Genomic DNA, 72,089 nt, shown 5'->3' on the forward strand with positions numbered 1-72,089 from the left:
ATGGAGGCATTTTGAACTTATTGGTATTACTAATTTGTTTAACTAAGAAAATTATGTGTGATTGACTTGAATTTAGTAATGTTGCATAATGATTGTTGATTAGATACATATGCGTAATTGAAGTGTCATTTTGCATGAATTAATGGCTATGGTGTTTTTTAAGGTCTTATTCCCTTAATTGTTGTTGGAAAATAACTTCATGGAAACTGTGTTTTAAAGTTCCTTGGATGTAGCCTTATTTGTTATGCATGAAAATGGTTTACGAAATATGGATAGGACCAATACCTTTCTACTATGTTGAAAAATTGAGGACATTGATGCATGTGAAAGTGTAATGCATCTTAAATGTATTTGACAAATTGTTTGTAAATAACAGTATTTTGCATAAGGTGTGTTTTATTAAAATAAATTGTGACTAATGTTGATAATGTGATTAAGCAGGGGTAGCTTAATGGTAGCATAGTGACATTCTAGTGACATAAGAGCATAGGAATCTATGAAAGGTAAAATGTTTCATATCATTTCTTGGCATTTCCTGTGTTGTGCCTCGAAGTTTACGAAACCCCACGTTGACAAGTTAAGTGTTGAAAGGAGCTTTCTTAACTGCAATTCTTGCACCCAACAACAGTGGTGTTGTTAAAGTGCCTAATTTGCATTTTTATGTTAAAGATTGTAGCTTTGCATATAAACATACATAAATAATAATTGGCAGGATGAGAGTAGTCAAGATTATTTGATAGTATCATAATGTACTTAAATGTATGAGACAGATTATATATTTGTGAGAATAATTTCTGCAAAATCACATAAAAAATAAACGCGTCGACAAATGGATTTTTTATGTGATTTTGCTGAAATTATTCTCACAAACATATTATGGATCACAGAAGTCTCAATTCTATAATACAAATTATATATGTTCTACCAACTTAATGATAGAACTAGTAGTAATCATATGTTGTTGATTACATTGTTTTACAATTTGACGATTCAAGAATGATGCTAGTTGGTATTCATCCTACATCTAAAGGATATGTTAATTTCATCGTTTATAAATTCACCCACTACGTGTGATATTACATTGATCAGTTAAATCCATTGTGTTTTGGACATATGGTCTCTTCATTATCATCACTAAAAAAAATTATGGAGGCATTTTGAACTTATTGGTATTACTAATTTGTTTAACTAAGAAAATTATGTGTGATTGACTTGAATTTAGTAATGTTGCATAATGATTGTTGATTAGATACATATGCGTAATTGAAGTGTCATTTTGCATGAATTAATGGCTATGGTGTTTTTTAAGGTCTTATTCCCTTAATTGTTGTTGGAAAATAACTTCATGGAAACTGTGTTTTAAAGTTCCTTGGATGTAGCCTTATTTGTTATGCATGAAAATGGTTTACGAAATATGGATAGGACCAATACCTTTCTACTATGTTGAAAAATTGAGGACATTGATGCATGTGAAAGTGTAATGCATCTTAAATGTATTTGACAAATTGTTTGTAAATAACAGTATTTTGCATAAGGTGTGTTTTATTAAAATAAATTGTGACTAATGTTGATAATGTGATTAAGCAGGGGTAGCTTAATGGTAGCATAGTGACATTCTAGTGACATAAGAGCATAGGAATCTATGAAAGGTAAAATGTTTCAATGTGATCTGTAATTGCAAATGAGAAGGTATAATGTTATGATATGCAAGATATGATAATGGTTTTTCTAAATTGCATGATGGCTATTATGTGTAAAAATTGGAATGAACACTACTTCGATGACATGTGATGTCATCTATGAATTCTTGCCAAATTTACTTTTACAGGTTACGAGACCCATGTTGAGGGTCAAGTATGAATGCATGATGTAAATAAATGTTCATTTTTGTTTAATGTTAATGTGCATATGGTCAGTTATGTAAATTATAGTGGGAAAAGGTGCTAAAGATAATTTCACGTGCTAAAGATAATTTCACATGTTAGACAGTTGTGAAAGGCCAAGGATGCCTTGGACTAAGGCGGTTGCCTACCCTTATATCCTCTCCCTAGAGATGGACAATCTTAGTTAGGAAAAAGGTTGGCCAAGAGGATGAGAGGGGAAAAGTCCTTATGAAACTTTGTTGATTTTGGAGCCTATTGGAGGAGGCCCAAAGGGTGATTTTTTGAGCTCTAAATTCCTCAGGATATGACACAGTCGAAGGAATAAACAAGATGCTGCCAAGAGGAATCTTGTGTTAGACACAGTGTGGGCACTATCAGGAAATTATCTTGGATGTGAAATTGGCTCAATATAGTTGTGGAAACCAGTTCCCATTGGTTGGGAGGAGCATTATTTTTCCCACTCTAGTTTTCATGGAAAACTAAGAGTTAACTAATCAAATAAGTTATGTGTTAAAAATGAATTTTATACATGATTGTGTAAGAATTTTATGTACATCTCTACAGGAAAGGAACCTAGTGCTTAGAAAGGAATTACTAGAAGTGTAGTTCTTCTATTGTGTCACCAATCTTATGGATGTATTTAGAAGGGCCTAAGACATTATGCTTTTGGTGTGGTTAGTGATCATTTTGATGGTTAGAGAGCTTGGTGCTCTCTGATTACTTGTAGAAGTATTGTGATTAAAATATCACCTAACATTGCATAAATAATTAATTATTGAAAATGTTGTGATTATGTTGGATTTGTTGGTCATACGCTATAGGGTTCTTTCCATGGAGAGGGTGAAACCACCCTAGGTGCTTGCTTTTGGGATGTTAAACCACTCTTAGAGTTCTTACCACAGTTGATAAACCACCTATAATCAAAATTAATTACGTAAAGTGACCATTATTTCCAAGAGTAATTGGCAAGTAATAGTAATTAAGTATAGAGACTTGTTTTTGTTTCTATGAAATTGACTAATGGCTAAGTGATTGAAAGTAAAAATTAAATATTTTTGTAGTTGTAAATGCTCATGATTATTGATAAAACATAATTGTTTTTGTTTATTAGTATTTCTTGGAAATAAAATCCTTCATTTTGAAGGGTAATGATTCCCTTTTGGGTTGTTTTGAGATAGATATCATGAGTGCTTTGTTGTTCTATCATAGATGTCATGATATGATTGGTGTTTTGTGCTTGTGATTTGTTGGTTTTTCTCTACGGGGTTGTTACACTGTATTTTTTCACACCTCCTGCACTTCCCTGTGACATACCCTGAAGTGCCTAAAACATGACCATTATACAGTATACTCATCCATGTATACATCTCAGATCCCTCCTAAGACTTCATTTGGAAAATGTCTTAAGTTTTCCCTAAAGAAATAGCTCTTAAAACCCTAAAATGAGAGTCGTCGCTCTTATGAGGCTTAAAACAACAATGATCGCTTGTTTCACTATGTTTGACCCGCAATGGCATCACTTTGTTCCCTTGCATACCCATGATGATCCCGAAAAGGTAATTTTCCCAAAGGAGATGAGAAGCTTCATGATCTAGAAGCTTCCAGAGTGACGAGCTAGAGGTGGTTTCACATAGATGAGGTCGAATCCTCCCATATTGACCTCTTTGTCTTATCTCTATAAGCTACCTCCTTAAGATGTGAGCATAATCATATCTTTGGAGAAGTCCTAACTCCCTCTCCTAGCCTATAAATTCCTCTTCGCCCATTCCCAAATGGTTGGTCTATGTCCATTTGCACCCATATGTTGAGCTTGTGCCTATAGGCTATTCATTAGACTTGGAGAAGGAGTGTTTGGAGAGTTTATTGGCTTGGACTTGGATTACCACTCAAGGAGAGCCTTTCAACATCAAGGCTATGGTTTTAAGCTTCCCTTCATTCCTTAAATAATATACAACTGTTGGTTCATCTTCCCAAAATATATATGTTCATGTATTTATTAGCTTGACATTCCTTGATCATTTAATTAGGTTATTATTGGATTTGGTATTGGCTTTGGCATGCTTTTTTGTCTCTTGATCACTTGTGTAGGTAAATAAGAACTGAGAGAAGCAGGAATAAGTCTGTGACACAAGCGTTTCGAGGCCTTAAACAAAGGAAATCAGAATAACATCAGAACGAGGTAGGTCATCTCTTTCGTTCTATTTGTCAATTATAACCTAGCAGGATTTCTAGTTGATTGTCACTTCAGTTGCTAGACACACTCATTGGGCTAGAGGGATCGTCTTTGTCCGCAGAGAGGATTAACCTTGTCAACGAAATGGTGACTCCGCTAGGGAGCCTATGACCCTTTCCTTCCCTTTCTTCACCTTTTCTTTTGACGAGTTTGATCAACCATTCAATTTTAGACTTCATTGCTTGTCTATAGTCAGTGTCACTTTCTGGTAGATGCTAGAAGGTTGTTGATTTGAGCTATTCTTGAAGATTTTGAGTTTATTTTTTTTTTTTCTTGGCCATCGCATTTTTGACCCTGATAGTCGCGATGATATCATGGGTTTTTTAATTACTGTAGCGATGATCTCTACTTTCCTCCTGAAAGGTGCAATGATTATAGAAGATTAAGAAATTTAGGGTTTTTCTTCTTATTTTCAGTTCCGTTTACCTTCTCCCAGTGATTTACCAGTGTGATCTTGGTTGACTCTCTTATTGTCTGATTGCAATCACCTTTGAACTTGGTTTGAGTGTGTTTTAAGTTTGATTATCCTTTTAGGGTTTCTAGGTCTTCTAGGTCAACCTTCGTCCACTCATTGGTCTTCTCATCAGAGATCAGAGATCAATTACATGTGTTAAAGAGTCTTTGTGTGTTCAGACATCCTTTGCAAATCAATTTTGGTTCTTGTATCTTAAGTTGTCTTCATTAGTAGATATTGTGAAAGTCATTTAAGCTTCATTTGACAAACAATAGAATACAAATTGATTGTCTCATTTGAATCAAAATGGAATGTTTTCTTTGATTTTTGTGCTTCGAAAAGTGAAAGTGAAAGTGTTAATATTTTCATAGTTTTCGAAGCATTTTTGAGTTGCATTCAAATCATTAATGTGAAAGGGACTTTCATATTTGTTGGCTTTCTTGCATTCTCTTTTACTTTTGCACTAGATTATGTTGGTTGCATTTTGTAAAGAGAAAATCATCATTATATCTTAAGAAAGTTTTGCTTTAAGGTTTGTTTAGGCATTGCATTTGCTTATCATATGAAAAAATAGATTTCATATTTTGCATTTGGCATTTGGAGATTATCATGGATGCACTTTTGCATTTGGTTTGATGCATGATTTGAGTGATATTCTTCCCTACATAGATAGCTTTCATTGAATTGAAGGATTTCATTTCATCATCTAGTTTGCATTTTAGTCAAGGGTAACATCATTAAGCCCTTGAAATTGAAACATAATTCCAAGATTAACTTTAAAATATATCAATTAATCTAAGGAGAATTTGAAACCTTAACATTCATATTTAGTGGTCTAGGTTAGAGACGTGTTCCAGCATTAGAAAACACTAGCACGCACTTTTGCTCCTCGTACCGTCACGTATATAAAGGGATACCCCCATATGTTGCAAACCTTTATCCATAGGAAGCCGAGTCTACCGCCCTATAAACATGATACACCAAACACAGCATTTGAGGAGATTGCTTGCACGTACGTCAAGTCCTTGTAGATTTTAACCCCGTATAGAAATTACCTGCATATGAATTCTAAAGCACAGAAAATAAACAATGCGAGAGCATAACACATAAAACACATATACACAGATATTTTCCCCTAGACCCCAAAATCGGGACTACCAGCTTGATTTTTCATTATGTTCCTTTCAATGTTTATACATGTCGAAGCATCTAATACCATGGACCGGAAACCATCGCGTCCAAAACCATGGACCGAAAACCATAGGTAGGTTCACCCAACCTAATATAGGGTCCAAAAAGAATTTTCCCGGGGCGCTGCCCTGGACCCCATAGAAGGGGGCTACCTGACCCCCTCAAACCCCATGGACAAGGGGGGTTTCCACCCCCCCGCTGCGCAATCGGTGCAACGAAGGGGGGGCTCCACCACCCCTCTAACCCATCGATTCACTACGTAGGTTAGTCATGGAAAGAATATAACACAACCCAACATTCTCCCACTTGTTGTTTTCTTTCCACAAGGGGCCATAGGAGAGCTTAACCATTTTTCCAACCCTGCAAATGCCCATTGTTTCTCTACACTAGGAGAACTTCTCAGAGCTCACAGATTTTGTCAATGCATCTACAGTATTCTTCAAAGTGTCCACCTTTACCAGCAAGACCTTTTTGTCTTCTATCATATCCCTCACAAAATGATACTGAACATCAATGTGCTTTGTCTTTGAATGATAAGCAAGGTTATTTGCCAAGAAAATTACACTTTGGCTGTCATAGTCTATCCTTATAGCTCCCTGTACTAACCCCATACTTGAACACAATCTCTGCAACCAAACAGCTTCCTTGCTTGCATGAGTGGCTACCATGTATTCTGCCTCTATAGTTGATAGTGCCACTACAGATTGTTTCTTACTCATCCAACTGACTGCACCTCCAAACAGGTTAAACACATACGCACTTGTGATCTTCTTTGATCCAGATCTCCAGCCCAGTCTGCATCAACAAAGCCATGAATATCCAATACTCTATCCACTCTTGTTCTTCCTTGGTAGCACAAACCATAATCGCTAGTGCCACGCAAATACCTGAAAATCCACTTCACTGTTGTCCAGTGCTCCTTCCCTGATTTTGACATAAACCTGCTCAATACTCCCACTGCATGTGCAATGTCTGGTCTAGTACAGACCATTGCATACATTAGGCTACCGACTGCACTTGTATATGGAACATGGGACATATCCTCTTTCTCTTCTTGTGTCTTGGGACATTGTTTAGAAGATAACTTTACACCTACAAGAATAGGAACCTTCACCAGTTTACTATCCTACATATTAAACCTTTGCAGTATTGTCTCGACATACTTCCTCTGGTTTAACCAGAGCTTCCTCTTTGCCTGATCTCTTTTAATTTCCATGCCCAAAATATAGTTTGCAGCACCAAGATATTTCATGTCGAATTTGGAGGACAGTTGGGTCTTCAAATCCTGGATAATTTCTTTGTCATTTCCAACCAGCAACATATCATCCACATACAAGACCAGATAAATAACACGGTCACCAATTAATTTAAAATACACACAATGATCTGCTTTGCTTCTGGTGAAGCCAAGTCCCTGTATAAATGTATCAAATTTCTGATACCACATCCTTGGTGATTGTTTTAACCCATGCAAAGACTTCTTTAACTTGCATACCAATTCTTTCTTACCCTTCACCTCAAAGCCTTCATGTTGCTTCATGTAGATCTCCTCTTCCAGATCCCCGTGAAGAAATGTTGTCTTCACATCCATCTATTCTACCTCAAAATCAAAAGCAGCAACAACAGATAAAATTAACCTAATAGAAGTTACCTTGGCAACAGGAGAAAAAATATCACCAAAATCAATTCCCGGCACCTGGGAATAACCTTTTGCTACCAACTGAGCTTTGTATTTCTCCACCTTTCCTTCTGCATTTTTCTTCTTCTTGAACATCCATTTTTTGCCAATGGGTTTCCTTCCAGCCGGCAACTCCACCAGATCCCAAGCCTCATTTTTGTGCAAATATGCCATTTCATCAACCATGGCCTCTTTCCAGAGTTTTCCATCCTCTGAATCTATAGCTTCCTTCACAATTCTAGGATCATCATTAGTAATAGATAAACAAAATTTTGAACAGAAAGCAGATGGACTATACATTTCTGGCTGCCTTCTTTCTCGAACTGATCTTCTTACACCTAGAGTTTGTGGCTCTTCAACTTCTGATTCCTCCTCTGCTGTAGAGTCTGATTCTTCCTCCTTTAGCTCAAACTCTATCTTCTCAAGTTCCTTTGGTTGGACTTCATGTTTAATAACATCCTTCACCTCTCTGAACACCACATCTCAGTTGTACACAACCTTCCTTGTTGCTAGGTTCCAAAGCTTATAACCCTTTAAACCATCCTTATACCCAATAAAGATGCACTTTTCAGATTTACTATCAAACTTGGTTCATTTCTCCTTTGGAACATGTACATATGCATCACATCCAAATACCCTCAGATGTGAAAGAGATGGTTTCTTACCAATCCATACCTCTTGTGGAGTCTTATCCTCCAACACTGATGAAGGTGATTTGTTGACCAGGTAACATGTTGTCTCCACCACCTCTGCCCAGAATTCTTGTCCTAACCTGGCACCACTGAGCATGCTTCTTGCCCTTTCCATTAACATCTTGTTTATTCTTTCTGCAACTCCATTTTGCTGAGGAGTATATGGAGTAGTCTTCTGTCATGCTATACCACACTTCTTACAGAATTCTTCAAATTCCTTATTGCAAAACTCTGCACCATAATCTGTCCTGAGCACCTTTATCTTCTTCTCTGTCTGGTTTTCCACCAAAGCCTTAAATTCTTTAAACATGTCAAATACTTCAGATTTATTCTTAACGAAATATATCCATGTATTCCTTGAGAAGTCATCTATAAATGATACATAGTACACAAACTTACCCAGTGATGGAACCTTCACAGGTCCAAACACATCACTGTGCACAAGCTCTAATATCTGTTTCGCCCTCTTGCCACCAGAGGGGAAACTCACCTAATTCTATTTCCCATATACACAATTTTCACATAAATCAAAATCCAGAGAGATTTTACTCATACCTTCTACCATACCTTTACCATGAAGTATTTGAAGGCCCTTCTCTCCGATATTTCCAAGCCTTTGATGCCACAACATGGTCTTCTCTCCAGAGACCACTAGATTTTCTGCTCCACTTTCAGGAACCATAGAACTATTGCACCCATCAACAACAGTGCTACCTTGCAGCTTGTACAGAGTTCTAGTCCAAACTCCCCACATCAATACCAGTGCTCCTCGAACCATCTTGCAGGTATCCTTCTCGAACACTATTTTTACACTTGCATCATCCAACTTGCTTACAGAACCCAGATTTCTGGCTAATGCAAGAATATGTAGAACACCCGAAAGTGTTCTAACCCTTCCACCTAGCAACTTCAACTTTACTTTTCCACGACCAATGATTCTAGCCTTCCTATCATCCCCTAAGAAGACACCACCACCATCGTATTTATCATACTTACAGAACCACTCTCTATGGGCAGTGAAGTGAAAGGATGCACCTAAGTCAATCAACCATGCCTCATGATCTACATGTGTACTTGAAGAAGCCAAGTACACATCCCCACCTTCATCTGAGGTGGTTTTCACCTCTGCAAAAGGAGCATCATCAGATCCCTTTCCTTTATCAGGAGCTTTAGATTTACAGTCCCTTTTTAAGTGCCCTTTCTTTCCACATTTCCAGCACACCACCTTTACAGATTTTCCTGGAGATTTAGATCTCCCACTCGATGACCTATTTTTGTTTATGTTCTGGGACCGCCCTTATATAGACAAGGCATCACCATTCTGGCTCTCCATATTTTTCCGTCTCATCTCCTCCGTCAGCAAGGATGAGACTATTTCATCAAACTGCAAGGCAGTTGCATTGCTACCTATTGCAATAACCAGACTATCCCACAAATCTGGTAGAGAACACAACAAACTGATGCACTTATATTCATCTGAAATTTTAATATCAACAGATGCTAACTGAATTACCACAGTATTAAATGCATTCATATGCCCTGTCACCGAGTCCCCATCTTTCATCCTCAGGTTATACAGCTTTTTCTACAAGAACAGTTTATTCACCAGAGACTTAGATTGGTACAAAGTCACTAACTTGTCCCAAAAAGCCTTCGTCGTAGCTTCCCCTTATACATTCGGCAATACTGAATCTGAGACACACAATCATATTGTGCTCTGTGCCTTCCGATCCAACTTCTTCCATTCTTCATTGGACACTCCCGTTGGTTTAGTACTCGGATCTACCGTGATCGACTGATCTTTATCCACCAACAGATCCTCCATCTTGAGTTTCCACAATTCAAAACTCTGACCATTAAATTTCTCGATCTCTATCGCTCCACTACTCACCATCTTCTTTCACCACTAGAATCGATCTCATAGATCTCCCACTGAACAGGGTCTACCATAGGCCTGAGTGAAACACCTCAGCAACAAAGGCATCCCCTTGAAGCCAAAACAGCTCTGATTCCAAATGTAGGTTTTAACCCCGTACAAAAATTACCTGCATACGAATTCTAAAACACAAAAAATAAATAATGTGAGAGCATAACACATAAAACACATATACACAGAGATTTTCCCTTGGATCGCAAAACCGGGACTACTAGCTTGATTTTTTTATTATGTTCCTTTCAATGTTACAATACATATTTATACATGCAGAAGCATCCAATACCATGGACAAAAAACCATCGCGTCCAAAACCATGGACCGAAAACCATAGGTAGGTTCACCTAACCTAATATAGGGTCCAATATAACACAACCCAACAGTCCTTGGTAAATTTATTTGGTAAGGTGTATATTGCAGTTCACGATTACTTGGTACTCATTTTACTTAGATTCACTTGAGCAATCATTTCAATCTTTTCTGACTCTTTAAATTTCAAAAGATCACTGAGAAACGTGTCCTTTCATGCTCGCTAAAACATTAAAAGTGACTAGAGTCACCTTTTTGTCCTTTTCTTGACTCTTAAAAGTTGAAAAGGTAAAGTTTTTGTTTATAAAAATAACCACCCACGATAAACTTGTCGAACCCAAGTAGTTGCTTCTTCGATCAATATTGAGTAATTCCCTATTAATTTCAAGATTTTTAAAATCCCTAAATGAATCTCCTTTCCTTTTTTGTTTTTGGGAGGAAGTAATCATGGATGAACCATTGAGTTCATCTCATAGTTCCCCTTCATTGTCTGATACTAAAGGGTCTCTCCAAGGATTTCATCCGGAACTTCCTCAGTCACTATAGGATCAAGGTTTTGAACTTGGGATCATTCCAAGTATCCAACCTTTGTCTTCTCATCTACCTCCATCAGATTCCTGGTCACCTCAAGAATCTGATCCGGATACCTCTGATAATCATATTCAAACCCCGGAGAGTCCACAGACACCTAAGATTTCACAAAGGCTTGTTGTCTATTCGTCAAATCCGTTATTCGATTTTGTTGTGATATCTCCTCAACATCCTTACAGTCCTTACGATCGGCCTGGTAGTCCTTTGGATTTATATCCTCATACATCTCGGGTTCTTTGTCACCAATTGTTTCCATCTATGGAGTCAGAAGGTGAAATCGCAACCTCTTCTTTGGGTCATTCGGAAGTTTCTGCTACCCATACTCCCCATGTCGATGATGAGAAAGGATATGAATTTCCTCCAGAAGGATTTCCTTATACAGGAAGAGTCTCGTCTCTCACCTTTCCTAAAACTAGTGGACCCATGTTGCCACATGGTTATACCACCTTAGCTCAGTTAGTTTCGGGTACTCCTAGCGCCTCGTCATTGTATCAAAACCCCATTAGTTCTGCCAATGTTATGCCCACATTAGGTCTGTTCATTTTGAACACAACCTCTCGAACTTTTGTAAAAAATGTAGTCACCTAAATTCTTATTCAACCTACCATTCCGTCATAACATGTCTCATCGCTTCAACTGGCCCTTCTAGTTCAACCGATTGTTTCAGGTCAGGTTTTGGTAAATTCTTTTATCCCTTCATCAAGTGGACATAATGTGTCACCGCCTAGGGGGGAATGATTTGAATACTCCTCTTGTGTCATGCAAAACCAATGTGAGTGGACTACAAGCTAACATGGTTGGAGTTAATCAACCTTATTATGGTGCTATTCCTAACCCTTATAGTCCATCTGGGTTAGGTAACATCTAATATCAGCAGCCTTATATGGCTCAGGTTCCACTCCAACAAGTTTATGTCCCATATGGTTCGCAAGCCTTGGTTAATCCATCTTACATTCCTCAAGCAGGAGCTTATGTCCAGCCTGGTCAATCCACTATTCCTGGTGGATATGGCCAGATTCAATTTGGGAACTATCAATACCCTCAGGGTATAACCCAAGGAACTGTCCAACTACCCTTGCAGCAACAAGGACAACCTTTGCAGCAGCAAGGGCAACCTTCACAGCAGCAAGGGAAATATTTGCAGTAGCAAGGGCAAGCATTGTAGTAGCAAGAGCACCTGTTACAGCAGTAGGGGAAACCTTTGCCATAGTTGTAGCAACATTTGCAGCCACAAACTCAGTTTGTTCAACAATCCTCTCAACCTTTTTCATCGCAAGGCCAACCTTTGCAGAACCAAGATCAACCTTTACAGTAGAAAATTCATCCTTTGCAACAACAAGATCAACCTTGGCAGAAACAAGCTTTATAGGCATATCAGCAAGGTCAACCCCTGCAGCAGTAGGGTTAATCTCCTTATGTCTAGGGTCAATAGTTTCAGCAACCTTATAACCTGTATGCCACATACAATTCTTATCAGTGGCCTATGGTAGGAAAATATCATGCCTACCTTGGACCAAATCCACCTTACGATCAAGGGAACCCTTAGTGGGGAGAAAATCAGGTTCCATATGGACAAAATCCTCCATTGTGGGGGGAAAATCCTTACCAGCAAGGATGGACTCTGCAGTTTGGGTCTCCTCAAAGGCCCTATACGTCGTTTAAAACACAATTTCCTTTATTGGCTACATTGGAGCTGCCCGATGTATCGAGGCTCACGAATGCTCCCATTCTTCATTTTCCATACTGGCCTCGAGTTCCAATGAAAATTATGAGCGATTGACCCAAATTTGATGGAAAAGCTAAGGAGGACCCGCAAGCCCATGTGATGACATATCACCTCTAGTACTCCTCCAATTCGTGTGTCGATGATTCTATCCATCTTCGAATCTTTCAAATAACTCTCACAGGTGTTGCCACTAAATGGTATATCAAGTTGCCTCGAGGTACCTATGGTGACTTCAATTCTCTAGTTATGGCTTGCCTCACTCATTTCTAATTGTCAGTTCGATATGAAACTGTCACCCATTTGCTTACATCCCTTAAGCAATACATCGTGACCCACATTTTCGATCATATCCATGAATGGAGACATTGACATCGCCTCATCAAATTTGAGATTGTTGATGAGTTGTTGACAGAATAGTTCACAAAATCATTCGTTAACAATATTTCTAAGGACATAGCTATGGGTGGATTTGTTACTAAGGAGAAACCTATCCCTAGTGCCCAGTATTTAGACCTGGTCTATTCACAATCTGGCACATTATACAAGATGTTACATGATGCTCCGAGACCATCATCAGATCTGACAACATCAAAGTCTCCTGATACACCACCTATTGATGGTTTGATTGGTTCTGTGTCTTAGACTTCCGCGAAAGCTTCTTCGAAGCATAAATATGTCTCGAACACTCGTTCTAATATTTCCTCAAAAAATTCTTCCAATCCTGGTAAAACCTCTAAGGTACATGTTCAGTCGACCACAATAGATAAGGCCTCTAAAGATAAGAATAAGGGCAAAGCCAAAGCCAAAGGAAATTCCCCAAAACAGGACCCTCCTCAATCATCTATTGATGATGCTTCTAAAAGAAAGCTGAAATATCATTGCCTCATCTGTGAGGAGGATCATTACACTAAGGATTTTCCCCAACATTATGAAGCTAACCACTTGTTGAAAGGGACTCCAGCTATCTTAAAAGAACCCTTTCCATCACAATAGATGCAGTTGGTAGACCAACCACAATCCTTTGCTTCCTCAGGCTCCCAAGTGTTCATGATGCAAGTTTCGTCACCTATCTCGATCGCTACTTGAACTAAAGACTTCAAACCATGCCTAAGTAGAGAGTGGAGAAAGAAGCTACCGATATTCCTTCCACTTCTACTCCATCTAGTTTTGGTATACTCCATATTGAGTGCCCTAACAGTGAGTCTGTTATCTGACTACCTCCCAAAGTTGTTCTTTGGAAATCATATTTTAATCTAAATGCTAGAGTTGTACAACATTACAATATTGTTGAGGATTTATCTCAGGCACCTTCGGTGATGTCTGCCTTGGAGGTTCTCCATTCTTGTCCAATGCAGCAGAAGTCACTGTTGTCTTCCATAGGTGTTATTGATCCTTTTGATTTGAGTCTGATTACTTCCGATCTAGAAAACCATGTGCCTCGTCTTCTTCATCAGATTTCGTTTCTGATACAGGTCCTTATCAAAGGAAAGATGATTCATCGGACGATTATTGATGAAGGTGCTTCCACTTGCATCATGTCTGTTTCGTGTTGGAAATCCATTGGATCTCCTTCTCTTAACAAGTCTCCGAACACCTTGGAAGCCTTTGATGGCAGAGACTCACATCCTTATGGTCTTCTCACAAACTTGCTTATTACATTGGAAGGAAAGACTATTGAATTATAAGTAGAAGTTGTAGATGCAAATCTCAACTATAATCTTCTTCTCCGGCGAAGCTAGACCCAAGCTATGTTTTGTGTGGTGTCTTCTTTGTTCCGCATGCTTTGTTTTCCTCATGAAGGAAAAATTTTCATTGTTGATCAATTGTCCTTCTTTTATTCTGGTTCATCGAACAAAAACATCCCTTATGTGGGAAACATTGAAATTCCTTATGAGAGTGTGGGGCAGGTCTCTTCAAAGACTCTGCCTTAATGGGCACTTTTACTCTCTCGCCTCTGAATGTTCATTTAGTCAATATGGTCCGGTCTCTATGGATCCTTGGATTATCCCTACTGTAGATAAAATTGATTTATTTGGCGGTGATATGCCTTCAAGTCCATTGGATCAAAATTATGAAGAAATTGTCTTGGCTTTGATGGCTGCTTCTGAAAGTTTTCAATATGAACCTGCACACTTATGTGTCATCTCCTTAGCTTGGTTCTTCTGATTCTTCGGATCCTTCAAAAGAGACATACCTTACCAATGAGAGTATCATTGAGGTCATGTCTCTAGATGAAACTCCATGGGACGATCTACATCATCGTTCTTCGTTTCTTCCTAGCCTTGATGATATGCCTTCCTGTCTTGAAGGGTTTGTTTCTCATTATCCCACACCTCCACTTCGCGCACCTGTCCTAGTACATGAGGCCTTGTTGGAGGGTAATATGGGGAACATCACTGCTACTATGCCTCTTGACATTTCCACTAGACCTGGAATTGTTGAGAACATTCATATTGGGGTTTCCTGTTCTCCAAATGAGATCATGATTTAAACTCAATTTTTTAAACAATTCTAAGACGTCTTCGCTTGGTCATATGAGGAAATGCCTAGTATCGATCCAACAATAGTGGTGCATGATATTTTGACTTTTCCTAGTGCTAAGCTTGTTTGACAACGACTTCACCTTGTGCACCCTCGAAAGGATGTTGCTATCAAAGAAGAAGTGGAGAAGCTTTTAAAAGCAGGTTTTATTTATCCTATTCCATTGACGGATTGGGTGTCCAATATCGTCCCTATTTTCAAAAATCAAAGCATGATACATGATGTTTGTTTTGATTACGTGATATCAATCACACATGTCCTAAGGAAAATTATCCTACTCCATTTATCGATCAAATCATTGACGAATGCACTCGGAGTGAGGTTTTCTCGTTCATGTACAATTTTTCTGGCTATAACCAGATTAAAATTTCACCCGCTAATCAACATAACACGGCCTTTATCTGTCCCTGGGGTACTTTCACTTAAAAAATGCTTCCTTTCGATTTGAAGAATGCTGGCACTACCTTCTAACGATCAATGTCTTATGCATTTCATGAAATTCGACACATTGTTTAGCCATACCTCGACGACTTACCATCTCATTCTTCTAAGCATCGTGGCCATTTGGATCACTTAAGATCCATATTTTTACGATGTCGACATTATAATATTAGCCTCAATCCACACAAATGTGTGTTTCGCATTGATTCTGGCCATCTCTTAGGCTTTGTGGTGTCTTGCAAAGGTATTCGGATTTATCCTTTGAAAGTTGATGCCATTATCAATTTACCCCCCTTACATCCTTACTTCAATTTATGAGCCTGTAGGGAAAGGCTAATTTTCTCCGTCGATTTGTCCCTAATTACATTGAACTCGCCAAGGGTTTTATTTGCTTACTTAAGAAGGGGATCCCTTTTATTTGGGATGAATTTTCCTAGAAATCCTTCGCTGCTCTAAAAAACACATTGATTAGTGCTCCTTTACTGCATCCCCCCAATTATCGCCACAATTACTTCCTATATTTGGCTGCCACTGATACTACTATTGCTATGGTGTTAGTTTAGGATGACGATGATGGCAACGAGTACATGGTTTATTATTTTAGCTAGAATCTTCTTGATACTGAGTCTCGATATGCCCATGTTGAGAAACTTGCATTGGCGGCAGTTCATGTCGTCCAAAGATTTCAACACTATATCCTTTTACGGAAAACCACAGTGATTTCTGATTGCAACCCCATGACATATATACTGACTCGCCAGTTTCTAGGGGGGAAATACTCCCAATGGATCGTAATCCTACAGGAGTTTGATTTGGAATTTACTTCTTCCAAATCAAAGAAATTGCTCGTCTTTGCTAAGTTGATCTGCCCTCTTCCGTTTGCAAGCACTTCAACTGATTTTACTGAGTAGATACTCGATGAAAATCTGTTTTTGATCATCACTCTTGACCCACAGTATGTATATATTATTGTTTATCTCCAAACCCAAACTTTCCAATCTGAGTTGTCCCAATTTGACCGACGCCGCATTCGGCATCAGTCCCAACCCTATCGGACCTCGGTGATAGATTGTATTGGGTTAGTGTGGACTATGTTGTTCACAGGTGTCTCACCCTTGAAGAGGTTGAGTGGGTCCTAAATTATTTCCACTCTGGTGCTTATGGTGGTCATATGTCTGGATATGTCACTATTAAGAAAATCCTCCACGCAGGTTATTTATGGCCTTCTATCTTTAAATATTTCATTCTAGTTGTCCAAAAATGCCATCAATGCTATATTTTCAATTGTAAACAGTGCACCCCACATGCACCCCTACACTCAATAATTACCATTGGCCCATTTGCCAAATGGGGCATTGATTTCATGACATGTAACCCTCGATCAGCTTGGGGGCATGGTTATATCATCGTCGCAGTCGACTATTTTACTAAATGGGCCTAGGCGATGCCTACATACAATTTTGACGGTATTATTGTTGCCTAGTTCCTTCTTAACCATGTCATAGTAGATTTTGGTGTTCCTCAAGCTATCGTGACTAATCATGGATCACAGTTTCGTTATCACATGATGGAAAAGTTTACTGCTCAGTTGGGCCTTTGACATGATAGCTCAAATCCTTATCATCCCCAGGCCAATGGCCAAGTTGAGGCAATTAATAAAGTTTTGATTACTATGCTTCAATGTACCATTGGGAAGCACAAAAAGGATTGGAATTTGATGCTATTCTTGGCTCTTTGGGATTACAGAACTTCTGCTAAGACGACCACTGGATTCACTCCATTCTAGTTGGTGTATGGTTTAGAGGAAACTCTTCCAATTGAATGCGAAATCCCCTTGCTTAAACTAGCCATCGAACTTCTTCTGAATACCTTGCCTAAAGAGGAATGACTATTGTACCTTGAGAGGCTTGACGAGACTCTTCACATTGTTGTGATGGTCATTGAAGCTCAAAATAAACGAGTCAAAGCTCATTTTTACCAAACCGTTTATCCTCACACTTTTACTGAAGGTGACTTGGTCCTTCTTTACGATCAAGCCAACAATAAATTGGGAGCAGGAAAGTTCAAACCCATGTGGCATAGACCCTACATCATCAAGTGTGTCTCACAAAAAGGTGCCTATGAGCTATGTGATTATGAGGCAAATGCATTGTCACAACCTCGTAATGGGTTGTATCTCAAGAAGTATTATCTGTGAAATTCGTGTAATAGCTTTTGTACATTAGTGTGTATTTTTTATTTTTGGTGTGTTTGTCTGCTTTGTAGAAATGTGTTTTTCTGCTTACCTTGTGTTCTACTCGGTTTGCAGATGTCATCAAGCCATTACGTTGGTTTTGTTGATGATGCTTGTTGTAGCACATGGAACCTTTCTTCGCAGCATGGGTACTCTTTGACCCTAATGGTGAGCTAATTAAATTACAAGGTATCTTCCTTGGTTGAACAAAGAATAATATTGCGGAATACAATGCAGTTATTGAACTCTTGTCAGAAGCAGTTGTTCTTTGAATTAGGGATTTAGTTGTCAAGTTGGATTCACAACTCGTTGTGTTACAATTAAACAATCATTACTCAATAAGAAATCCAAAAATACTACGTATGTATCTACGTGTTAAATTGTTGGAAAGAAATTTTGATTTCATTACATATCAACATATTCCATGTAATTTAAATACATTAATAGATGCATTAGAAAATTTTGTTCTTGATAGGCATTTGTGCCATTTATAAAACTAATCATGTTATAGACACATAAGTAGGAAATAAAACATACATATACATACATACATACATACATACATACATACATACATACATACATACATACATACATACATACATACATACATACATACATACATACATACATATATATATATATATATATATATATATATATATATATATATATATATATATCGCATCTGCCGGAGTGTTTACATCAAAATATCAAAAAATAGAGTGTTCTAGGACAAGTGCCCTTCAAAGCCTACAAAATGTGTAAAAAGACTAGATAAACTATCAACCTGCATGGTGCTCATGATAGCATGAGACCACTCTGATCACTCGTCCTAGTAGCTGACGTAGTCTCGCAAAGACTCCCATTGTGTGTCTCTGCCAATGTAGTGGAACATCATCAATAGTGGCATACTCTGGGACTCCATGAGTTATCGCCTCCAAATTGTGCTCCATCTCAGCTAAAGGGTCTGCCCTTTCCTCATAGTCTGTGCCCACTATCTGATGTGCAACTCATCGTGCTATTAGAAAAATTCCTAGTGGTCTCTCTTGTCCCACATCTACACATTTTTCGCAAGTTGAGTCTCAGTTTACACTTTTACAAAAAATCATAAAACTTGAAAAAAATCCAAAAAACAAGTTTTTACCTGCATCATTCCACTGTTCTCTTGGTGGTAGATGCATATCTGGATCCCACCTGAAATCCATGCCAGCATAAGCATAGTCGTCCACCACAAGTAGTTGGCATTCTAGCCAAACGAAAAATTGTGTTGGGTAATGCATGTGCTGACATGTTCCTCCTCGAGGCATGAGTTGAATCCATCGCACGCGTCTTAGATCTCAAGGGGCAGTATCTAGTACCTCTACCCACTGATACCAGAATAGAGGCACTCTCTCTAAAAGGAAGGTCACCAATAGAGAACCGAACTTGAATTGCTTCAGGTGTCCATGCTTCCCGTTAGTCAGTTGTCGTTTCAAGTTTTCCAAAAGGCATCCACACCAATTGAAGACAATGGGGGTCAAACATGCGATATCATATTGGAATTGGGATTTTTAAGCCTCATGCAAGGCTTGCGTGCCAGCTACATGTGCCATAGTGAACAAAATCATTCTCAAGATGAGGTTGTTGGTGATTGTCGCTATCTTCACCTTCCCTCCATTGGTCATTTCAACACCAAGACAATGCCTCTGGACTAAAGCCCTTGTGATTTCACCTCCTTGGCAAGATCCAAAGAGTTGGACTGCTTCCCCTCATCGGGACAATCTCGTGATGAAGTAGATATCCATCTCCTCAAGTTCTATTTCCTAACCTTTTATGACGAAGATCTCTTGATCTACATCCCAGAGACTGATTAAATAGGACAACAATTCCATTTGAGCCCTTAACCCTGTGGTCCTGAAGAATTTTAGTAGCCCACAATACCTCAGAGCATTTATGCATTCAGGATCGTGAGCTGCTTGGAATTCTTCGACCTCATGGCCTCTTTCTTTCCACTCCAAGACCATGATTTCCTACAGAACATCATTTGACACTTATGAATGCCTTTTTCATGGATAAAAATCATCATTTTTTCCTTAAAAAGAGAGTTTTCTTTCATAATAATCCACCCTCGGTGCCATCGTGCTTGTTTTTACAAACAGTGTGATGGCATTGCGCGAGCCTTTGGGCTCAAGCGCAATCATCGCGGGTCTAATGACCATACCTGTGATGGTCGCTGATGCCCTAACAATTTGAAATCCTCCCTTATAACATAAAATTTACCGTTTAAAATGCATAAAAAGGTGATAAAATGAAAGACCACGGATGGGCCTCTTACCGTTGCAAACGATTCATGAAATGGTACCCTCAATCTCCCATAACAAACACTAGAAAATCAAGAGAATTAGGGCACAAAATACACTTTCAGAGCTCACTGTGTTAAAATGGTAAAAAATAAAATTTCTTTTGACTATTTATAAGTTTTGAAAGTCATTTTTGTCGATATTTTTGTAATATTTTAATATTTTCTCTTGATATCGGTGATGAGTGTGTTTCTTGTGCAGTTACAAGTGCCTTCAAAGTGAACATTGATCATTATTCACTGATTCTTGTGAGGTTTATTTTGTCTCTTTTTAGGACTCATTAAATAAATGAAAAAGGAACCCCCCTGGAGTCATCTTTGAGCTCTTTTCTGACTCTTGAAAATTGAAAAGACTGTTGAGTACTTGTCGATTTGAACTTGTTAAAGTAAATGAAACGACATCACCTCAGTATATGTTTACTCCTTTTTCGAACTGAGATTGACTATTTACAAAAAAGGTACACCTTGGTCAACATGGTCAAGAGGTTCCCTCAGATATTGTTTTCTACCTTTTTGGATTCAAGGGAAAAATTACGAAAAGGGACATGATGGAGTTTAATTTTTTGTTTCTTTTTCAAACTCTCTAAATATGAAAAAGATACCGAATTATTCTTACGACAAAACACTCATCACCATGATGAGACCAAACTTCTCCTTCCAAAGGCTCGTGAAACTTACTAGGATGGTTTCAGTCGAAGAATGAACTTACATAACAAGCATATGCTATCCCCTTCAAGCTTTTGGTAAAAATAATTTGGGTACTCGCTAGAAATAGTGGGGGAAAAAGAAGATGAGACAACCTTTGTATAGGCAAAATGTCACTCTTGAACATGACACTCTTTTTCTCTCATGTTAGGTTTGGGATATCCTCACTCAGTCACTTGTCCTCCTGGGTTCAGGTGATCCATTTTGCCTCTCATTTGACTATTCCATTTTGTCATCATGACCTTTAGCCCTATGTCGAGTCAAATGCTTCCACACTCCAGAGTCATGTCATCGATGTTCAAGAGGAGTCCAATCTGCAATTACTTGCCTATATAATGTTTGAGTCATTATTACAATCCTAAATATTATTCCACTTTATTCCTTGTTTCATGTCGATGATGGGGGATTCATCATTACCCTCCAACAACGGTTCACTTCCTGTTGACTTCAACTCATTATCTAGGAAGATGACTTAGAAACTCCCTTTTAGTACCTTAGAGTTGGCATGCCCTAATGGCTATTTCTTTGCATCCGACGATAGGTCTTCATTATTGGCTTTCAATTGGGTGATTCCATGATTGTTCGATCTCAGCTTCATTATCACATTCACGGATTGTATTGTTGTACCTTGAAATCCATTGTCATTATTTGTGGTTTCTATTGTACCTGTTAACGGTCCACATCATTGGTTGATAATCAAGTGGTTTTCTAGCATGTTCAACTTCAACACTTTTATTCGCATGTTAGGATTTGTACATTGATCAGGTCGGGATGGAGCGCAAGACCCTGAGTCTTGTGTATTATGACTCGGGCTGCATGGAGTTATATGTCATTCATGATTGTACACATGTTTCTACTATACGGATGGCTTTGACCATACCGTCGGACTTTATCTTTATGATGATCCTCGTTATTTGGATGGTTGCACCCATACCATGGATCTTTTCATATAGTCCATGTCGTGGATTCATTTCTTGATCTCATATATGTATATGTATATGCATCCTTGATTTCCAGGTCTCCTAATAGTGTGTGTCCTCATCCTTGCAAGAGCTCGTAAAGCATCTTAGTCATCACTCCTCCTTTTGCGTTCATGCTTTAGGGGGCATCTGTTACACAATATTTTGTCACACCTCCTGCACTTCCCCGTGACATACCTTGAAGTGCCCAAAACATGACCATTATATAGTATACTCATCCATGTATACAACTCAGATCCCTCCTAAGACTTCATTTGGAAAATGTCTTAAGCTTTCCTTGAAGCTCTTAAAACCCTAAAATGAGAGTCATCACTCTGATGAGGCTTAAAACAATGATGGTCGCCTGTTGCACTATGTTTGACCCACGATGGCATTGCTCTGTTCCTTTGCATACCCACGATGATCCCAAAAATGTAATTTTCCCAAAGGAGATGAGAAGCTTCGTGAGCTAGAAGCTTCCAAAGCGGCAAGCTGGAGGTGGTTTCACATAGATGAGGTCGAATCCTCTCATCTTGACCTCTTTGTCTTATCTCTATGAGCTACCTCCTTAAGATGTGGGCCTAATCCTATCTTTGGAGAGGTCGTAACTCCCTCTCCCAACCTATAAATTCTTCTTCTCCCATTCCCAAATGGTTGGTCTATGTCCATTTGCACCCCTATGCTTAGCTTGTGCCTAGAGGCTATTCATTAGACTTGGAGAAGGAGTCTTTGGAGAGTTTCTTGGCTTGGACTTGGATTACCACTCAAGGAGAGCCTTTCAACATCCAAGCTATGGTTGTAAGCTTCCCTTCATTACTTAAATAATATACAACTGCTAGTTCATCTTCCCAAAATATATATGTTCATGTATTTATTAGCTTAACATTCCTTGATCAGTTTAGTAGGTTATTATTGGATTTGCTATTGGTTTTGGCATGCTTTGTTGTCTCTTGATCACTTATGCAGGTTCATAAGCATTGAGAAAAGCATGAATAAGTCTGTGACACAAGCAGTTCGAGGCCTTCAACAAAGGAAATCGGAATAGCATCAGAATGAGGTAGGCCATCTCTTTCGCTCTATTTGTCAATTATAACCTAGGAAGATGTCTAGCTAATTGTCACTTCAGTTGCTAGACCCACTCATTGGGCTAAAGGAATCATCTTTATCCGTAGAAAGGATTAACCTTGTCAACAGGGTTTCCAAGGTATATCAGTATTCAATAAGGTGTTTGTATTTTGTGTCATTCTAATGATGTTGCTTCCTTGCATGACGAATGGCACTTACATAATCAAATATGTAAATAACCAACCTAAGTAAATGAACGACGAAAATTATGTAAGATTACAGCAGAGAGCTTTGTGTTAATATGTTGCCACAATTGTTGTTCATTATATGTAAATTTTTATTCCATTTTAAAATTTAGTTTATGTAATGAGAATGATTTTATATAATGGTCAGTGAAGGAGGATGGATTAAGTAATTCAGAATGTTACATGCTAGTAAATTCTATGAAATTTTTCTAATCCCATGTGTTTTTGCACAAGGTTTTATTGGTTTGTGAGCTAAAGTATGATAGATTTTCCCACTTTATAAAAAAAATTATTAGTAATATTTTCTACGATACAAGTAAATTTTATATTTTCTATGATATAAATAACTTTTATTATTTAAAATTAGTAACCAAAATAAAATAATTGTTTTTTATTAAATAATGGAAATTAAATAGCATAAAAATTATTTAAAAATAAATAAAATTTAATTCAAAACTATATAATATTAAAGAAATAGATAGATATTTTTAGACTTTTATTATTTAAAGACTTTTATTATTTAAAATTATTAACCCAAAAGAAATAATTAAATAGATAGATATTTTTAGACTTTTATTATTTAAAATTATTAACCCAAAAGAAATAATTGAATAGTTTTTTATTAAATAATGGAAATTAAATAACACAAAAATTATTTAAAAATAAATAAAGTTTAATTCAAAATTATATAATATTAATGAAATATATTGATATTTTTAAATTTTTATTATTTAAAATTATTAACAAAAAGAAAATAATTAAATTGTTTTTATTAAATAATAGAAATTAAATAGCATAAAAATAATTTAAAAATAATAAAATTTAATTCAAAATTCTATAATATTAATGAAATAGATTAATATTTTTAATTTCAATAAATTTAGTTATTTTTTAGAATAACGATGATATTAAAAATATTATTATAATTTTAATAATATTATAAAAAATTAAATAATCAAAATAACAAAATAGATTATACTTTATACTTTATATTATTGGTAAATTTGCATTTTAAAAATACATAACCTTACAACCATTTAAAGAGTTAACTTATTTATATTAGTAAATTTGCATTTTAAGAATACATAAGCTTACAATCATTTAAAGAGTTAACTTATATATTGAATAAATTAAAATTAATGTAGAAAAAATTACAAAACACTATCATACTTTAAATCAATTAAGATTTTATTATCAAAAATTGAATTGATAATTTCTATATAAATAAAAAAACACTTTAAATTAATTAAGATTTTATTATCAAAAATTGAATTGATAATATCTATATAAATAAATAAAAAATTGATAACTTCAATTACATTTTTTAAATAATATTATTTTTTGAAATATTATACTTATAAATTTATTCTATGTTTTAGATGTTCGCAGTAATAATATTAGAAACTTTTAAGTTAGATATTAATAAGAACACCACAATAGACCCTCATTAAATAACACCACCGCTTAAATTGAGAGTAGATGTGAAGGAAATACCAATCCCGAATACAATAAACATTTGCATACTCGATGTATCAGGCTTCGATACTGTCCTTTCTTCAATGTGCTTCCAATGAATGACTCTAATCATAACAATGGGAACATTAAACTTTTTCTAATTGAAAAATGTTCAGAAAGACCATTTTTCCACAAAATGGCTTGGGAAACGTGTAAAGCTTCATTGGCTAGGCCATTACCCAAACCATTATGTTCTATCACGACATGGTGAAATTAGACTTTAGCCTTACTAATTATGGAAATGATAGAAGCTAGCTTGAAATATTTTAAGAGATATCCTTGAATCAAGGATTTGATTTGATTATTATACTGGAAATATGAGGAATGGATATGTTTGGGAAAAGTCCACGTCTTAGCTTGATTGTTAGTTGTCAGTTATATCCCCAAATGAAGGCAGATCTTGTTTTTCTTTAAAATCTGGTATCACCTTCCTTATTTCTAACCAAAATAATAATAGTTAAAATATATGTATACTAGTATTTGCATTAGAGGTTGCAAAGGAAACGTCGTAAGGCATAATTATGGGTCTTAAACGCATAACTATGGGTCTTAATGAGGTAACTTTTTTATGAAATTAATGAAATCAAAATACTTATATCATTTTTAGTAGGAGGATTTATATCATTTTTAGTAGGAGACATGCATTAATGAAATCAAAATACTTTATATTGATAAATTAACGAAATCAAAATACTTTATATCATTTTTAGTAGGAGGCATACATTAATGAAATCAAAATACTTTATATTCATACATTAAAGTGAAATCAAAATACTTTGTATCATTTTTAGTAGGAGGCATACATTAATGAAATCAAAATACTTCATATTCATACATTAAAAAATCAATTCATACATTAACGCGAAATCAAAATACTTTATATCATTTTTAGTAGGAGGATTTATATCATTTTTAGTAGGAGGCATACATTAATGAAATCAAAATACATCATATTCATACATTAACAAAATCAAAATACTTTATATTTTTTTAGTAGGAGGATTTATATCATTTTTAGTAGGATAGTAGGAGGATTGATTTTTACAAATTTATTCATTAAGATAAGAAAAAAACTTTATAAATACTCTTTAAATTTTTATGAATTTATTCATTAATATGAAGAAAAAGAACTTTATAAACACAGTTTTCTAAAAAAGAATTAATTACATTTTTTTTTAAAAGAATTAGGAAGTAAATCTATTTTATAAATTAAACAATGAAAAAATAAAACACAACTTATCTCATGTTTCTTTTACCATTTTACTAACTTAAAAAACAAAAACTTTAATACTAAGAGCTAAGATAATACTGTAAACATGACATAAAGAATAATAATTTTATAACAGGAAAATGCAACAAATTAGATAGTGTATAATTTTATAACAGGAACATGCAACCAATTAGATAGTGCTAGAGACCGCTAGGAGAAATGAGACAAGATACATACATTGAGACAAGATAGATACATTCATGGGTCTATTTCATACATTAACGAAATCAAAAATCAAAATACTTTATATCATTTTTAGTAGGAGGCATACATTAACGGAATCAAAATACTTAATATCATTTTTAGTAGGAGGCATGCATTAATGAAATCAAAATACTTTATATCATTTTTTAGTAGGAGGCATATATTAATGAAATCAAAATACTTTATATCATTTTTAGTAGTAGTCATACATTAATGAAATCAAAATACTTTATATCATTCACTAGGTCTATTTATATTATATAAGGTCTATCTATATTAATGAAATCAAAATACTTTAAATCATTTTTAGTAGGAGGCATACATTAACGAAATCAAAATACTTTATATCATTTTTAGTAGGAGGCATACATTAATGAAATCAAAATACTTTATATCATTTTTTAGTAGGAGGCATATATTAATGAAATGAAAATATTTTATATCATTTACTTGGTCTATTTATATTATATCATTTACTCGGTCTATTTATATCATTTACTGGCTTTATTTCATAGATTAAAGAAATCAAAATACTACATTAATGAAATCAAAATACTTTATATCATTTTTAGTAGGAGGCATACATTAATGAAATCAAAATATTTTATATCATTTTTAGTAAGAGGCATACATTTTTACCAATTTATTCATTAAGATAAAGAAAAAAAACTTTATAAATACAGTTTTATAAAACGAAAAAATTACATTTTTTTAAAAGAAGAATTAGGAAGCAAATCTATTTTATAAATTAAACAATGAAAAAATAAAACACAACTTATCTTTTCTAAAAAAGAATTAATTACATTTTTTTAAAGAAGAATTAGGAAGTAAATCTATTTTATAAATTAAACAAATAAAAAATAAAACACAACTTATCTCATGTTTCTTTTACCATTTCACTAACTTAAAAAACAAAAAATTTACTTTATAATATATTTTAAAGAATAATAATTTTATAATAGGAAAATGCAACCAATTAGATAGTGTATAATTTTATAACGGGAACATGCAACCAATTAGATAGTGTTAGAAACTGTTAAGAGAAATGAGACAAAATAGATACATTCATGGGTCTATTTCATACATTAACTAAATCAAAATACTACATTAATGAAATCAAAATAGTTTATATCATTTTTAGTAAGAGGCATACATTATCAAATCAAAATACTTTTTATCATTTATTGGGTCTATTTATATTATAGCGATTGTTCACAAATAAATGAATAGTTGTTTCTCGATCTTCTACCCTTGTATCATCGAGCACATACTAAACCTGAGAAAAAAAACAAATCAGATTATTGTGAGTATATGTAATACCATAAAGAACGAGGCCAGAGCATGAAACCTATGTAATTTATAAATTGAAACAACACAAAGCTATTGCATAACAAGGCCGGACCACGAAACCTATGTAATTTATAAATTGAAACAGCGCGAAGCTATTGTGCAGAAATAAATCAATAGTTGTTTCTCGATCTTCTGCCCTTGTATCATCGAGCGGCCTCCGAGCTCTATATATCAAACCATCGCCCAGCTCTCTAAAGATGATTTGATGGAGAATCATCTTCTTTGGGTGCTATTAACTAATGTGTGGCTCCCGAATCTCGATATATCAGTTTTTACAAAACAACAAAACAGACCGTAGTAATATAAGGGGTATTCGGATTGTCTAGAGTTCTTTTGGAATGGGGTGTGAGGGGAAATCCGATTGCCCATACTTCTGTTAGTGTCGGGTATATTTGAAATGACTAGAATACTGAAGGGTATTGTTTGAAATCAAAAGTTCACACATTGTTTTAAAATTGCGATTTTTGTTACTGTAATTTTTTCCCAAAACATGTTCAAAATACTACGAGACTTACGTTAACAAAAGATGTGAGTGACCCTTTCTCACACCAAACCATGCAACTCGTACTGAAATTTACGTGGGAGAACAAGGGAAATCATACTCTCAGCTATAAAGGATTGGTGATAAAGGAATGGATGAGCGCAAGAAATGTACACACCATATAATCTGAAATGAAATGAAATTAGTGGAAGAGAATTGCACTCCGTGGTGATAGCTACCGCTAAAGACACATACCCTTGGAATGATTTCCCTATCGATTGCCATTGATGGCCCTCCTCGCAGTGGATTTACACATGGTGTTATCTCTTCTGCATAATCCTGAACAACACGATGAAGACCAACGCCAATAGAACCTGCAGACATCTCCCAAAGGGCAACTCTTCCAACCAGTGGCAATGGCGGCCGCTAGTCACACATCCCTTGGCCTAAATGGCTGGATTTTTTACCACAAATCATCGAAAAAGCAACAAATTGACACTGTAATGCTGAGAGCCCTACCAATTCCGATACTTTGTGTCAATCAGGTAATAAGAAAATTGGGTTTGAGAAAACCCAGGAATGACAGATTCTTAAATAAAGGATTGAACACTGCTTACAAAGAAAATTAGTATGGGTGGTTACGACAACGAACTAACTGCAGCGTTTATGATAACCGTTTATGATGATCAGATGGTCAAAATCTTTTTAATTGTCTAACATATTAAATCAATGGTCCAAAACAGTACACCATAGCGCACAGGGGTATTCATTTCAAAGAATGCTATTGTTTGAAATCAAAATTTCACACATTGTTTTAAAATTGCGATTTTTGTTACTGTAATTTCTTCCCAAAACATGTTCAAAATACTACGAGACTTACATTAACAAAAGATGTGAGTGACCCTTTCTCACACCAAACCATGCAACTCATACTGAAATTTACGTGGGAGAACAAGGGAAATCATACTCTCAGCTATAAAGGGTTGGTGATAAAGGAATGGATGAGTGCAAGAAATGTACACACCATATAATCGGAAATGAAATGAAATTAGTGGAAGAGTATTGCACTCCGTGGTCACAGCTACCACTGAAGACACATACCCTTGGAATGGTTTCCCTATCGATTGCCATTGATGGCCCTCGTCGTAGGGGGCAGTGGATTTACACATGGTGCTATCTCTTCTGCATAATCCTGAACAACACGATGAAGACCAACGCCAATAGAACCTGCAGACATCTCCCAAAGGGCAACTCTTCCAACCAGTGGCAATGGCGGCCGCTAGTCACACATCCCTTGGCCTACATGGCTGGACTTTTTTTACCACAAATCACTAGAAAAACAACAAATTAACACTATAATGCTCAGAGCCCTACCAGTTCTGATACTTGGCGTCAATCGGGTAATTAGAAAATTGGGTTTGAGAAAACCCAGGAATGACAGATTCTTAAACAACGGATTGAACACCGCTTACAAAGAAAATTAGTATGGGTGGTTACAGTAACGAACTAACTACAGCATTTATGATAACTGTTTATGATGATCAGATGGTCAAAATCCTTTTAATCGTCTAACATATTAAATCAATGGTCCAAAACAGTACACTGTAGCGCACAGGGTTATTCATTTCAAAGGGAAACGCCTTATGGAGTAATTAATATTTTGATAAATTTCTTAATAAAAAGAACACTATGGTAAGGAAAAAAAAAATAACAATTTATTAAATTTAAGTCATATATAATTAATAAAAAAATTAGCTAAATAAAATCAAAATTGTATATATATATATATAGATATATATATATATTAGTTATTATATAATTTTAAATTAGTAAAAATATATTGTTTAAAAAGACAGTTTTTTATTTCATTTTTTTTATTAGAGATATAATAATGATTAATACATCTTTTTTGTAAGTTTGGCAGGAGGAATTGAATTGGTGACCTCACATCAAGGTGACTTTACATCAAGAAGTGTCCTAACCTCGATCACTATCTATCCAAGACCCAGTAAACATAATGATTAATACATTTTTAATTTCTACATAGCACTCAATCACCGTCTATCCAAAACCAGAAGGACATAAATAATTAATATATTTTTAATTTCCACTACACCATTATATTATTAACCCTATCTTATATGATATAAATAATTTTTATTATTTAAAAAAATGAGAATAAAAATTAATTTATTATTGAATTGCTTTTATTAAATAATAAAAATTAAATATTATAAAAATTATTTGGAAATGAAATAAAATATAGTTAAATTTATATATTACTAATGAAATTAAATAATTTTTTTAAATATACAATTATATTAAAAATAATTTTATAATTCCAATAGTCTTATAGAAAATTAAATAGCCAAAATCACTATGCTTTGGGTTGCAATAAAATTTTTATATTAACAAGATATAATCTTAGTGCCATTTAAAGAGATAACCATATAGAAATTTTAAAATTGAGTAAAAAAAATTACATTGATTTCTTGATTTGTCATGTGAATGGGCTAAAACTTACATAAAAGATAAAAGATCTATAATCTTGTAGCCATTTAAAGAGATAACCATACGACCTTTTAAAAAAAGAAATAAAGTAAAAGCACTTACATTGATTTGTAACTTAAGCGTAAAAAAAGAAATAAAGTAAAAGCACTTACATTGATTTGTAACTTAAGCGTAAAAAAGAAAATAAAGTAAAAGCACTTACATTGATGTGTAACTTAAGGGTAAGGGTGGGGGCTTGGTTATTAAATTCGACTCGCAAGGTAAACTTTTATCTAGCTCAGTAATTTTTTTATCTGGCTCCACTAGTTAGGAACGAATAAAACTCCCTGTGAAGAACTAGACCTTCTACCCTAGAACACTTACATTAACTTAGTATGGTGCTATGTTTATTGGTCGTAACTTCGAATGGAAGGAAATATACAATAGGGTTCGCTCCTCTCACCTCACTTGTAATACCCTAGGCTACGTGAAAGTTATTGTAGTTATTGAATTTAATTTTTATGTTTTATTACATTAAGTTTTTAATTTGTGTTGTTAAAATAACAATAATCTAGGCTGGAAGGTTAGTATACATTTGGTTACCTAGTTAATAGATAATTAGGAGTTCAGATATGTTAATTAAAATAAAATTGTTTCCAGTAGTTAAAAGAAACAGTTACCATCTGTCCTGGAAAGGGAAATATAGATGTGGAAAGACTCGAGTGAGAGATCCTAGAGCTAGGTGGAATAAACCATTGGGAAAAACACTCAAGGACGTGGAAAGAATCTAGTGAGACATCCTAGAGCTCGGCAGAATAAACCAGTGGGAAAAACACTCAAAGGACAGTCTCAAAAGGTACAAGACTTGACGTTGGACATTGAAGTCCTGAGGCCCAAGGTGCCCGACTTTAGTTAGATATATTTACTGACTGTAAAGAAATGACAGTGCTCGGGGGTGAGTCTGGACATAATTGTGAGACTTGCGGCTGGGAGGAGAGACTTTCAGACAGAATTGGAGTTATATGTTTACAAGAAGTAAGCAGATAAGTAATATATAATTCTTTTAGAAATGATAGTGAATTTCAGAAATTATTCATTAAAGTATTGGAACAAATTAAGGGATAAACGTCTTGAAAGTATATCAGAACATAAAACAAAATTGAAGATGTTAATTTAGTTATAAACAAGAAACATTACAGTAATGCCTAAAAGATAACCAATATGCAAGCATTGCATGAAGAGTGTTTCCCTATATTAAATAGTTACAGTACGTAATCTTAGACTGTAGAGAAATCCCTTCCGTTAAACTTGTGTGAACAATTCCTTAGATAAATTATAACAGAGAAAAGAATGATATTGGTAACAACAGTTCTGGAGTTTCCGAACTGATAGCATAAGAAACCATGCATAACATTTATAAACTAACTATCTATCTATCTTCTAAGTTGTTGCTCGAAATAGGAAAGAAACAAGAATAAACCTTGCAGTAATTCAAAAGCACGGATAGCAAAATAGCAAACTATATATATATATATATATATATATTCCATTCCTTTAAAAGTTATAAGCATGTACATCAGCGGTAGCAACCCGCATAACTTAAGTACTCCGCAAACAATGACTGAACAGCCTGAATGTGCCAACATTAAATTAAACAGCAAAACTATCGAATATCAACAGAGAAACCCTGGTTCACATCGGTTCTCAAAAATAAAAGGCAACCATGTAAACTAATGTTTGGGACTATTTTACAATCAAACCCTCGTGCATGTTGAGTAAACCAAATTTAACTTTTATACACAAAATCTAAATAGGGATTCTACAAGTTCAGGCATAAGCCTCTGTCGACAATCAAATCATCCGCTTAGCATTTCACATCACAATCATGTATGGAACCAAAGGAGAGGTTTCCCAACCTGAAAGCAACCACGAAGCAAACAAGCCTTAAGAACTTCGACATACGCTATCGTAACCACGAACAGAGCTGGGTGTTGGTGGTATCTTACCTGCAAACCAATACCATTGATCACTGAGTGGTTAGGAGTGCAAAACTTGCTAAGAAATCCAGACAAATTAATGACCAAAGGGCGGTAGAATTACCTATGCTTGGAGGGCTTCCATTGATGGCGGTCCGCCTTCCTTGCAGCAAAAGTTATTAACCAGTCAGAACTAGAATCTAGACTGTAAAGCAATGAAAAAGACGACCAGAGGAAACAAAAAGATTCGTATGCTTACCTTCATTAAACCAGCATCGGTCCTGGTCACCTTCTGTAGAGCCAGAGCATCCTCCACTACAACAAAACCAGCGATTAGCGTCCCTTTTTACTTCTTTTTTTGCATCTAGAGCCCATTTTTGGTGCTATTTGCATCCATTTATCAAATATGGTGCAAAACTTGACACAAAATTTGCATCAAGTTTTGCACCAAACCTTACACCAAGTTTAGCACCAGGTATTGCAATAGGTTTTGCACCACGTTTTGCACCAAATTTTATGCCAAGTTTTGTGTCATCCTTTACACCAGGTTTTGTTCCAGGTTTTGCATCAAGTTTGGCACCTAATTTTGTTTGACATACTTTTGCATCCTCATTTGCATCCACTTTTTGCACCTACACTTGCATCAACTTTTGCATCGACTTTTGCATCCTTTTTTAAATCATTTTTTGCATCCATTTTTTCATCCATTTGTGCATCCCTTTTGCGCCAAGTTTTACATCGAGTTTTGTGTCTAGTTTTGCATATAATTTTGCATCTACTTTTGTTGCATCCACTTTTCCATCTTGTTTGGCATCCATATTTACATCCTCTTTTGCATCTATTATTGTACCCACTATTGCATCTAATATTTTTGTGCCACAATTAGCGCCTAGTTTGGCACCTCCTTTTGCACCCACTTTTGATTATAATTTTGCATCCTCATTTGCGTCTAGGTTTTCATCAACTACTACATCTATTTTTGCATCCCTTTTTGTATCCAATTTTGGACCAGGATTTGCATCGGGTTTTGTGTCTCGTTTTGCATCTACTTTTGCATCGACTTCTATTGCATCCACTTTTGCACACAATTTTGCATCCACTGTTGCACCCATTTTAAATTTCACTTTTTGCATCCCTTTTTACATCTTCATTTGCATCATACTTTGATTCTTTTTTTGCATCTATCATTACATCCACTTTTGTTATGCCACAATTTGCACCATGTTTTTCACTCACTGTTGTATCCACGTTTGCTTCCAATTTTGCATCCATGTTCACATCCTCTTTTGCATCAAATATTGCATCTATTTTTGCATCCACTTTTGTGTCAGGTTTATGCATTGGGTTTTGCATCTCGTTTTGTATCTACTTTTACATCTACTTACATTGTATCCATTTTTTGCATCCAATTTTGTTTTGCCTGTTGCATCAATGTTTGCTTCCACTTTTACATCCATTTTTGCATCTTATTTTGCATATTTTTTGTCTATTGTTACATCCACTTTTGTTGCACCATATCTTGCGCCTACCATTGCAACCACATTTTCTTCCACGTTTGCATCCCCTATTGCATCCACTTTTGTTTCATCCATTTTTGCATCTGCTTTTGTGTCCGTTGTTGCATCCACATTTGTTTCACCACAATTTGTGCCAAGTTTTACACCTACCATTGGACCCATGTTTGCTTCCACTTTTGCCTTCATGTTTGCATCCAAGTTTGCATTGACAACTGCATCTACTTTTGCATCCACTTTTGTGTCAGGTTTTTCATGTTGTTGTGCATCTACTTATGTTGTATCCACTTTTCATCCAATTTTACTTCTATTGTTGCCCCCATTTCTATGTTCGCTTTTGCATCCCTTTTCCAACACTCATCATATTTTCTGCATTGATGATATTCCTTATGGCATTGACAATTATGAACAATTGATGACAATGTCAATAATATTGACAATGATGAAAATGAAGATGATGGCGATGACATGAATTGTGATTATGATGATAAAGACGATAGTGGTTACAATGACAATGATTATGATGATGGCGATGTTAATGACGTTGGCGAATCTTCCCAATTTTAGATGTTGTCATTGTCATAATCATAAGCATTATCTTTGGTGTCATCATCATCATTTTCATCTAGGTCATCATCAAAAACTATAATGGCATGAATGATGATGATGATTACAACAATGTCGATAGAAATTACATTAATGATGATGATGGGGATGATAAAAATGACAATGACGATGATAATGGTGGTGATGATGATCATCATTGATCATCTCTCAAAAATAGAGTTGTTATTTCTCTTACGTATATCAATGTGTCCTAAACAACCCTTTTCTAGCACTGATCACATTTTTTGGGTTGATGATATTTCTTACAACATCTACAATTATGAACAATTGCAAACAATGTCCATAATGATGATGATGATGGCATGAATGGTGATTATGATGATAATGTAATGATGGCAATAACAATGACAAGGATGTGATGATGATGACAATGATTATGATAATGAAGCATATTTAATATATGTGAAGCATATTTAATATATGTTAGATGATCTAAATTACACCTTTGCATTAATATTAATACACAAATAATATTTTTTTCTTATTGGAAAAAAAACACTATGGCATTTCCAACCTAAGTCAATAATGACTAAAAGAATTATTGCATAAATAAATAAATCCTAAAATGATGCCTAAGTGATCTATTCCTCCCAAAGAGACAGGAGTAAAGTATAAATGGTACAACTATGGGCACTACAATGTAAACAACACATGTTCAAACCTTTACAGGGATAGAGCCTCTATGCACTGTGCATGAGGGAAGGTGTTTGATATCTTATAGTTGGTTTCCCTTCATCACCAAAGTGGATTAGGTTATGAGTGGATTGGCAAAGCAACCCTTATTTGTTCCTTTTAGTTTTTGAGATATCTCAAGTTCAACTAGTGCTAGTAAATGGTTTCAAAGATGTTTGCTAGGGTTTTTCAACAAGGTCACTAGGTCCCAATGTAACATAGATACTTCATATTTGTTGAAAAGTAAAACCCCCACATAGCACTGAATAGATCATTAATGACTACCTAGAGAACTTAGACTAAATTAATCGTGGAAGTAAAAATTACAACCAAATTAATCATGAAAGTAAGAACTACAATTGAAAAAAACACACTTGGTAATATACTAGAATTCATCCTCGCCAAATCCAAAGTTGATGAATAATATGTTAAATCTTTAATGAAACTCATGAAAAATAATAAGCATGTTATCGATATAAGAGTGCATGAACTTGCTTAATGTATATTTGTTAATTGGAGATGATGAATATCTAAATAAAGTTGATGAATAATATGTTAAATATTTGATGAAACTCATGAAAGATAATAAGCATGTTTATCCATATAGGAGTGCACAAACTTTCTTAATGTGTAGTTTACGAGAAATTTTTCCAGCGTAAATCACAAGATATATCATTTGTTTAGGCGTTTCGAACCAACCAGTGTGGTTCATCGTCAAGACAAGTTGAAGAATCAGATCCAACTTTGCATGTTAAATAGTTTGAGCAGAGCCTCCAACAGCTAACTAGATCAACAATTAAATTTGACTTGGGACCAAGATAAAAAAATAAAAAAATAAAAAAAATAATTATTTAATAAATTAAATGGAAGTTAGTTTTAATAAGGGACCTTACCTTTAAATAAATATATAAATTATATGTATAAAGTAATTTTAATTTAATTGGTTGTTGAGTTAATAGATAGCTAAAAGTATTAACTATTTAATAAATACATAGAAAATATAAATATTAGAAAAAACGTATAATTAACTAGTTATAGAAGTATAACTAACTAATTATATATATATATATAAAGAATTATAAAATTAGTTGTTAAGTTAATAGTTCTTTAAAAAATAAATATAAAAGAATTTTAAAATTAGTTGTTAAGTTAATAGTTCTTTATAAAAAAAATTAGAGATGATGAATATATATATATATATATATATATATATATATATATATATTTATATATATTATATATATATATTTAATTATTTGATTTATTTATTTCATGTGTAATTGTTATTTGGAGATAATATATATATATATATATATATATATATATATATATATATATATATATATATTTATTTATTTATTTATTTATTTATTTATTTATTTATTTATCACATATTATTGTAATTTCAATAGATGGCAATAACAATGACTTTTGTTTTTTGGCTTGCCCTAACTACACTGGAACCTATGGCCCTCATTTCCATGTTCAATGGGCTGACCAGACCGTTCACTCCAGAAAACCCCGATCCGCCCCTCATTTCCATGTTCAATGGCCTGACCAGACTGTTCACTCCAGAAAACCCCGATCCGCCCCTCATTTCCATGTTCAATGGGCTGACCAGACCGTTCACTCCAGAAAACCCCGATCCGCTCCAGAAAACCCCGATTTCGAATAGGAAAGAAAGCGGAAGGAGGGGAATTGGGAGGATAACCCGAAAAAGAGGCGGTGGGAATGAAAAAAAAGCCAGTGCTGGAACCTATGGATCTCACTCCCATGTTTGATGTGCTGATCATAGATCATTCGCACACGAAAACCCCGATTCGCTCCAGAAAACTTCGTAGATCATTCGCGGCAGGAAACTCCGATTCGCTCCAGAAAACCTCGATTTCGAATAGGAAAAAAGGCGGAAGGAGGGGAATTGGGAGGATAACCAGAAAAAACGCGGTGGGAACGAAAAAGGGCCAGCGCTGGAACCTATGGATCTCCTCCATATTCAATATGTTGACCATAGAACATTCGCTCTGGGAAAACCCTAATTTGGAATAGAAAAAAGGTGGAAGGAGGGGACTTGGGAGGATTACCAAAAACAGAAAAGGACGCGATGGGAACGAAAAAGGGCCAGCAATACCAGATCATCGTTAGATTGAAGTTATTGAAGCTATTGGTGGCAAGAGAGAAGGAAAGTGCACGGGTCAGGGAGGCAGTGGGATATGTTCCCTTGTTCAGGTATAACTGATTCTATTCTTGAAACAGAAGCAGACATTTCAATCGATTTTGTAGACTGCAAGAATGTGTTCTCTCATCAAGATATGTATGATTTTGTTCCAGATAAAAGATGGATTGTCTCAGTAATGATAGTACTGATGTGTTGTTCCCTCTGATGTAATGACTGGTTACAAAATTTGTAGGTTTTTTTACATGACTCTCGCCACAGGAAGTCTCTCGCTCTAAATCTTTATTGTTCTTAAGGGACCTTGTTATTGCTCTCAGTTACAGTCTCCCATCTCTTGTATACTACATTGTACATTGTTCATCCATTCATCAATGATCACATTGACATAGAGACATTGTTCCTTTGCGACATAGTAGGCTTCACTGCACATATGTGTCTCACTATCCTCTGTATATATATAGATGTGTCTTTGGCTCTACACAGTTCATATGGCTCACGATGTATAAGACTTTGTTCCTCTGCATTATGTATAAAATTAACACACAGGTTGACTAACACAAGGTTGATGTATAAGACTTTGTTCCTCCTTTAGAAGAATCTTGTTCTTGCCACATGAAACTAAATATAGAAGTCAAATAAGATCTTCATCTTCCAAATTTAGTTGAGATTTAATTTCTACACAGCTCAGCTTCGTAGCTTCATTGAATAGCAATAGCAGAGCTGCTTGGTATGTTGTTACTGCCAAATCTATTACCGATGGCTCTTGGCTCTACACAGTTCATATGGCTCACGATGTATAAGACTTTGTTCCTCTGCATTATGTATAACATTAACACACAGGTCGACTGACACGTTCCTCTACAACAAAGTCAGTTTGACTGAATGGCATCAATCTGCATTGCTTCTCTGCGACATATTTTGGCATTGATGCATAGTTAATATGGAATCGATACTCCATATATATGTAATCTAACCAATAGCGTCAAAATGGCATCATCTTATATGACCATGGAAATAACTCCTAATGAAGACTGTAATCTTACAGAGACCAGCATAAATAAACATGTTGAGTTTAAGATCCATAAGGCATCGTTGAGTATTTTTTAAGTGACAAGACACCATTGTTGAGAATTCGATGTTTATATGTAATCTAACCAATAGCATCAAATGGCATCATCTTATATGACCATGGAAAGAACCCCTAATGAAGACTGTAATCTTATAGAGACCAGCATAAATAAACTTGTTGAATTTAAGATCCACAAGGCACTGTTGAGTTTTTTTTTTAAGTTACAAGACACCATTGTTGACAATTCGCTGTTTAGATTCAAGTCTACGGCATATAGTTGGCATAGTAAGAAAAGATATGTTGCTCCCTCAGAACTCACTGATACTTCTCACTGGCACTAGCTAGTAAGGTGACTATCAAGAAGTGAAAGGAACAAATCTCTATGATACCAAAGATCATCTGACTTCACTTCTAAGGAATGTCAGACTTTTGTTGTGTCTTCAATCTCCATAATAAGTCCAGGAGTATCCACCGATCTTCATTCTCTGAAGCATTGATCTATCTCATTGGTATAATTTCCTTTGCCTATCTTCAATATCATAATCAAGGAAGAGCATATGCATGGGCAGATTGTTCTGGCAGTCAGTGATATTGTTGACATCCACTGTCAATACTATTAGCATTTCAAAATCAAAACTATCTTCTACACTTGGGGTTTCAGACGAAGCAGGGTTTCAAATCATAACCAGTCTGAAAAACCATTGGAGTTGGGGGCTCTTTGACTAGGTTCTGAAAGTGCATGCTATTTGTAAGATTGGTGTAATGAAAGGAAGGGTAAAGAGGGTATAGCCAAAGTAATTGATAGGTTTCTGGTGGACACCAAAATTAGGCTATACCTACCTTCAGTGACAATGGAATTCACAACCACCAAACCCAAATTTTATATTTTTTAGGCACTAGCTGGAGTAGTGGATAAAACCACCACTCCTTTAGATCCAAATAATTTTAACTTCTATATCGATCCATCGCCACTTTATGTTATTTCCTTGTAGACGAAGGGATGGAACTCCCTGTCTGAAACATAAAACAAAATTTAAGGAACAGTAGCATGAGTCGAGCAGTGTTCTCTCCTCTGATGAGTTGTGGCACAAAAACCGTGCATTATCTAAGTCCCTCCTCTTTAAGGTAGAACTGGGTGACTGATTAGCTGACCTGGAAAACTTCTTCATCCTCTATTGCAAAACAGAGTATTTCTATGTTAGTCAGTCGAACTCACATGGAAAATCCAATCTGTGATATGTTTTATTTCTCTAAAATAAAACAAAATTAACCATATGTTGCATTACAGATTTGTTTTCGACTTGCATCTCAATCAGCGATATTAGGCTATATATCTCAATAAATTACTATTTTCATTGTCACGTTCCAGGTACTCCTTTGAGATCAAGTCCTGAATTCTGGATTTTATTGCTTTAAGTTCGGGCTTGAATTTGCTTTGGAACTGTTCAACACACTCACTCAATAGTTGTTGCTGAGGTAAGATTTTTCTAGCCTTCATGATGAGAACTATTGTTGAATCTATTCAGAAATGTCTGTCTTCTTTTACATTTTCAATCACTCTATTCCTCTCATTTGCATTCATATCTGTAAGTGGAATCTTAATATTTTTCAACTTGTGCGAAAAGGGAGGATTGAATTCAAAATTATCACTTGTAGATATTGTTGCAGTGCTAGGTTCCTTTAGAAGAATCTCGATCTTGCCACATGAAACTAAATACAGAAGTTGAATAAGATCTTCATCTTCCAAATTTAGTTGATATTTAATTTCTACACAGCTCATCTTCGTAGCTTCATTGAACAGCAGTAGCAGAGCTGCTTGGTATGTTGTTACTGCCAATTCTATTATCGATGGCTCTTGGCTCTACACAATTCATATGGCTCACGATGTATAAGACTTTGCTCCTCTGCATTATGTATAAAATTAACACATAGGTCGACTGGCACATTCCTATACAACAAAGTCAGTTTGAATGAATGGCATCAATCTACATTGCTTCTCTGCGACATATTTTGGCACTGATGCATAGTTAATATGGAATCGATACTCCATATATATGTAATCCAACCAATAGCATCAAATGGCGTCATCTTATATGACCATGGAAATAACTCCTAATGAAGATTGTAATCTTACAGAGACCAACATAAATAAACATGTTGAGTTTAAGATCCATAAGGCACCGTTGAGTATTTTTTAAGTGATAAGACACCATTGTTGAGAATTCGATGTTTATATGTAATCTAACCAATAGCATCAAATGGCATCATCTTATATTACCATGGAAAGAACTCCTAATGAAGACTGTAATCTTACAGAGATCAGCATAAATAAACTTGTTGAATTTAAGATACACAAGGCACTGTTGAGTTTTTTTTTTAAGTGACAAGACACCATTGTTGACAATTCGCTGTTTAGATTCAAGTCTAGGGCATATAGTTGGAATAGTAAGAAAATATATGTTGCTCCCTCAGAACTCACTGATACTTCTCACTGGCACTAGCTAGTAAGGTGCCTATGAAGAAGTGAAAGGAACAAATATCGATGATACCAAAGATCATCTGACTTCACTTCTAAGGAATGTCAGACTTTTACTGTGTCTTCAATCTCCATAACAAGTCCAGGAGTATCCACCGATCTTCATTCTCTGAAGCATTGATCTATCTCATTGGTATTACCTCCTTTGCCTATCTTCAATATCATAATCAAGGAAGAGTGTATGCATGGGCAGATTGTTCTGGCAGTCAGTGATATTGTTGACATCCACTGTCTGTACTATTAGCATTTCAAAATCAAAACTATCTTCTACACTTGGGGTTTCAGTCGAAGCAGGGTTTCAAATCATAACCCTGCAAAAAGTTTTGAATAACAGTAAGAAGATCTTCATCAAGTTTGAGCTTTATCTAGCAGTGGGGCTGCTCCATTTCAGTAGTATGAATGACTTGTTTCAAGTATGGTAGTAAGGATGACCAGGAAGAACAATCTGTACAGAATGGAGCTGGAGAGACACAAGAATTCAAAGTTGGAGAAAATATACAACTTGTGAAAGTAGACACAGTGGCTAGCAACCGGGAACCTTCTAACATGGGTACTCCATTGAAGATGCCTATGCTTACAGAAGGCCTTGATATGTCTTCTTGCTTGAATTCTTTGTTTGGTACTGGACTTTAGTGATCCATTAGATAAGCCAAATCTTATGGAGAGTAATGATGCATTATTTTGTTCAGGTATTGATGATTCTCTTCCAGAAAATATCTCAGAGATTTAATTTAATTTCTACACATCTCATCTTCGTAGCTTCATTGAACAACAGTAGCAGAGCTGCTTGGTATGTTGTTACTGCCAATTCTATTACCGATGGCTCTTGGCTCTACACAGTTCATATGGCTCACGATGTATAAGACGTTGTTCCTTTGCAATATGTATAACATTAACACACAGGTTGACTGACACGTTCCTCTACAACAAAGTCGGTTTGAATGAATGGCATCAACCTATATTGCTTCTCTGCGACATATTTTGGCACTGATGCGAGGAGAGATACATTATAGAGCTACTTAGAGCGCTAGAGGTGGATTATTGTATAACACATATGCTAGGGAGTCACACCACAATCCAAGCTTTCTCTTTTAGTAGGCTTTAGTGTGTTATTGATGTGGCATGCATTATGGCGATACCATCCCTACAGGAGATATGGTCATTATTAGAAAGATTTCTGGTGAGCTTAGTATGCATTGATACAATGGTTTTAGGAGATGGTTTATAAGGAGTGCAATGCAGATGTTGAGTGTAGAAACATACAGATCACATATGGAAATTTCATTATGGCTTTCTAGTGGGAGTGATTAGCTTGTTGGAGACCAGAACTTCAAATGCTACCGAATACAGAAAACACTCTGATTTTCTTTTTTGCCTGCCTTTCAAGAAACCTCGTTCTGGATAATCCACTCATCGGAGGTATGAAAGTGAAGGACTTGAAATACCAACCTTCATCTCCCAGATGCTGGGAACTTGGGAGAGAATGCTGGATGGTTTCAAGATCTCACTTCTGTGGAATATGGTTTCAATATTTTCATGCTGATCCTGAGACCCCGGGTGAGCAATCTGTCATTAGCATATCCCAGTCTTTAAGCAGTTAGTCCTGTTTGGACACTAGGAGATCCCTCTTTAGCTCCTTTTACTGCTTTCATGAACCCCACCCATCTTAGTTACTGGTTCCTTAGCTCCTTTCGGTCGCAAGAGAGAGGATACGTTACGTAACGAGTCTTTATGTGCAAGATTGGTCAAGCGAGATTCTTATTCCCGGTCAAAAGATCTGAATTCCGGGATGAATGGGGAACTGGTATTAACGTCCTCCTTTTATATCTAATTTGGCCAGTAGGTGGAGCACCGGTGTGCTGGCTGATTGCTCCTGGAGCGGTAGGGCCCCTCACTTTCTTTTGTTCGGCTTTCCCAGGTGATTGGAAGATCTGGCCATAGCTATAGGAATAAGCTGGGGGCGCTCTTGCCAGCCATTGTGGATTCGGTAATTGCTTGCCATTGTGAAAAGGTTGGAAGAGCTCAAATAAGAATAGGGGTCACCTAATAATAGTAAGTAGGGCGACGCACTAATCTGAACCTATGGATGGAATCAGCCCAATCTATCTATCCTGTTGGCCCCGATTGGAATCCTGTAGGAAAAAACTGGCTTAGTCAATCAATGCTTGAGCAGAAACATCCCTCATCTCGCCGCCCATCCGATACAGCTGGGCATCCGATCTAGGTCAGACCTCATCAAGGTGTCGAGCATCCATAAGGTAATCCGATCAATAAGCGAGAACGAGCGCATGAATGAACCCTTTATAAGTCAGGGGCCTGCCTGTCACTTCAAACATAAAATTGAGATTGATGTGTCTGGATGGATGATTTGGACTAGCTAGATACTGGCCCACCTCCCCGCTGGCACTACTCCTGATATAGGGATTCGATCCAGCCAAAGCAGGTGCAGGGAAGAATCCAACCGGGCGATTAGTCTTTGTGTTATGAGCTTTCTTGGTGGAAACATGTACACTGGTCTATGTGCATCACTGATTAGTAATGTTATACCATCCTGTAATAAAGAGACTATAGATATGAAACCTATTCACTATCCATGGTACTTGTTGGCTCTCTCCCTCTTTCACACTGATCTAGCCTCTAAGATCTTTATAGATCTATCCCTCTCAATGGTCACCACCATTAGCGTCTCAAAATATTGACCATACCATAAAGCTACTCTATAAGCTATAATTCTAGCCACATAATCATATTTGGCCCCCACAACGCCTCAAATCATAACCAGTCTGAAAAACCATTGGAGTTGGTGGTTTCAGGCAAGCACAAGCTGGTCAGGGTCCTAGTACATCCGTTTTGACAGCCAGATATCCTTTCAAGATGCGGACAAGTGACTTCGTTCGGGGATTGGGGTGGGTGGGTCAATAGTCATTTTGATGTTCTCAGTGACCGACATTTTCTTGTGATCTATGCTACTTTCGACGAGAAATTGAACAAATTGGATTGGGTGGGAGGTATGCAAAAATTTCTAAGGCATCACCTGGTCTCACCGGTGCAATTTGTCTTTCCATCCATGGATGCATAGTATACACCTACTTGCTGTGAATAAGATCTATAATTCTTTCTTCGTGACCCGCGGGTCTAAGCAAGAGTGAGACGCATTTCATAGCATTTTGTATCGTTTCTGCATTCATTAGGTTGGTTATAACATAATTGCATATGACTTATGGAGGGGATCTAGTAATTCGTTCATAATACGATACATGTTTCGACGGTTGGTGGTCAATGGATGTGTGTTTGACTACATGAAAGCTTTCAAAAGTGTAAGATGTGGATTATTACTAGTCGATTGAGCAAGCAAAGCATTATTTATTTTTAGTGAATGCATACAGGCAACTGCTGTAATTACTCATACTGCTATTAGTAGTAGGGTTTACCACCTTTTGAGATTCTCTATCCTGACAACTAAACCTTCCTATCTTTTGTCAATATCAATGGTCGTCAATATCAATCACTCTTTCTTTCTTATTAGATGTTCAACGATGGAGCGGGGTTCAGCAATTAGTGCATGCAGATATTCTAGCTGTTTCGACCAAGTTTCTCATAACCTATTACTCGAGCTCCTAAAAGAACACATCAAGGATCCTCTCCACTTATACCTCACCCGAAATTTTATTTTGATCTTCACGATCAACCTATTTCTCTATTAGAATGAGATGCATTTTTCTCTCTGATCGATACAGTAACCAGCATGTCATGTAGATGAACCAGAGGGAGCAGCAGAGCAGTGCCCACCATAGGCTTCGTATTCTCACCCAAAAGCTAGCTTCAATCCCTTCCCAGCAAATAAGAACTCAGCAGGTTTTGGCTATCCCAGGTATTGACCCAAATGTCAGTAGATGGATGCTTTGGCTCTCTAACTTTCAGGTATGCTCCGGGTAATGGAACTAAAATAGCAACTGCTTATAGGTCATCAAGCTCAACATGATGATGGTAATCAACAGCTTCATCAACCAATGGATCTAGATCTACTCTATCAACAACTTAGCTAAGAGACTCCCTATGATGCTGCTACTGGTGCTACTACTCCTGAACCTGGACCACCTGTAACTCCTGCTACTGATATTTAGTCAAATCCATGAAGGGAGCATGCCAGGAAAGCATTTTTATTGTTGATGGCATAACTGCTGCAGGTCCAATTAGAGAAAAATTGTTTGATATGGACAGCAACAGAAAACATGAGGGATTCATTGACCCTACCAAAATTGAGGGAAACAATGGCCAGGAAGCTGGAGAGAACCAAAATTTCGAAGTTGGAGAAAATATACAGATTGTGGTGAGCAAGTAGGAACCTTCCCAACTGGATACTCCGTTGAGGATCCATGAGGTTACGCCGGGATATAGTATATCAACCTGTTTAAGCACCTTATTTGGCCTGGACTCTAGTATTCGATCCAAAAATTCAAAACTTAGAAAAAGTTACAATATATCCCCTTGTTTAAGTATGAATGAATCTCTTCTAGAAGACAAGGTGTGTGCAAACAACAACTTTCCTTGGATAAGCCATTGAAGAGGCTTGAACATGTTGAGGGACTAGAATATGATACCCCAGTGAAAAAGCTTGAGCTTATAGAAAATGATGTGACATCTGAGACTAAATATTCGTCACTGCATGTCCTACTCGGAGACTACGTGTCTGTCATGGAGAAGGATGCTATGGTTTTGGAAGGGACAGAGCATTTTGAAAGTAATCTCCTTACAGAAAATCCTGTAGAATCTGGAGAAGTAGCTGAAGGTTCTACTATTTTGGCTGATATGAATGTTCCTAGTAAAGGGGATTCAAAAAGAACCAAATTGTAGACAGAATACCGACATTGAGCAATAGATTGCAAACTTTGCAATTGGACTTACAAGGACAACTTCCAGAGTCATTCTATGCTACACCTTCTAGAAGGCCGATGAATTGAAAACTTAATGGAAGCACAAAGAAAACCATAGATACCATTTCTGTTTACAGGCCAAGGCAATCCATAGGAAGTGATGAGGCTATGCACAGTTCATTAAAGGAGAGTTGTGCTGGGTTGGTGGGACAACTTAGTTTATGGAAGTTATAGAATCTACAGAAAGAAAATGAAACAGCAGCGATGGATTCTGAAAAGGTAAGCTAAATTATGTATGAACTTCATATTTTTCCATCTTCTTTATCAGATTCATCTTAAGGAACATAGTACACAGTTGGTGCACTTTATGTGTGACATTTTTTCATTTTTTCCTTTCAAGACATAAGTAAACAATTTGTTTCATAGAATATGTCATCACCTACACTGGAACAGAGGATGGAATCCTTCGACACACCACTGAAGACTCTTGGACATACTAAGGGCCATGATATATCTCCTTGCTTGTACACATTATTTGGACCAAAATGTAGTACGCCATTGACAAATCGTGAGCTTACATAAGATAATGATAAGGTTGTTACTGGCACACCATTTGAAAATGCTCTGCAGTCTCCATTAGTGACTGAATCAGGGGGAGTTGACAATTTTGGCAATGAATTGCCACGGTTAGTTTATGTATTTCTATCCTCTATCGCAAAATAGAGTATTTCTATGTTAGTCAATCGAACTCACATGGAAAATCCAATCTGTGATATGTTTTATTTCTCTAAAATAAAACAAAATTAACCATAAGTTGCATTACACATTTGTTTTCAACTTGCATCTCAATCAACAATATTAGGCTATATATCTCAATAAATTACTGTTTTCATTGTCACGTTCCAGGTACTCCTTTTAGATCAAGTCCTAAATTTTGGATTTTATTGCTTTAAGTTCGGGCTTGAATGTGCTTTGGAGCTGTTCAACACACTCGCCCAATAGTTGTTGCTGAGGTAAGATTTTTCTAGCCTTCATGATGAGAACTATTCTTGAATCTTTTTAGAAATGTTTGTCTTCTTTTACATTTTCGATCACTCTGTTTCAAGATCAAAGACTGAAACAAAGACCTATTGACATACCTTTTAAAGTATGGAAAGAACTTGTAAAATCATATGAGAAGTTGGATGCACAAAGAAAAGTCGGAAATGAGAGCATTCAGGTATTGAATTTTTCATTAAACATTATTTAGAATGTATTAATACTTATAAGTATCTTAGACATGTATTTGTGTGAAAATAAATTGAATTGGTTTATGTTTAAGGACAAGGCATCCAAGGCGAGGTTAACCAAGACAAAAGTCACTCATCGTAGTGGCCAGAAAGGTTTAAAAGCACTGATAACAACCTTTGTAAGTATATTAAACATGTGATATTTTTTTAATAAATTTTGTACTAGAAGAAAGTCATTGTCATCTAATTTCTCCCTATTTACTGATTGATAGGAACTAAAATATGGAAGACCTCCAAATCATTTGGAAAAGGAGGTGCTGCAGCAAAAGAGATGGGTTGAATTTGTTGTTTGGATGGACTCTATGGTATGTAATCTTAGTTGGATTTCCAATATACTTTTAAACCATATTTTCATTTTATTTTTTAGTACTATTAGATATTATATCTTACCTCATTTTATGGTTAACATTGTATAACAAAAACATGCGTTGTGTTATGTAATTAATACTAACATGTAATATTGATTTTTTTTGTCAGAATGCTATAGGTAATGATTGCCAAGACGATGATCCAAATTATGTTCAACATATATCAGGAGATGATGAGGATGAGGATGAGGATGATGGTGGTGAAGGAGGAGATGATGATGATAGTTGCAGTGTTGGTGATGATGTGGATTAGAGTAATGAGGATGGTCAAGATGATCATGAGGATGATCTTGGTGGTGGTAGCTAGGCATGCACATGCATTGTTTTTTATGAAGAAATTATTGTGTAGAATGACATTGTTATGTTTAGATGGGTGTTGTGAATTTACCCTATATCAATGAGACATTTTGATTTTGTAATCATACGATGAGTTTGATTTATGTATGTTGTTAATTTATCGTAGAATAACGATATTCATGAAATATTTTGATTTGTTAATCATATTTGAATTTTACTTGTTTTGATTAAAAATAATACTAATTTTCTTAGTATTATGTTGCTATTTTATACATGTTTTGAAAATTGTTAATGACACATTGTTATTTTTTTGGATGGATGTTGTCAATTTCTCTTAAATTTCTTTACAAATGATTTTGAATTGTGATATCTGCTTTAATGATATTTAGAAACTATCATATATTTCACTATGAATCTATAAAGGGGGTCATATATGTAAAGAAAAATATACTCTATATAAGAAGTCAAATGCGGATGTAACCATGGATGCAAAATTGAAAGTAAAATAGGAATTAATACAAAATGCAAACAATTGACATACAAAGTGTTTTAAATTAGAAGTGAAAAATTGTGCAATAGTTGACACAAAGAAGGGAACAAAACATGGCATACAAAAGGATATCAAATTGGGCAAAAACAAGGACACATAAATGGGCACCAAATTAGATGCAAAAAAAGACAACAACTAGATGTAAAATAAGATGCAAAGTTGAGCGTTAAAAATAAGCAAAAAACGTTACAAATTAATATGCCAAATGATGATGCAAATAATGGTGTAAATTTGGGATGCAAACTTGGGTGCAAAAAAGGGAAAAAAAAAAAAAAAAAAAGATGTAAGAAAAGACATAAAACAAGATGCAAAATGGGGCTGAAAAAAGGTGAAACCAAGGATGCCATATTGGATGTAAAAAATGATTCATAATCACATGCAAATTTAGGCTCGAACTCAGACACAAAATTATATGCAAATGTGGACACAAAATGAGGCAAAAAAAGATGCAAATTTGGATGGTGAAAACAATGTAAAACTAGACACCAAAAAAATGCAAAATTGGATGAAAAAGTCGGTGTAAATAATGGTGCAACATTGGACACAAGTAGACACAAAAAAATGGTGCAAAAAGGGGCATAAAATAGCTTAAAATTGGATGCAAAACTTGGTGCAAAAACAAATACAAAAGTAGATGTAAAAAATGGCTCTAAATTGAATGTACCATTAGACACAAAATAAGATGCAAAGGTGGACACAAGACATGACTCAACATAAGATGCAAATATAAATGCAAATTTGGATGCTCAAAATGATGTAACATTAGATGCAAGAGATGGTGTTAAAAATGATGCAAAATTGGATGAAACAAATGACGCAAAATATGGTGCAAAATGAGATGGGAAAAATGGAGACAAATCAAACGTAAATGTGGATGTAAAAAATGGTCCAAAAAAAGATGCAAAAATGGATGCAAAATTTGGTGCTAAATAAAATTCAACACATGGTGCAAAGATAGGCACCAAAGCTGGTGCAAAAATAGAAGCAAAAACTAGTGTAAGACTAGATACAAAACCTAGCGTAAGACTAGATGCAAAAACTGACACCAAATGGATGCATAAAAAGACGTTAAATTGGATTCAAAATACAGTGTAAACTTGATGCAAATGATGGTGCAAAAATGGAAGCAAAGAATGACACAAAATAGGAAGCAAAAGAGAATGAAAAATAGATGCAAAAAATGACACAAAACTAGAAGCAAAACCTGTCATAAAATAAGATGCAAATCTTGGTTCAAAATTTGACGCAAAAAATGATGCATAGTTTGGTGTAAAAAATGATGCAAAATCTAGCGTGAAAAAGGATGCAAAATCAAGTGCAAAAAAGGACGCTTTAAAAATTGTACAATAGAGCCAGATTTAGCGCCAGGTTGCTCATCACAATTACAAAAAAAATGCACTAAAATCTGGCGCTAAATCTGGTGCAAATCGCTGGTTTTGTTGTAGTGCTCGAACCATTCCTGAATTGTGAAATCCATCAGTTAGCACCCAAACCAGTCGAAAGATGGAAGAAGAAACTAAACTCAAGTTGCATGGGAAACCTGAACAGTGCGAAGGTAGGTGGTTAGGGATACCTTGCGGTGACAAGTTAACTGATGTCGCCATAGCTCGCAGTAGCAGAGGTTGTGAGCCAGCCTGAAACCCGTAGGCCAAACCAGTTGCAGAGTGGCAAGAACCTCCAACATACAACAACAAATGACCTCCCATCCGGCCTGACGCGGTGAAGCGGGTAGTTGGGTAAACCCTAAACCCTTCTCACCGTCGGATCGCCTCCCGCAAATCAACGGATGAGAGTTAAGCCAACTGTCGCAGACAATCTTGTCTCGCTGACAAATGTATGAAGTAGGACAGGCCTTGGTTAGGCCACGTGTCCCAGCATACAGTGGATATTTAATCGCGAGCCGTTTTATAGGTTCAACATTCAAAGCTCCATGTGACCTTTTAATGCTAAGCATGCCCATATTTAACAACTATGTAACATATTAAGTGTTTTAATTAGAAATGAAAACTTTAAACCCCGTATCCGCCACCCTGTGTATATTTAATATATTCTGGGTTTTCTTTTATTACTGCAATGATTTCTTATTTTCCATTTAATAGGTGTACAATAGGTGTGTAGGGTGTTACAAATGGTATTAGAGCTCAGGTTCGTACACTGAGACTCTTTGGGAATTATATGTACATGAAATGAATGTGATTTCTTAAAATTAACTAAGTAAATATGTATGTGAACATAGAGACCCACAACAATACAAAAAGGGTCAGAATGCAGAGGAGCCTAGGACCACCAAACCCGCTAGAAACAACTTATGTGAATGCTAACCCTAATATTTGGATATAGCTGGGAGAAGAATCTCGTCAAGCTAATGTTGTTTTACTCGAAACCGTTCAACAGCTACGTGCTGAGATGACAAATTTAAGAAGAGACAATGAATGGCTATGACTAGAACAGGAGATAATTATCAAAATTATATCCAATCAACAGAACCAACGAGATCCAAACCCAAGTGTTGAAGACAAAGAGAAGACCCCAATGGCTCAGCATGGAGAAGAAAATGTTGAGTCAATTAAAAAACATGGGGAAGACAAAGAAGGACGTTCAGACAATGTTTCTGACTGGCACAAAACAAAAGGATAGAAATCTGAATTACAAGGAGAATTTAAAAAAAAAAAAATGTCACTCTTTGAGGGGGAATCCGAAGAAGTAGCTGAAGCTTGGTTAATTGATATGAGAAAATATTTTCAAATTTATGATTACACTAATAATTGAAAGCATGTTTCCCAGTTTATCAGTTAAGGGGTAAGGCTACCCTTTGGTGGGAAGAAATCAAAACAGTAAGGAAAATTGATGAAGAATAGGTTACTTGGAAAGAGTTTCAAAAGAATTTCAAGGATAAGTATCTGACCAAACGTTATTATGATGAAAAGGCAAAGGAATTTCATGAGTTAAGATTGGGAACCTTAACCATGGATGAATATGTAAAATGATTCACCTCCCTACTGCGTTATGTGCCTTATATGCAAGAGGAAAAGGCCAAAATTCAGTGTTTCATCAGTAGCCTACCCAATTTTATGAAGGAGAAGCTTGAGTTCGATTACCCAAGGACAATGGATGATGCAGTGTGGAAAGCCTGCATCTGCTACCATCAAATGAAACAGAAAAATGAGGGACCTAAAGGAGGAGTGAACAGAAAGGGAAGGAACCTGATCCCAAATAGGCAAGCAAAATTTGCTAATGGTAGAAATGTACAACAAAAACCTCTCAGTAAATTCCTAGTAAGGAACCAGCCTAAAGTTGCATATTCTGAAAATAGACAGTCAGAAGGAGCTAATAAATCAGTTAATGACTAGCAGTCAAAGCCACCGCTGCAATGCTGGGGATGCGGAGAACCCCACTATTACAAAAACTGTTTGCATAAAGCAAGAATAGAACAGCTATCAAATATGCAGGAAGCATCCACAGTCGGAGAAGTGGCGAGGAGCATGCCCATAATTAATGTTGTGTTGGATGATCATCAAGCAGAATACCAGCCCACCATGATCGAATGTGAAGGTATGATCGCTAAGCAACCTGTCTCTATTTTGTTTGATCTCGGTGCTAGCCTAAGCTATGTTAGTCCTAAGGTGGTAGAAAAATGTCAACTGCAGAGTAGTAAGTTTCCAAAACCTTGGTTAGTCCAGTTAGCCACCGGGACAAAAAGAAGGGTAGTTGCAAAAACAGAACGTTGTCCTATAACAATCTTAGGACAACCCATTCACGTTGATATTAATATACTTCCTTTGGGTTCATACGACATTTTAATCGGGATGGATTGGTTGGAAAAATGTTGGTCCCTAGTTGACTGCAAGCAGAAAACCATCAGTTTTATCACTGAATCAGGACAAAGGAAGGAACTTCAAGGAATCAAGACAAGTACCAAATTGCGTCCTATTACTGCTAGTCAGCTAGGAAGATGTATTAGGAAGGGTTGTCAGATATATGTTGTCCAGGTGGGATTTACGAACACTAAAAACAAAATGACCTCCTTGGAAAACATTCCGGTCATCCAGGAATTTGCTAATGTATTTCCTGAATCCATTCCTGGATTACCACCCAAGTGTGATATTGATTTCACCATTGAATTAATTCCGAGTGCAGCCCCGGTATCCAGGGCCCCTTATCGCATGAGCATACCTAAGTTAACAAAACTCAAAATGTATAACTTTTGGATAAAAAATATATCCGCCCCAACATGTCCCCTTAGGGAGCCCCCATACTATTTGTACAGAAGAAAGACGGAACCTTGAGATTATGCATCGATTATCGTTAGTTAAACAAACTAACCATCAAGAATAAATACCCCTTGCCACGTATTGATGATCTATTTGATCAAGTGCAAGGAGCCAAAGTATTCTCAAAGATCGATTTAAGGTCTGGCTACCACCAAATAAGGATAAAGGAGGAGGACATCTACAAGACTGCATTCAGAACTCGTTATGGTCATTACGAGTTCGTGGTGTTGCCTTTTGGTCTCACAAATGCCCTAGCTACTTTTATGAGTTTGATGCATAGTATTTTCCAACCCTATCTCGATAAATTCGTACTAATTTTTATCGATGACATCTTAATATACTCCAAGAATCAAGAGGAGCATAAAGAGCATCTGAGGATAGTGTTGCAAACTCTACGGGAAAATCAGTTATATGCTAAATATAGCAAGTGTGACTTTTTCAAAGACTAGATTCAGTACTTGGGTCACGTTATATCAACAGATGGAATAGCAGTAGACCCAAAAAAGATCAAAACCATTATGGAATGGACTGCTCCAAAGAATGTTGTTGATATCAGGTCATTCCTAGGTTTGGCTAGGTACTACCGTCGGTTCATCGAAGGATTTTCAAAAATCGCTTTTCCAATGACCTCTTTACAGAAAAAGGGACGTGCTTTCCAATGGACAGTTGAATGTTAGCAAAGCTTTGAAAAATTAAAACACCTACTTACCACTACACCCATGTTAAAGGTAGCAGATCCAAAAAAATATTTCGTGGTTTGCACGGATGCTAGTAAAGAGGGTGTTGGCAGAGTGTTAACACAAGAAGGGAAAGTTATTGCTTACAAATCACGGAAATTGAAGGAATATGAGCAACAATATTTGGCTTACGATCTTGAATTAACAGCGGTAGTGCATGCACTTAAAATGTGGCGACACTACCTGTTGGGGAAGAAATTTCTGCTATTAACGGATCATAGCAGCCTTACCAATTTCTTCAACTAGTCTAACTTAAATGCTCGGCAGGCCAGATGGACAACATTTTTAAGTGAATTCGATTTCGAAATGAAACATCTCAAAGGGAAGGAAAATCGAGTGGCCGACGCATTGAGCAGGAAAGTACATTGTATTTATGAGGTCCAAATCAGCCAGGTACGCTCAAACATCCCTGAAATCATAAAGGAAGCCTCCTTCAAAGATCCAAAATACACTTTTCTTTTGCAGCAAACAAAGGCAGCTCTGTTAAAAGGGGAAATATCAGATTTTGACATAAGTCCCAACAACCTCCTTACCTTCAAGAACATAATATATGTTCCTAACCAAAACGTGGTTAAACAAATGATATTGGATGAGTTTCACAGAAAACCATGTGTTGGTCACCCAGGTTACCAAAAGTTGTTTTCAGCCATCAAGAAAGGGTATTTTTGGCCCAGGTTAAGGAAGGATGTCACTAAGTACTTGTCCAAATGTTTGGAATGTCAGTTGGTGAAGGTGGAACATCAACATCCTGCTGGTCTGTTGCAACCATTGCCCATTCCGGAATGGAAATGGGAGACCATATCTCTAGACTTCATCATCGATTTACCTTGCACCAAGAAGAAGCACGACTCAATTATGGTGGTGGTAGAAAAATTGAGCAAAACAACTCACTTCATACCTGTGAAATCCACTTACAAAACGATGGAAATTGCAGACATATTTATGAAGGAAATATTCCATTTACATGGAATACCCAGGGTGGTAATTTCTGATAGGGATGTAAAATTTACATCCACATTCTGGAAGACCCTCTTTTCAGAATTGGGTACCAAATGAGTAAATCAAGTGCTAGAGGACATGTTACGTATGTTTGTGATGCAACAACCACATAAGTGGGAAGACTACCTCCACTTAGTGGAATTTTCTTATAATAACAGACATCATGAATCATTGGGCATGAGCCCCTTTGAGGTGTTGTATGGGAGAAGGTGCAGAGTGCCCATAGATTGGAATAGCCCAGTTAATAAGTTAGCCTTGGGTCCTGACATGCTAGCAGAAATGGAGGAGACGGTTAAGAAGGTTCGACAAAATCTAAGGGTTGCCCAAGATAGGCAGAAAATGTACGCAAATAAAAAGCGGACCTACAGAGAATTTCAACGAGGAGACCACGTTTATCTAAGAGTAAAGCCCCGGAAAAGTTCCTTACAATGGAGGGGTTGTGCTAAGTTAGCACCCCGGTATTGTGGACCCTTTCAAGTTTTGGAACGGATTGGACCAGTAGCCTATAAGCTTGCATTACCAATCCATATCCAGGTCCACAACGTTTTCCATGTCTCTTTGCTAAAAAAGATGTGTACAACCCACAACATATAAGTAGCTGGGAAAATATTCAGGTCGAACCGGAAGGAGAGTTTCTGGCAGAACCTCTTCGTATTCTCGATTGGAGAGAAACCACCTTGCGAAAGCAGGCCATCACCTAGGTTAAAGTGCAGTGGAAGCACTTTGGCCCGGACAAGGCCACCTGGGAAGAAGAGGGATTTATGTGGGAAGCTTACCCGATGTTATTTTCTTAAATCAGAAGAACACCAGGGACGGTGTTCCTCTTATGGGGGGGAGATGTAACACCCCAAGCTACGTGAAAATTACTGTAGTTATTGAGTTTTAATTTTTATGTTTTACTACATTAAATTCTTAATTTGTGTTGTTAAAATAACAATGACTGAGGCTGGAAGGCCAGTATACATTTGGTTACCTAATTAATGGATAATTAGGAGTTCAGATATGTTAATTAAAATAAAATTGTTTCCAGTAGTTAAAAGAAACAGTTACCATCTGCCCTGGAAAGGGAAATATAGATGTGGAAAGAATCCAGTGAGAGATCCTAGAGTTGGGTGGAATAAACCAGTGGGAAAACACTCAAGGACAGTCTGAAAAGGTACAAGACTTGAGGCTGGACAGTGAAGTCCTGAGGCCCAAGGTACCCGACTGTAGCTAGATATATTTACTGACTGTAAAGAAACGAAAGTGCTCGAGGGGAGAGTCTGGACGTAATTGCCAGACTCGTGGCTGGGAGGAGAGACTTTCCAGACAGAATTGGAGTTATATGTTTACAAGCAGTAAGCAGATAAGTAACATAGAATTATTTCATAAATGATAGTGAATTATAGAAATTATTCATTAAAGTACTGGAACAAATTAAGGGAGAAACTTCTCGAAAGTATATCAGAACAGAAAACAGAGTTGAAGATGCTAATCAGGAATAAACAGGAAACATTACAGTAATGCCTAAAAGTTAACCAATATGTAAGCATTACATGAAGAGTGTTTCCCTATATTAAATAGTTACAGTACGTAATCTTAAACTGTAGAGAAATTCTTTTTGTTAAAACTATGTGAACAATTCCTTAGATAAATTACAACAGAGCAAAGAACAATAATGGTAACAACAGTTTCTAGGTTTTCAGACTGATAGCTTAAGAAACCATTCCTAACATTCATTAACCGACTATCTAACTATCTTTTAAGATATTGCTCAAAATAGGAAAGAAACAGGAATAAACCTTGCAGTAATTCAAAAGCATGGATAGCAAAATAGATATATATATATATATATATTCCATTCCTTTAAAAGTATAAACATGTCCATCGGCGGTAGCAACCTGCATAACTTAAGTACTCCGCAAACAATGGTCGAACAACCTGAATGTGCCAACATTAAATTAAATAGAAGAACTATCGAATATCAACAAAGAAACCTTGTTCAACATCGGTTCTCAAAAATAAAAAGGCAACCATGTAAACTAATGTCTAGGACTCATATATAGTCAAACCCTCGTGCATGCTGAGTAAACCGAATTTAACTTTTATACACAAAATCTAAATAAAACAGGGATTTGACAAGTTCAAGCATGAGCCTCTGTCGACAATCAAATCATCCGCTTAGTATTTCACATCACAATCATATATGGAACCAGAGGAGATGTTTCCCAACCTGAAAGCAACCACGAAGCAGACAAGCCTTAAGAACTTCAACATACACTATCGTAACCACGAACAGAGCTGGGTGTTGGTGGTAGCTTACCTGCAAACCAATACCATCGATCACCGAGTGGTTAGGAGTGAAAAACTTGCTAAGAAATCCAGAAAAATTAATGACCAAAGGGCAGTAGTATTACCTGAGCTTGGAGGGCTTCCATCGATGGTGGTTTGCCTTCCTTGCAGCAAAAGTTATTAACCAGTCAAAGCTAGAATCTAGACTATAAAGCAATGAAAAATATGACCAAAGGAAACAAAATGATTCATATGATTACCTTCATTAAACCAACATCGGTCCCAGTCACCTTTCGTAGAGCCAGAGCATCCTCGAACCACTCCTGAATGGTGAAAGCCATCAGTTAGCCACCAAACCAGTCGAAAGATGGAAGAAGAAACTAAACTCAAGTCGCATGGGAAACCTAAAATGTGAGAAGGTAGGTGGTTAGGGATACCTTGCGGTGACAAGTTAACTGATGTCGCCATAGCTCGCAGTGGTAGAGGTTGTGAGCCAGCCTGAAACCCACAGGCCAAACCAGTTGCAGAGCGGCAAGAACCTCCAACATACAACCACAAATGACCTCACGTTCGGCCCGACACAGTGAAGTGAGTAGTTGGGTAAATCTTAAACCTTTCTCACAGTTGGATCGCCTCCTGCAAATCAATGGATGAGAGTTAAGCCAACTGTCGCAGACAGTCCCGTCTCGCTGACAAATGCAGGCAAAAGGACAGGCCTTGGTTATGTCGTGTGTCCCAGCATACAATGGATATTTAATCGTAATTTGTGTTATGGGTTCAACATTCGGAGCTCCATGTGACTTTTTAATGCTAAGTATGCCCATATTTAACAATTGTGTAACATATTAAGTGTTTAATAAGATATAAAAACTATAAACTCTATATTCTCCACCCTCTGTATATTTAATATAATCCGGATTTTCATTTAACGCTGCAATGATTTTTTATTTTCCGTTTAATAGGTTTATAATAGGTGTGTGGGGTGTTACATCACCAAATTGTTCATTGTGTGTTCACTAGTCTATTGCTCAAACTGGTATTACTATTCTTGGGTGCAGGTCCAATGATTCATGCCATGTCAAATGAGCAAGATACACGCAAGATGAGGCCTTTGCCCACCACTCTTTGCCTACCACCCTTATCTTGGCTAGCTAGGGGAAGGAAGAATTTACTGATAAACCTACAGAGTGATGACAAGCCAGAAAGCTAAAATATACCTAAAAGAGCTTATAAAATGCTATGATACTTTGAATAAAATTAAGATTTTTTAATTAATATAAAAGAGCTAGTAAGAATCTATTATGATTTAAATCAATTAAAAAAAATTATTATAAAAAATTAAATAATTTTTTTTAAAATAAGTAAAAGTACTTTTATTAGTTTGTCATATGAATCAGTTAAGATTCACGTAAAAGAGCTTGTAAAATAGTATGGTAATTTGAATTAATTAAAACATTTTAGTTAATGTAAAAAAGAGTGTGTAAGAATCTATTAGGTTTTAAATTAATTAAAAAAAATTATCATAAAAAAAATTAAAGGGAAAACTCTAAAAATAAGTAAAATCACTTACATTTATCATAGGAATGAGTTAAGATTCCAATAAAAGAGTTAGCAAAATTGTATGATACTTTAAATCAATTAAGCTTTTATAATTAATATAAAAGAGCTCATAAGATTTATCATGGTTTAAATCAATTAAAATATTTTATCATAAAAAATTAAATAAAATATATTCCAAGATAAGATAAATAATCAAAAGAAATTATGGTGTTTATTTAATTTGTAAGTAGTGAAATTGATAATTTAAATAATATTTTCAAAATAACATTATTATTTTAAAATATTATATTTATAAATTTATTTTATGTTTTAGAAAATATATAGATATTCTTAATGTATGTGTGTTTAGATGTTTTTAAAAATAATATTAGAATTTTTTAATTTATATGTTTTTATTAAAATAATTTATGGTGTAGGTGGTTTTAGAAATAATATGAGAATTTAGCAACTTAGATATTTATAAGGGAAAAAAATAATATCTAATAATAACATGAGAAAGTTTTTTTATACTTATTTTTAAATGTTATTACTAATAATAATGAGGATATCAATTGGTTTTGGAGGCAACACTGGTGTATTGGATGTCATTAGCTTGGATTCCAAAAGGTATCCTCTCTCAGATTCAAAAATTATGCTACAGATTCCTTTGGAATGGGCACAAGGAAGGGAGACCCTTTGCTTGGGTGGGTTGGGGCCAAATTGCACTCCCAAAAAAGTGGGGTGGCTGGGGATTAAAAGACCTACCATCATTTTCTCATGCTCTAGCTACTAAGATGGGTTGGCTAATCCTTACCTCTCACAGTCTATGGACAAAGGTGGTGCATTACAAATATATTTGGCCCTTACAGATCATGGATTGGATTCGACTCCCAACTTGGCACAAATTGGGTATTTCTTCAATCTGGCGAGTTGTCCTTCATGCTCTACCCACCATCATGAATGGTCTTGTATGGCGCATCAGAGATGGACAATCAGTGCGGATTGGCATAGATCCATGGACAGGTTGTGGTAATATGCACCGACTTCCACCCAAACTCATTCATTTCCTCAAGCACAATGACATTCACAGGCTCGCAACCATTGTTGATATGGAGAATACTACCATATTCACTCAATCATGGAAATCAACAGAGTTGTTAGGCATCCCTAATCAATGGCACCAATCATGGGCTGATTATATAAATGCTCTGATAGAATCACATGTGCGCATCAAGGAGGGTGTTGATGAACTCATATGGGCACATGTTGGTCATGGTATATATACACCTAAAGAAGGATATCCCATCATCCATGCCATTCACACTCCACCTGTGCTCATCGATTGGTGGCAGACTATATGGAAGCTCAAAGCCCCTCCTCACACTAGGCTACTAATGTGGAACATATTAAGGAACAAAACACCCACTAGGAGCAACCTGAAGCATAGGTCCTTTCACGACCCTTCCTGGTGCGTTTTATGTAAACAGGTTGAGGAAACAAATGACCATATTTTTATTCACTACCCCACAGTGATTAATATATGGTCTCAGGTTCTCATTGTTCGATGGATAGGCAATTCTACTGTGGAAGCATTGAATCACTAGAGGGTGGGGACTTCGAACCCAAAACACCATTGTTTACTCATGATCATTTGTTGGACCATATGGTTGAATCAGAATGGAATTATTTTCAGGGACAGAGCTATCTGTTGGCCTGTATCCATTTCCCGTATCCTAAATGTTTTTCACGAAATACCAGATGAAGACAACACTCCTACTGTCCGGGCAGTGACCACAGAAGTTATAAATCGCAATATGTCATGGGATTTTTTTATTGTGTCATACAGGAACATGGATGCAGAGGGCACGGGGGCGGGAGAGTGGGTATTCTATTACACCAATCTGAAAACCATATTTTTCGCATTCAAATGGGTCTGGGGACTAGCACTAATAATTTTTCCGAACTTATCACACTTCGTCACCTTCTCCATTTTGCACTTTCTCATGAATGCAAACAACTACAGATTTTTGGGGATTCAAAAATCATAATTAGTAGTTCAACAATGCATCTACATGTCATATGCATACTGTCATAAATATATTGGATGAAGTCATGTTATTTAAATCCCAATTTGAATATATTTCTTGTCAACATATTTACAGGGAGCGTAATCAGGCTGCCGACCAACTTTCCAAGGTGGCCACAGTCTAGCCCAGGGGAATATGGCTCATAAAGGAACAACAGGGTGATGAACACTTCCAGTACTATCATCGGCCGTACATAGATTAGATCTACCTGAGGGCCAACAAGCCCTAATTTTTTGTAGTATAATTTTGCATTTTCCTCATAGTACATGACATATACATACATGTATATAACTTTCATCTACACTCTGCATGGGTAATTTTGTAAGAACTAATTTTTTTATGGTTATGACCCAACATATGGCATATGTCGTAGAAGCATCTACAACATATAATTTTCTTTATCTAATAGAAAATTGTGATTTTTCCTTGGAGAAAAAAAATAATAATAATGAAACTCATAGGATATTTACAAATCATTTAATTTTTCTTAAAAGAAATTAATAACATTATATATATAGATCCTATGTTTACAGTCAAAGAAGCCTATTATTGGGTAACGAAGGAGGATAGAGAGGAGGAACCAATAGGATGGAAAAAGATTTGGGAAGGCAAATGGTGGCCTAAAGTTACATGCTTTGTATGGCTGGTATGCAGAGGAAGGATCCTAACTTGGGATAATATGCAGAAACGAGGAATGATTGGACCATCAAGATGTAGTCTATGCACTAAGGAATTCGAAACTCAGGAGCATCTGTTGAATAACTGTATATATACTAAGAGTATATGGGAGGAAATTAGAGTGCTCTTTGGTATGACGAAGAGGGATCCCGGTAGCATCAGGAATACTCTGTTTCAGTGGGGAAAAGGGAATTTCCAAAGCAAAGTTGTAAGAAGAATATGGAGTCTAGTGATTGGTTTTGTTGTTTGGCCGATTTGGAAAGAGCGAAATCGACGAATCTTTAGGGATAATAGTTGGCATGAGTCGAGACTTTGGGATGAAATCTGTCGATCGCTTAAAGAAATGGTTTTATCAGAAGTATGGGATGAAGAGGATTGGAGATTGAATGAGGAGGAACAGAGGATAGTCTCCAAATTAAACATGGAATTTCAGTTGATTTATCCTAATACAGAGCGGAAGATAAGAAATGAACTGCCGAGCCCCAATCATTATAGGATGCCTGGGGAGCGATGCATTAAATTAAATTTCGACGGGGCCTCAAAGGGTAACCCGGGACAAGCAGGTTCAGGGGGTCTTTTCAGAGATAGCAGTGGTAATACGAGGTGGATTTATGCTGAAGGCGGAGGGGAAATGACGAACAACGAAGCGGAATTATGGGCAGTTTACCACGGACTCCGGATAGCAGTTAGGAACGGTTATAGGAGTCTAGAAATCGAAGGCGACTCACAAATTACGATCGATATGTTGAAGAAATTAAGGGATGGGAAGAGCTGGGAACATGTGTCGAAGAGTTGGCGGACAGCAGGGATCCTACAGGATATTGGGCAGATGCTGAGTAGGATTGAGTATACAACCACAAACCATGTACTGAGAAATGGTAACCGTGCCGCCGATCTATTGGCTAATTGGGGTAGTGGAGGGCCGAACAGAAGCGTAGATTGCAGCTGGACATCATTACAAGATGAACCAAGGTGGGATGAGTTAAAAACTATATTAAATCAAGATTATGATGACGCGACCGCACAGGGAAGGAATAATTAGGAGCCTCCGGATTATAGCGAGGAGGGGGAAGGACAGAGTATTCAATGCGCGATCATAGCGTTTGCAGGTTCAAGATTATGGAATTAAAGTCATGAAGGTTGGCAGCAATCAACCCATGGGAAGTTCGACCATCCCAAGACGGAAATTGGGCACGGTACCGAGGAGAAGCGGTGGTTACGTCAGCGAGTTGGTACTAGTTTCCTATCATGGAAGAGTATATGGAATGAGCATTTATGATAATGACAGGCTGCAGCGCAGCTTCAAGACGGCAAGGTGGCAGCATAACGATAATTCAAGGCTTGCATGTAATCGACCAAAACCAAAGACGAATCTAGAAACGCAGCAACGCAGAGCGAGGAAGTGTAGAGAGGAATTGCAGCAGCAGAAGGATGGTAAGATGGCGGAACACCAGGGCAGGGGAGCAGGAAGGTGGACGAGGAGTAAGACACCAACTTCAGCGGAAAAAGGCAAGAGCACGGTTGAGGAAGCTATGCAGAGGGTCTATTTTACTATACAGGATGACTCGGACGAAGAGTTCGACATTCGTAATTACTTTGCAGACGAGGAGCTTCAACGAGGCGTCAAAGGAAAAGCGGGTATGGGGAAGGCCCACGAGATGGAATCGGGGGACCGAACGGAGGAGAGTGAGGATCAGGAACAAGACGAGGAAGTGGAGGTGGAGAGACGCGGCCGGGGTAGGGGAGCGTGAGGAAGAGCGAATCAAAGAGGGAGAGGAAGACCTGTAGTACGAGGCAGCCGTGGGAATCGAAATGTGCGCTCGGAAGTGGAGGAGGGAGCAGCTACTGAGATAAGAGGAAGAAAGAGAGGGAAGAAAGACATGCGGAGGAGATTGCAGGAAGCAGAGGCAGCATATGTTCTTGATACAAATCCCAATATCAGAAGGATTATAGAGCATTTGGAGGAAGAAGCTATGCAGGAGAATTCAGATCCTGAGATGGAGGATTGGGAGCAATTTCTCCCTGATCCCGGACATACGAGAGGACGAATGTCCTTATATAAACAATCTTTACATGTTTATTGGGGCATGAAGCGTTTATTGGCTAAAGCTATGGAACAGGTGGCTCTAGAAATGACTGAACTGATTCAAGGCATTCCAACCATGAAAAGGGAATTGAAAAATATTCAAGTGACTCTATTGATGCAAGACAGAAAGATGGATGATATCATGCAGATGCTTCAAGCGGGCGGCTTGGGCGTCAAGGTCGAGAAAGAACCAAAGACAGATGCACCGAATCAGTAGAAGATGCAGCTGCAGATTGGAGGTTTTTTATATACTGTTGTTTTGTCGTTTTGGAAATATAGATGTCACTGTTTCAAAAGGAAAACACTTTACTTTCAGTACGGATAGATGTATATTTAGCGTGGATAGATAGATTGGTGATATACTTTTTTTGGATGGCTTTGAAAAACTTTAGATGGTTACGAAGCCCGGTTTCCCTTAAGGGCGGGCGGAGACATGTCCAACTTTGTAATATCTTTTGATTGCAGTAATGGAAAGTAGAGTATCGTCTTAGCTTACAAAAAAAAAACATTATATATATAGATAGATAAATAAGCCACCCAAAAATCGACGATCCATCATACCACACAGAGACATGCTTTGTAAGCAAAAAGACAATCGAAGGACGCTAGTAGGGAGAAGCTAGTTCAGTTAAAGAGGGACACCCCACCTTTTTCGGAGTAAGTGAAGTCGGAAAAACCTTCAATCACGGTTACTTCTCGGGAATTATCTATACCTTCCATATTGTTGAAACGGGGAGGGACAAAGCAAACTTTTAGCACTTGCCCTAATAGTTGCATGAATCAAGTTCTTTGGCTTTGTACCGTGCCTCTTGTTCCCCAATTCGATCGACGTTATCCCCTTGACTCGACGAAGAAATAAGAACTTTTTATGTTAGTGTATTATAACATTTGTTATATTAATATTACTTTTTTGAATTATATGATAGTTAAAAGGAGATGAAATTAAATAAAGTAAAAAAAAAAAATATTAAGTTTAAAAATATTTATTAATTTATTAATTTTTTTATTTAAATAAGACCATATGGAAATATATAATAATTTTTGTTTTTAATTTTTATATTCTATTCATTATATATAAATTAGTTAATATATAATTTTAAATTAGTAAAAATATATGGTTTAAAAACACAATATTTCCTTTCATTTTCTTATTATAGATGTATAAATGTTTAATATATTTTTAATTTATTATTAAATTGCTTTTATTAAATAATAAAAATGAAATATTATAAAAAAAATTAGAAATGAAATAAAATATAATTAAATTTATATATTATTGAAGTTTCTATCTTTATAAATTGAATAGTTTTTTTTAAACATATAATTATATTAAAATAATTTTATAATTTTAATAGTCTTATAAAAAGTTAAATAATCAAAATCACTTTGCTTTGCATTGCAATTAAATCTATATATTAAGAACATATAACTTTACTTCCATTTAAATAGATAATCATATAACCATTTTTAAAAATAAGTAAAAGCATTTACATTGATTTATCATATGAATGAGCCAAAATTCAAGTAAAAGAAATATAACCTTGTAGCCATTTAAAAAAATAACCATGTAACTATTTAGAAACTTTAAAAATAAGTAAAAGAACTTACATTGATTTGTCATATGAATAAACTAAAATTCACCTAAAAGAGCTTGTAGGAATTAAGATTTTTCCTCATCAAAAATTAAATAGAAATTTTTAAAAATAAATAAAATTACTTACATTGATTTCTCTATAACACCTCCTGGGTAGTATTTCGATTTACTTTGTTTCAGATATTAGTAATTAAAACATATTATGTTGAAAATAGCAACAAGAAATGCTAAAAATAGAACTGCTATAAATAGCAGTTTGGGTACCAGTGCTAGATTGAGCAACATGGAATGAAAAATGGAAGTGCTAAAAATAGCATTGCTATTTTTAGTAGTTCAGGATGGATTCCTATTTTTAGTCAGTCCCTGAACTTAACAGCTGTTTGAAAGTAAATTAATTAATTCACCATGAATTAATTAGTTGTGGAACATCAAACATGAAGTCTATGTGAGGACATGCAACAGTTTATCTATTAATTGAGGAATCTATCCATCAATTAAAGAGATAAGGATGAGTTCTAAATTGAGTTGTAATTAGTTGACTTTGTTAACTGAGTCAAGTCCAGTGAGATTGATTTAAATAGTTTGTTTAAATTAATGTGAGTTCAGTTAGTTAATGCTTGCATGTATGTAACTACTGCAGTTCAGATAATTGATGATTCTCTCATAAATAACTCATGCATGTCAGTTCAGATAGAGACCCGGTTGAGATCAAAGAAGGGACAATGTACTATCAGTTGGATGAATTTTTTTCCTATAAAGGAAACTCAGCTATGGAGAAGGATTTATCTCCTTCAGGACTGCGTAGTTGGATCAGAGGTTAGTGAGTGTGTGAAGAGGCCAATTCACACAAGTGGTTGCACTAGACCCCAATCAGAATTGCACAAAGAAATAGGAGGCTTCGAGGGCAGACCAAAGGTTAGATAGATATACAAGTGGGCATTTCTACATGGTATTAGAGCACAGTTGATCAAGGAAGAACAGTATACAAGAAGGGAGAAGTTGAAGTTTGTGATTCCTGAATATAGAAATCGAGTTCTTATCACATCTCTATTTCACCTATGGCGTTCAATGGTTTGAGACTTGAATATGCCCTTGATGGTAGTTCGAATTATATAGCCTGGAAGGATCACATGGAAGCAGTACTAGAGGATAATGGTCTAAATGACTTCATTGATCAAGAAGTCCCCAAGCTGACTGGTGCTGCTGAATTGGCTGAATGGAAGAAATGTGTGGCTAGAGCAAGGAGAATCCTTCTGGAGGGAGTTCGAGACCACATAGTCTCAAGTCTCCATGGGAAGGAGACACCGTTTTCAATGTGGAAAACATTGAAAGATCTATATCAGAATAGCAGTGATTAGAGGAAGTTGGCACTGAAAGACAAGCTTCGGAAGATCAAGTGTGAAAAGGGCGACATAATCTCTATGTATTTGAACAAGCTCACCACATGCAGGGATGAGCTTGGAAGTGTAGGGATTGCGACAGCTGATGATGACATGGTAAGTCTTGCACTCCTTGGTCTTCCTAAGAGCTGGCATAGCTACCAGGGCTCAGTTAATGGAAGATAGAAACTGTCAGATTGGGAACGACTTTGGTCGGATTTGATGCAAGAGGAGATAAGAAGAAGCACTAGAGATGGTTCACTGTGCCTTACTGAGTAAGGCGAAGAAGGGGAAGGAGAAGGTTTCTCATTCCGAATCCAGTTCTTCCCATGGTGGGAAGAAGCTTGACAAATCGAAAGTGTGATGCTTTCGTTGTCATGAGGTGGGCCATTTTGCTACAAATTTTCCATTGAGGAAATCCAATAAGGGATCCATGGAAGGATCAGAAGGTGAGGCACTAGCCTCACAGTTCGAATTGGATTTCACACTATTCGCATGCATGGTTTCATCCATGGTGGGAAGTGGTTTGTTTCTTAACAGTGGAGCTTCTTTCCACATGACCAACGAAAAGAGTTTGTTCAGTACTTTGGAGGAGAAAGATCTCCATATACTCATAGTGATGGGTAATGATGAAAAGTATAGTGTCTCAGGTGTAGGCACGGTTATTTTTTAGAGGGAGCATGGAGCTCACCTTACCTTGACCAATGTCAAGTATGTACTAAGACTAAAGAGAAACTTGGTGTCAATCGCAACGCTAGAAGACAGAGGCTATGAAGTAGTCTTCAGTAAGGGAAAGGTTTTCCTTAGACACATCATCACTAGACAGGTGAAGTAGACCGGTTCACGAGTCAAGAACTTGTATGCTCTTGAGGTTCAAGATGCATGCAAAGCCTTGAGTAGCAAGGCAACTGATGGAGACTTGGTCGTTGAGAGGGAGAGTATATTACCTCTCAACATGCAGCGCCAGAAGAAGTCTCAGACGATTGTGGAGGAGCCACGATTGGTGCGGCAGCTTCAGGAGGTTATGGAGCAGCCACAACAGGGGAAGCTAAGAGGAGATCAAGTAGAGACATCTACTCATGCAGAGACCTCCAGTAGGATCCAGGTGGGCAGATGGATCACATGCAGCCATACCTCCAGGTAGGAGGTGGGGCGATGTGGAGTGATCGTCCCATGAACGCTGGAATAGGGGCAGGATCCTTGAGGTACCCAACCTCTTTGATTTGACTTTGCTATGGGAGCCCCGATGAGGAGTAGCAAGACTAGCTGAGTGGGTAGAGGCAAATGTGGATGGAGCGACAGAGAGAGCTACAGTGCAGGAATCCCAAGACAGTGCAGAGCTAGCAGGCTGCAACAATGCGAGAGGCAGAGGAGTGTTGCACCAGTGCAAGATGGCACATAGAGGTGTGCAACGATGAGAGATGCATTGAGTGTTGCAATACCTCAGAGGTCAGAGAGGGAGCACTTGTCAGCATCAGGTAGAGCTTCAACATCAGAGTATGTTTCTAGCCCAACAGAGAGGTCAGTTGGGAGTTTTTTTTGTTTCTAGAGTTTCTGGAGCAACCACACTTGGAAGAAGTGTTGCATGCAGAACATTCCAAAGTTTCAAGATAGGGTTTGAGTTGAATGCATTTCTTGTTGAGAGGGAGTGTTGAAAATAGCAACAAGAAATTCTAAAAATAGAAGTGCTAAAAATAGCACTACTATAAATAGCAGTTTGGGTACCAGTGCTAGATTGAGCAACAGGGAATGAAAAATGGAAGTGATAAAAATAACATTTCTATTTTTAGCAGTTTGGGATGGATTCCTATTTTAGTCAATCCCTGGACTAAAATAGGAAGTAAAATTTGAATTTGAACTTAACCGCTGGTTGAAAATAAATTAATTAATTCACCATGAGTTAATTAGTTTTGGAAAATCAAACATGAAGTATATGTGTGGACATGCAACAATTTATCTATTAATTGAGGAATTTATCCATTAGTTAAAGAGATAAGGATGAGTTCTAAATTGAGTTGTAATTAGTTGACTTAGTTAACTGAGCCAAGTCCAGTTAGATTAATTTAAACAGTTTGTTTAAATTAATATGAGTTCAATTAGTTAATGCTTGCATGCATGTAACTACTGCACTTCAGATAACTGATGATTCTCTCATAAATAACTCATGCATGTCAGTTCAGACAGAGACCCAGTTGAAATCAAAGAAGGGACAGTGTACTATCAGTTGGATGAATTTTTTTCCTATAAAGGAAACTCATCCATGGAGAAGGATTTATCTCCTTCAGGACTGCGTAGTTGGATCAAAGGTTAGTGAGTGTGTGAAGAGGCCAATTCACACAAGTGGCTGCACTGGACCCCAATCAGAATTGCGCAAAGAAATAGGAGGCTTGGAGGGCAGACCAAAGGTTAGATAGAGGCCTTTAATAGTCTATGAGTAGCAGAGGTATTGTAGAGAGAGCAGGATAGCTTTTGAGCTGATTCTTTTTGTAATATTGGCTATATTTCCACTTGTATGATAATACAGAGTTGGGGGTTTATGCTGAGGCTTTCCCCGGGTTATATCTTCTATGTTATGTGTGATTGATTCCTTCTTATCAATTATATGTGTTCTTATTGATGTTGCTCATGTTTGATTAAGCTTCTGCTAAACTGTTTGTAGAAGTAGATCAAGTGTTTTTCTTTAGTATATTGCATTACTAGGTGATCTACAGGTGAGAATTTCTACATGTTAAAGATCTGTATTATTTTGAGGATATTAAAGTAATAGTTAATAAAGTATTTTCTTTTATGAAAACACATTCAAAAGGGGAGACTAGAAACGAATTCTAACCTCCAAGCACTTAGGGACAGTTAGACAACTATACCCACCTTCCTGGAGATAAAAAAAGGGGTCTCAATGGAAGGAAAGGGGTTCACTGATTTTTTTGGAAGAGAGAGAAAGTTTTTTTGGAAACAAAAAAGAGGTAATGTGAGAAAGAAATATCTAAAGCTCGCCGAAACCAACAGATAAGAAACTTAGTAAAGGAAACCTTGACCCTTTAAGTAAAATGTTGTGAATAGAAAATAAGGTGACTGAATGCAGAGGTTAGAATGGGGTTATCAGTAATGGCCACCGAGTCCAGTCCTCAAGAAAGCCTCGGTTAGGGAACTAAATTGAAAGGAAAAAGAGTTTTGTAATGATATAGTGAAGAGAAGGCAAGACTTTGTAGAACAAACTTAAATTCTTGTAGGAAAATTCCATAATTCACAAACACGGTCAAAATAGTTGTATGATGTTAAACAAATTCATACAAAATGCTCCAGACCTGTGATTGTCTAAATAGAACCCTTATAACCTTTCAGTGCAGTTCTATGGAGTAAATGCATTAACAACATACTACTAGAAATTCAAGGGAACATATGGGATTAAAGCCAACATTGGAAAACATCATACAAAGATGAACCTTCATAAGTCCTCCAGGATTTTTATAATCAACAATCCATAGTTACATTGGTAAATAAACCTTTACTTTGTAATTAAAACAATAATAATCATAATAGAACGAAACGGGTTCGACAAGACTGGGAAAACCCATTCACATACTTAAAATTATAAAATTTGAATATATATACAGTTATGTCCGCAGACAGAAACCCTTTGAAATATTCAGGGTAGTGTATACAAAGAGGCCGAAACAGTAGACAAAGGGTTTCCATACTCGTGAAATGTGGATTTTAACAATAGAAACCCTGGAGTGGAATTGTCGTTGCCTGAAGATGGAAAGGTCGAAACCCGGGAGGAATCCTGAGATTTTCGACTGATCAAACCAGCAAGGATTTGAATGGATATATCTGCAACCAAACCCAAAGCAAACATATATTAACAAATAGAAGCTTTAGAAGTTGAATCAGTTAATTTAAGTAAACCCAACAAGAGGAAAAGGGAATACCTGCACGTAGGACGAATTGAAGCTAGATAAATAAGAACTGAGTATTATTAGCTAGAGAATCCAAACTACGGCCACCATCGCAAGGAAAGAAAGGGAACCTTGCTGCCACGATGCATATTACTCAAATAAATTTATAATTTGACCAACATTATAAGGGTCATACTTATAGTTGTTTGGCAATAAACGAATTTAATTTTTCCGATACATAGGTGAATATGGGTAGTTTTAATATGCATGTGACATGTGGTATCAGAGCCACAAGTTCAAACTCTGTGGCCTTGGGCAAGAAAATTGTTAATAACCAAATGTTTAAATGCACAGAGTGGAGCAAAAGGGAATAATATGAGAAGGGGATGAGGAACTACCCCACCTAACCTAGAAATGTGGGTTCAGTTGGGGAAAATAGAACAAACAAGAATGTTGTATTACTAAAGACTGTTCAACAACTACGAGCATAAATGATGAACTTGCGTGCTGACAACGAGAGACTGAGGTTAGAACATGAGAGAATCCTGAAAAGTATCTCAAACCGACAGAATATGAGGGATCCAAATCCTAGTGCAGACAATGGAAATGGACAGGAACAAGGCAACAATAGACGGGTCCTCTAGAAATCGATGAAACTTAGATGAATAATAATGAGGTTGAATATGGGAATACTTCTGGAGGTAGAGGGAGTAAGAAGCCAAGAATTGAGCTACAGGGAGAGTTTAAGAAGATAAAACCTCCATTGTTTGATGATGAAGCAGTAGAAGCTTGGTTGATTAAAATGAACCAGTATTTTCAGATATACGAATACGATGATCATTTAAGGGCCTGACTGGATGTCTACAAATTGCAAGGTAAGGCCACCCTTTAGTGGGAAGAGATTAAGAGAGTTTGAAATGTGGACGAGCAGGGGGTAACTTGGGACACATTTCAGAAATATTTTAAAGTTAAATAATTGATGGAAAGGTTTTACGATGAGAAAGAGAAGGAATGCCATGACTTGCGATTGGGCTCACAGTCCATGGATGAGTTCATAGACAAATTTACTTCCTTACTATGCTACGCTCCTTATATACGAGAAGAAAAGGCGAAGGCACAACGCTTTCTAATTAGTTTCCCTACTCATATGAAAGAACGAATAGAGTTCGATAACCCCAAAAAAATGGATGAAATTAGTTGAAAGGCATGTATCTGTTATCAGCAGATGTGGTAGAAAGGTGAAGGTAATAAGAGTCGGACAAGAAAAACAGGACAGAAGGGATTTTCAATCAATTTTAAAGGTAACAAATCAGGGGGAATGAAGCCTGTACCCAAGAAAATAGGGGGAGGAAACTTTGGAAGGTATCAAAAACAAAACCGGAACCCAGATGAAGTCAAAACAACAGAACCTCATAATAAGGCAAAACTCAGACAACCACCAAAACTGCCTCTGCAGTGTTGGGGGTGTGGGGAACCCCACTACTACAAGAACTATCCTCATCGCGCCAGAAATGGAATTATAGCAAGTGTTCAAGAGGCTTCCACGGTTGGAGATGTGGCCAGAAACATACCCAAGATCAATGTTGCCTTGGAGGATCATCAGGCAGAGTATCAACCCGCTATGGTAGAGTTTGAAGGTAAGATAGCTAACCAACTTGTGTCTATTTTGATTGACCCAGGAGAAAGTCTTAGTTATGTTAGTCCTAAAATAGTCGAAAAATGTCAATTATCAAGTATGAAATTTAAAACCTCGTGGCTGGTGCAATTAGCCACAGGGGAAAAATGTAGAGTGACAGCCAAGGTAGAGAATTTCCCTATAGAAATTACAGGACAACCCACCAAAGTAAATTTAAATATATTACCTTTGGGTTCTTATGATGTATTAATTGGAATGGATTGGCTGGAAGGACATTGGTCCTTAGTAAATTGTAAGGATAAAACCATTAGTTTCCTCATAGAGGAAGGAAATAGACAAGAAATACAGGGTATTAAAAGAAATATTAAGTTGCGGTCAATCACCGCTAACCAGTTAAAGAAATGTGTCTGGAAGGGTTGTCAAATATACACGGTACAGGTT

The 72,089-nt window shown here is 36.5% G+C and overlaps 1 protein-coding gene across 1 annotated transcript; it reads left to right on the forward strand.

Annotated features, from left to right (window-relative positions):
* Nucleotides 1–46,235: 46,235 nt before the first annotated feature.
* Nucleotides 46,236–48,102, forward strand: LOC149238597 (uncharacterized). The gene is made up of 5 exons (XM_089369619.1): nucleotides 46,236–46,250; nucleotides 47,035–47,190; nucleotides 47,293–47,379; nucleotides 47,473–47,565; nucleotides 47,738–48,102. Exons 1-5 carry the CDS (start codon nucleotides 46,236–46,238, stop codon nucleotides 47,879–47,881), a joined length of 495 nt encoding a protein of 164 aa, XP_089225745.1. The 3' UTR covers nucleotides 47,882–48,102.
* Nucleotides 48,103–72,089: the final 23,987 nt, after the last annotated feature.

The sequence above is a fragment of the Pinus tabuliformis genome, chromosome 8 (assembly GCF_031772625.1).
Source record: "Pinus tabuliformis cultivar Carrire ecotype Pingquan chromosome 8, CPIR1, whole genome shotgun sequence".
NCBI lineage: Eukaryota > Viridiplantae > Streptophyta > Pinopsida > Pinales > Pinaceae > Pinus > Pinus tabuliformis.

Excerpts from the sequence above, each read along its gene's own strand:
- LOC149238597 (XM_089369619.1), top strand. Across the intron at positions 47,380-47,472 it reads AAGCACTGATAACAACCTTT|GAACTAAAATATGGAAGACC; the intron begins GTAAGTATATTA and ends ACTGATTGATAG. Across the intron at positions 47,566-47,737 it reads TTGTTTGGATGGACTCTATG|AATGCTATAGGTAATGATTG; the intron begins GTATGTAATCTT and ends TTTTTTTGTCAG.